At 35.1% G+C, this 72,089-nt stretch overlaps 1 pseudogene; it reads right to left on the bottom strand.

The window, feature by feature from the left end:
• Positions 1 to 29,953: 29,953 nt before the first annotated feature.
• LOC147792675 (uncharacterized) lies at positions 29,954 to 39,097 on the bottom strand (annotated as a pseudogene).
• Positions 39,098 to 72,089: the final 32,992 nt, after the last annotated feature.

Raw genomic sequence — 72,089 nt, 5'->3', positions numbered from 1 at the left:
TAGAGTATAAGGTTCCGGAGCTCTCGTGTCAACCACTTCTCGTAAGAAGGAAGGGAAGGAAGAAGCTGATAGAGTAAAGGAGAGGTGATATGAACCACGACCAAGGAATTTCCATACCTCAAGGTCCAATTACAAGGACGAGAGCCAAGAAGCTACAACAAACCTTATACAGTTATATTCAAGCTATGGTGAGCTCATCAAAGGAAATTCTAGAAGACGTTGGAAACCTCCCTTATATGTTATGCATAGTTGAGCTTCAAGAAAGAGATGACTTAAATGCACTTTAAGTTGCATTTAATGAACTCTGCTGAATTTATGAAACTAGTCCAAGGATGACTAATAAGCACATTTTATTAATTGCATTATTTAATTATAGTTTAACTATTTGTTTGTTATATTTAAGCTAGTTTTAAATATAGGAGTTAAGGTTATATTGTAACCCACATAGGTTACTATATTCCACCATTAACTAGCCATTTTAATATGGAGGTTATGGGTATTTCTCATTTACTAGCTCATTTAATTTGGGAGTTATGTATCACATAGGTTAGGTTGTAAAGGCTATATAAAGCATTCTTTTCTTTGATTAGACATCAGATTTTGGAATTAAGAATAAAATTTCTATTTTAGCTTTGTTGAGAGCTAATTTTCTTTGCAAATTCTTGTGTTTAGAACTTGCATGCTAGAGTCATTCAAGTGGTATTGATCAAACCTCTTGTGGAGTGATCGAATCACGAGTTTAGAGACAAGTTTTCTTTACTCTTGATCTTTATCATCAAGGTAATCCATTCCATACTTTCCCTTGGGTTGATTTCCATATCACTTGTTCTAAATTGAGTCACTCCACAATCAAACTTGATCAAGGCTTGATTGAATGACTCGGGTGCAATTCTATCACAAGAATTGCTTGAAACTTAGAAATGGCTAATACGATGCTCGAATTTTGAAGGGAAACATCTCAATTTGAGATCTGAATAACATTTATCCACAAATTTGATTTTTACATAACCTATTATGGGTATTTATAGTCCCCCGACAAAAAATGTTTGTGGCCGGGATTCAATCCCGATCCCCTTTAATCTCCACAAAGACGAAGTCAATTTTGACCATTTGACCATTGCAAAATGATTACGAAAAAAACAATAAAATCTTCCAACAAACGTTGATATGTTTGAGTGGCTAAAGAGACAAACTTGAAATCTATTGGGCTTCACTCATGTAAGTAGAACTGAATCCCTCTCTTCTATCCCTAAAAGTAGAAGTAGGTAGGAGTCAAAGAAGATTCAAGAATCAAATCAAGAAAATAATGGTAACTTATGTCCCATTGAACTGAATCCCTCTCTTCTATCCCTAAAAGTAGAAGTAGGTAGGAGTCAAAGAAGATTCAAGAATCAAATCAAGAAAATAATGGTAAACTGAATCCCTCTCTTCTATCCCTAAAAGTAGGTAGGAGGAAATGATATGAATCCAACAACTGATCACTTCCATGTACCCGAACGAGCAATTACAAGAAGCAATACAAAGAAGATTCAAGAATCAAATCAAGAAAATAATGGTAAACTAAATCCCTCTCTTCTATCCCTAAAAGTAGGTAGGAGGAAATGATATGAATCCAACAACTGATCACTTCCATGGACCCGAACGAGCAATTACAAGAAGCAATACAAAGAAGATTCAAGAATCAAATCAAGAAAATAATGGAGTGGCTGATATTGGAAAGTGATTAGAAGACTTGTCATTGGTAGTTGAACTACCGATTAAGACAATTTATGGATGCCTTATTTTCTTCAATTTATATTTAATAACATTTATTAATAGTTTGTATGAATGCCTTATTTTCTTCAATTTGTATTTAATAGCATTTATTAGTGATTTGTAGTTGGTGGCTGAACCATATTATGTTAGGGTTGTCTTTTGGGCCTATTTAAAGGCATGTAATATTCATGTTTGGATGAATTGTTGAATACAGACAAAACCTTTGTGTTTTCTTGATACCCTTTTGGTGTTATTCTTTTTCAAACCTTGTTTTAGGTTTGATGTTTAAACCGATTCATTGAATTAGTTTTGATCAAGCTAATTCTGGAGTGAATTGTCTTGGTATCTAAGAGTGACCATCATAGATTCTAAGTTCGATCTAATAGTCATTCATCTTCTAACCAGCTCTTTGTTGGAATCAATCCGTTAAGTTAGCTTTCTCTGTGAACGTTTTGCAAGGATTCTAGAAGGACCTCTAGCTTTGCAAATTCCAGCATTGTAGACGCTTATCAGGAAATTCCATCTTGCACCTCATGTTTAAAGTGCATTTCTACCATCCTTTCTCTCCCTTCCATCTTTTCTTCTTCCATTTTCTCTTCCATTCTCATCCTCTTTCTTCTTTCTTCCTCAAATTCCCTTTGCCATCATTGAAACTCTCTCTCTACAATCTCAAGCTCTCTTATCTAGTTGTTCTTCTTTCTACGCTGCCATGTCTCTTAATTCCAAAACTCGCATCGACACCATTCTCAATCGCCTGTTTAATCCAGAATCGTTCTTTGATTTTCTCGTCTCCGATACCGCAATTTCACCAAGTCCGCTGTGTATCCCCTCGTTTCCAATGGTTTCCACCGCCTCAAGACCACCGCCATCGTCTTTCGCGCCGTCGTGTTCTCTCGCTTTCAGATCATCGTTTTGAGCCATCAAGAGAAGTCCATTTGTTTCGTCATCCAAGGCTAGATTGGTTGTTTCTTCCACATTTTTATCAACTCGACAATCTTTTGCAAAATGCTCCACTCTACCACAATTGTCACATTTGTTGGAGTTACAATCGTTCCCATAGTGAATAGAACTAGACACTTTTTTATACCATTTTTGAAGCTTCATTCTTTTCAAGTATACCATTCCTTATCACCATAACTTTTTTATTAACACACTCTTTGCTCGTGTCCAAACCCTTTACACTTCCAACATTGAATAGAACTAGACTTCTCATTTACCGTTTTTGAAGCTTCATTCTTTTTACCATTGGAACTCTCAGCTTCCACTCTTTTAGCGGCCACAAACTTTTCTTTTGGTGACATTGATTCATTTCTATTCACAAAACTATCCTTGTTCCAAGTTTTAGAATTTGAAAAGGTGTTAGTTCGTGATGTGTACCTTTTTGAATGCTCTTGTTCTTCCTTCAATTGGTCTTCAATTTTGAGAGCATAATGATACATGTCTTCCAGATATGGTGGTGGATGTCTGTCAACAAGATGAGAAATTTCTCGATTCAAACCTCCAAGGAATCTAGACATGGTATCTTCTTCTTCTTCTCTAACATTTGCTCTTTCCATCATAGTTTTCATCTCTTGATAATATTCCGCCACACTTTTTGTTCCTTGCCTCAAACCTTGCAATTTAGTTTTCAAATTTCTTTCATAATGTTTTGGAACATACCTTTTTCTCATGGCTTCTTTAAGTTCTTCCCATGTCTCTATTGGATCCTCCTCTTTTCTTCTTCTCTCGGATTTGAGATGTTGGTACCAATCACCAGCATGATTGGTAAATTCGGCAATAGCAAGTCTCATCTTCTTATTTTCACTATAGGTGTTGCAATCAAACACATGCTCTATCTTTCTTTCCCATTGCAAGTATGCCTCAGAATCTGCCGTTCCACAAAAGGGCGGGATTTTGAGTTTAACTCCCCCATCTCTATCTTCATGTACTCTTTCCATCCTTCTAGGTTGCATAATAGTTGCATGGTTATTTCTTCCTCTCCATCTACCATCAACTTGTCTTTCTTGTACTACTATACCTTCATCTTCTTGTAATGTTCGTTCTTGTCTTTGTTGTTGCGCCCTTCTTTCTTGTCTATCTTCCATCATCATTTCCATCATACCTTGAATTGCTTGAAGAATGGTTGTATTAAGATCTGGTACTGGTGGTACTGCTTCTCCATTATGTGACTTTTGTTATCAAGGGACCTCTCCACACTTCTCACAAAAATTTCACTCAGGGACACTCGTGTGGGTAGGCTTTTGGTATTAGGTCAAGAGTAAAGGCTGACTTTTTTTTTTGTGCAATCTTGCTTTAAGCTTGATTATAACCAATTCAACGATCAATTCTAACAAGAGGTCCTTCTAGAATCCTTGCAAAACGTTCACAGAGAAAGTTAACTTAACGGATTGATTCCAACCAAGAGCTTGTTAGAAGATGAATGACTCTTAGATCGAACTTGGAATCTATGATGGTCACTCTTAGATACCAAGACAATTCACTCTAGAATTAGCTTGATCAAAACTAATTCAATGAATCGGTTTAAACATCAAACCTAAAGCAAGGTTTGAAAAAAGAATAACACCAAAAGGGTATTAAGAAAACACAAAGGTTTTGTCTGTATTCAACCAAAAAACATCCAAACATGAATATTACCTGCCTTTAAATAGGCCCAAAAGATAATCCTAACAAAATAAAGTTCAGCCACCAACCACTAATAAATGCTATTAAATACAAATTGAAGCAAATAAGGCATTAATAAATTTCCTTAATTGGTAATTCAACTACCAAAGGCAAGTCTTCTAATTACTTTCCATAAATTTCCTTAATTGGTAATTCAACTACAAAGGCAAGTCTTCTAATTACTTTCCAATATCAGTCACTCTATTATCTTCTTGATTTGATTCTTGAATTTTCTTTGTATTGCTTCTTGTAATTGCTCGTTCGGGTACATGGAAGTGATCAGTTGTTGGATTCATATCAACACTTTTCCTAAAGTGTCCCACGTTTCTTTCAAAGTAGTTGCACTGGCAATCTTCTCAAAGCCCAACTCGTCAACGGCTCGGAACAACATGTATAATGCCGTCTTATCCTTTGATCGAACCTCTTTGAATGCCTTGTTTTGTGCCGCTGTATAACCCATAGTATCTTTTGGTTCTTCGAAACCTTCTTCGACCACCTCCCATGCATCTTGAGAACCAAGAATAGCTTTCATTTGAATGCTCAAATTCTCGTAGTTTGTCTTCGTTAGTCGTGTAGCTGCATTTGACCTGTCACATACGCCATTGGCTCTGATACCAATTTGTTAAAGAAATCTCACAAATTTGTGAAAGAGATGTCACGCACACTAATTTTTCTTTTGAGAGTGGAGAGACAAAGAACACTAAGTTTATCGAAAAAACCCTCTTTGATTATTATTTTTTTTTTCCTCTACTCTCTTTACAGAAATGATGTATTTATAATGATGTATTTATAGGTATTCAATTGCTCTCCTAAAACTAATTATAGTCATAGGACTGCCACTATTTCCTGAGCCATAAAACATCAATATTCCTATAAAGATTCTTGGCCTTTAATCTTCAACACTCTTGGCCTTTTCCTTTCCGACTGACTTTTGAATTTAAAACCTACTAAAATTAACAAAAAAAAAAAAAAAAAAAAAAAAAAAAAAAAAAAAAAACAATTAAGGTTTATTCAACACAACCAACCCTTTCCCCTTAGCCCTCTCACTTCCTAAGGAATGAAAGGCCACATCTAAGTCCAAAAAACTGGAATAGGAATGAGATCCACAATGTCATCATTGTATGGCTTGACTTGGCTTCTGATATGAACCAAGAGACAATAATCATACAATATACTTCAATGAAAATGTGAAGAAAATGTTGTCAAAATTATCAAAAGATGTTTCAATTCATGCCACATTGAAGAAGAATGAAGTTTGATTGTTCTAAATTTTAGGTGGGTTACAATTTAGAGTAATTTAGAGTTATTGTATTTTAAGACATTTTATTTACTTTAGGTTACATTTACATAATGGCTAATTATGGCCATAAGGTATGAATGTTACAACTCTTGGAATATCTTTAATAGTTTCATTTTTAAGGCTATGTATGTTGTATTTGTAAGCAGTCTTGAAAATATAGTAAAAGGAGCATTTGTGCTTTGTTTAGCCAATGACTAAGTTTCTTTACAATTCTACGTAGTTTAGGTTGCATGTAGAATCATTCAAGTTCGACATGATCAATCTTAGTTGTAGAGTGATTCGAATCTCAGACAAGTGTTCTTGCGTTGAGATATTAGATCAACAAGAGTCATTCAAGCTAGACATGATCGATCTTGCTTGTGGAGTTATTCGAATCTCAAACAATATTCTTGCCTTGAGATATTCGATCAACAATGCAATCTGAATCTTACTCCCCTTGTGGAAATCGTTAATGAAATACAATAACTCTAAATTACTCTAAATTGTAATCCGCCCAAAATTTAAAACATGAAACTTCATTCTTCTTCAATGTGGCATGAATTGAAATATCTTTTGATAATTTCAATAATATTTTTTTCACATCTTCATTGAAGTATATTGTATGATTGATGTCTCTTGGTTCATATCATAAGGAGAAATAAAGAATCGGAATTTCTAAGGATTGGCAAGAGGAGTGAGGACAGTTCGAGTTAGAAGTAGGAGGGTCAAGGTAGCATTCCCTGTAGCAGCACTCTAGAATTTAGTAAATTCTTTGACTAGGGCCTAGAATCACTCTTGAGAAAAGGCTTGATTACATATGTGCGTATGCAATACCGCTCCGGTAGTTTAAGGCAGGTAAGGGCTGCTCATGAGGGGGGGCACCATCACTCTATCTCGAAGGCAGGTTAAGTAATTGCCAAGTCAGGGTAGTGCATTAAGGGAGCTGCAACTATCGCATCAGCTAGAGTTGCATTAGGCATTGGAAAGGTGCTTAATTCCGAGACCGCTTTTAGGCTAGAAGAGCGGGAGAGGATTGAATATGCTCGACTTTAAAGGAGAAGGCAGCATACGTAGGACAGTAGGCCCGAAAGCTGTTAGCAAGTAGGTGCTGCGCTGTATTGCTAAGAGGCTTTCCTTGTTTTTCACTTGTTCAATACCGGTCCGCTATGAAGAAAGCAAATAGAGGAAGGCCCGGACTATTCCTATTGTACCAACTACCATGTAATGTTGTAGCAACTATGTTGTAGTGAGGGGTAGTTGACTTCGTCATGTATTCTTTCGGAGGTAGGTAGTTCTGAGGGAGCCCCATGCAATGCGTATATATCAAGAGGACTACGGGTGCTCCTCCTCCACTTAAAGCTTTTCAGCTCCTTCTTCTTTTGGTATTGTAAGTCAATCCGCTATACATCCTCCTTGCATCTTGGTACCGTACAAATCGAATAGGAATGAGCGTAGCACAGTAGCTATTGTTCTTGTGGTCTGTATAGCAGCGTAGAGTAGTGATCTCTTCACACAACCGTCTATCCATCTTCTTAGTTTAGTTTTCCTGTTGTATGTCTAGCTATCTGTCGCATTATCTTACTATGTTCCGCGAGCCTCCTTGCTTCCTAAAGCCACCATTCAAGAGTCGAGGTTGAGTTGTCAGAGATCCGTTAAGGCGGACACTAGTGCCTGAAGCGGGAAAAGAGAGTTCAGTGTTTGCAGCCTTAAAGCCTTAAATCTGGGAAGGAAGGCTTTCTTCCCGAACGGTCTTAAATCAGTAGAGATGGCTCTTAGATTGGGAGGTTTAGCTGCATTCTTATTCTTCATATTTGAAATTCTTGCTGCAATCTCTTCCTAATAAAGAAGAAAAGACTGACGGTTAAAAGAAAGAGAGCAATCCTCACATGTAGAGTTCAAACGAGTAGAGTACCCTCATGTCACTTGCGGGGATAAGATTAGCCCTTTAACATGTTTACGAAGACCTCCGACTTATTAAAGAAAAGTGGTTCGATCGAAACAAAATTGTTGGTTCAGGGGCATCAAGGACCAAAAGGGGTTTCTTCCATCTGGTGGAGAAGTGGCTATTAAAAGGTTTGAGGGGGCCAATGGAATGGATTGCGTGCGCAATCCTTTCCCCACAGAGTTTGAAGTAATGCTGGGTTGTTTACGGTACAAGAACTTGGTTCAACTTCAAGGATGGTGCTGTGAAGATACTGAGTTAGTCCTGGTTTCTTATTACTTACCCAATGGAAGCCTCAGCAATATTCTCCATAGAAACTCCAATTCGACGAGAGTCCTGTCATGGAAGCAAAGATTGAATATCGTTTTGGGGGTTGCTTCCGGACTTATCTAAATGAAGAATGTGAGATGCTAAGTTCAATGCTAAGCTTGGGGATTTGGGTCTGGCAGAAGTTTATGAACATTGTTCGAATACAAGAGAAGCTACTATACCGGCAGGAACAATGGGATATCTTGTACCTGAGTATCTTTATTCGGGTATTTTCGCTGAGAAGACATATGTTTACAGCTTTAGTGTGGTAGTGTTAGAGGTGGCAACAGGGAGAAGGCCTCTTGATTATAATGGAATTGTGGTTATTGACTAGGTCTGGGACCTGTGGAAAAAGGGGAAACTAATTGAGGTGATTGGTTGATGGGGAAGTTTGAAGGGGTGGAAATGGAAAGGATGATGATCGACTCTCTTGTGTGCACCTAGACAAAAAAGGTGAGTGCCGGTGAAGGAAGCTGCAAGGATGATTAAAGGTGAGCACCACTCTGTGTTGCCGGTGAGTAAACCAAGAGTGGGCATTTGACCTGTTTTACTTGTGAATCTGAAGAAATATTGAATCTCGGTGGAGATCGTCCTAGTCTTGATGATGCACTGTATATGACCTAACCCAATTTAGCTAAGACTTGCTCAGGAAAGGCCACACGCATTACTTCAAATGGTTGTCAATATGGGATCAGTTGAAGAAAGAAGAAAAGAGAAATGAACGATTAAGCGAGACTTTGTCTTAGAGACCAATGAAATGAAAGTTTGATTATACAAAAGTTTCTTGAAGACCTCTTGCTTCAACTTTCCCGCTTATTATTGCTACCACCTCAACAGCTTTCGACCTGCTTACTTAGAATAAAGATAAATAATGGGCGTAAAGGACACAAGACCCTTACACAGGCGAGAGAGAGAGCCTTCGCTTACCTGCTTAATCGTGGCTTCCTATCGTATCTATATCCCCTTTCTTTCCTTCAGTTACATCAAGTCTCACTTATGCTTCCAACTACCGATGGGAGAAGGCTTGGACGTATAGCACGAAAGAATAAGAGGTATGGCATACGAGAATGGTATATGAAATGAAAGGCAGGAAACAGAGCTGGAGATGAGCGCTAGCCAATGGTTAATAATGAAGAAAGCACCTTAGCAATTATCAGTAATGCCCCTATCGACCTCAGTCTTGTTTTTTGCTAACTTGAGTAACGAACGTCGACTATCTCATTAAAGGCCGAATATCCATATATATCTTTATGGAAGAGAGTTGGCCCACTTTTATCCATTCCAGCGATTATGCCCATTTTAGCCCTACCGTCCACCCTTATCATCATAATGGAAAGGGGTACTTTTGAGCTGATGTGTAACGGACCAAAGCGATCGTTAGTCGGGCTGACTTGTGAATGGTCAAGGCGAACGAGAGGACATATACCTCCTCCATATTCCTTAAATGGGCAAGACTCGGATACTGCATGCAATAAGAATAATAATTTACTGAACAACGACTTAGATCGTCGATTGATTTGTATGCGCAATGGAATTGGAGTGGATAGAGCATTACTCCAAACAAACAGGCATCCCATGAATATACATTACCTCACTACCTGTATAAAGCGAGCATCACTTCTCAGGGAGTAGGTAAAAGCCTTTTATCAAAGTCAAAAGCAGGAATCTAAGAAAACAAGACCCCTAAGAGCATCTTGTAAACAAATTATTCGATATGGAGATCCCAGCAAGGCTGCCGGAGACATCACTAAACCACTCAGTGATGTCTCTTGCAAAGAAGATGATATGAACCAAGAGACATCAATCATACAATATGCTTCAATGAAGATGTGAAGAAAATATTGTTGAAATTATCAAAAGATATTTCAATTCATGCCACATTGAAGAAGAATGAAGTTTCATGTGATAAATTTTGGGTGGATTACAATTTAGAGTTATTGTATTTCATTAATGTATTTTAAGAGTTTTTATTTAGTTTAGGTTACAATTACATAATGGTTAATTATCGCGATTAAGTATGAATGTTACAAGTCTTGGAAGGCCTTTAATAGTTTCATTTTGAGGCTATATAAAGCCATGTATGTTGTATTTGTAAGGTGTAACGACCCAAAATTTTCTACTTAATTTAAGGTCGCTATTGTATACGTACCATAAACATTGAATGCGGAAGACTTCATTTAAATTCCATAAAACATAACCTTTAACTTAAAACATATCCATGGACTTGCATGTTTCGAAAACATCTTTAAAACGACACAACAAAAAACCTGAAATAAAATAAATAAGCGTTTAAGTTTAAAACATCCTATTCTAGCCTAAGTCTAAGAAAATAAATACCACTATCCTATGCATGTGCCATGATCTCGAGTTACGATGCCGTCGTTAGCCGTACAGGAATGCCTTGCCTTAACCTGAAAAATGTAGTAGCACATGGCTTGAGTATTTAAAGAAATACTCAGTAAGTGACCCCACTAATGGGGTTAAATGCAACAATCACATGCAATGAAATGATGGGACCTATCTTTCGTTTCATTTCGTTTTCCCTACAGTGCTGTCCTAACGGGTAATCGTGGACGTCTACCATATACTCTACACACAGCCCATACGTGCGAGTATGGGCTCACCAGCTAGTTTGCACACTGCTGGGCCACTTTCCTTATCCGGTGGGCATACTCTGGGAGCCCCTTATGCCGGGACCCGTTAGAACTAGTAACCGTCACGGCAGCACTATGCAAAGCATAACGATTGTTGTCCTGCCATTGGATGTACGCGTCCGTACCCTCGTGATGGGATAGAGGTATCCCCCCAAATGCATGAACACACATAATGCATGAGGTCCCCACTACTTCTACAATTTCATTATCCTTGAATACAACCCCGCTAGCATTAAGTACATATCATATCATTTTTCATATCGTTTTAGATATCGTTCATCATTCATATCATATCGTTTCTCATTCTTCCGTTCTCAAATCATACATAATTCTAACGGGGTTATATTTCATGTCATTTATCGTAATTTCATGTCATTCATATCATGCTGTATACACACAATTAAAGAGACCTAACATAATGTTCTATGCTTTTAACATAACATTTCATCATATACACATCATACCATGACATATTGCATCACAATGTATCATATCATAAACAAGTAATAACGTAAACACTTCATAGTCATGTCATACTCTAACTTATCATAGCCTTAACGTTTTTATACCTATCACAGACATATCATTACGTCAACGTACCTTAGTCATCTCATCACAACGACTTAACCTAACGCTATCGTTCTATCAATCCTAACGCTATCGTTCTATCAATCTATCACAAACCTATCCCTTTCTACCCGTAGCCTAACCGTATTCTTCCATCAATCTCTCTTATCCATATCACTCCAGTATGTAACCTAACCTTAACGTTTCATGAACGTATTTTACTCCTATTGTTACATTTCGTTTTGTGCATCCTTCTCGTATCCTATCTCAAACATATCATAGAACTCATGGTACCGTAATTATTATCAAACAATTCACATATTATAACATATACATAACAAATAAGAAGCATATTGATCCACAGACATTTCACACATATCAATATATATGACACGTGCAGAACCACGGGGCACGTGTCAACAGCAAATATAACCATGCCGATAGTAAGGTCACTTACCTGGCTAGCTTAAGTCGTTGTCACGAATATATCTTTAATGAAAGTTCGATTCCGTCCTTTGAAATCCGGGTCAACCTATATGAGCCCATGACATTAGTTTTGGGTTTGAACTCTACAACATTATTTCTCTAATTTACATTGGTCCATTGTTAGAAGTCTTGAAATGTTATATATCTATAATTATATTTTTATTAAAAATCTTATTTTTCATGGTTATTATTGTATAAGAAAGTAGATACAGCTATTTCAAGTTATTCTGGGCTTTACTACTCTGATAAGGCAACCCTAATCCTCATCCCAATGATCCAAGCTTATGTTGAAGCAAGAACCCTTGAATCAAAGTAATTAACATCTCCTTATACGAAATTTGGATCAACCAAGAGATAAGGCTAGAATTAGATTACGATCGAAGATCTAGAAGCAAGATTTGGAAACCTTGTTCTAAATTGAGTCACTCCACAATCTAACTTGATCAAGGCTTGATTGAATGACTCGGGTGCAATTCTACCACAAGAATTGCTTGAAACTTAGAAATGACAAATATGATGCTCGAATTTCTAAGGGAAACGTCTCAATTTGAGATCTGAATTATATTCATCCACGAATCCGAATTTTACATAACATATTGTGGGTATTTATAGTCTCCCGACAAAAGACGTTTGTGGACGGGATTTATTCCCGATCCCCTTTAATCTCCATAAAGAATAAGTCAATTTGACTATTTGACTTTTACATAATTTATGAAATTAAACATAGGATTTTTTAACAAATGTTGATGTGCTTGAGTGGCTAATGCGACAGGTTTGAAATCAATTGAGCTCTCTGCGTGTAGGTTCGAATTCTGTTATTGACATGTTTTTTTGAATCTTCTTGGCAATAGGTCCATTTAGAACACCGTGATTTTATCATCTTCCCCCTCTTCAGAAGGATTCGTCCTCAAATAAGAAAAAATCATCACCTTCCTTCCGTCACCTCCTTTTGAAATGTTTTAATTAAATTTGCATGCTTCACTCACAAAAATATTAAAAGGAAATTAGTAGAATAGGAAGCAAATGAAGTGTATTAAATCCATAAACTACTTTCTTAAAGAATAAGTAAGAAGCATGCTATGCATCATCCATAAATCTATCTGCCACATGCTTCATCTTCGGCCAACAAAAGTTTATACAACATCTTATAAACTTTATTAATCCTAAGATGTCCCATTAAGGCACCACCATATGCTTCTCTCAAAAACAAATCTTTTATAGAGCATTTAGGAATACAAAACATACTCTTAGTAATTAAAAATTTATGAAACACATAATAATCATCCACCACTTTTTTTGCAAGACAAGATGCATAAATAGTTCTAAAGTCTTGGTCATCTCTATATAATTCAATAATATGCTCAACTCCAAGAATTTTTGCAGTAAGAGAAGTAAAGAGATCATACCTTTTAGATAACACATGAGCTACTGTATTATCCTCACCTTACTTATACTTGATGACATACGAAAATGTTTCAATAAATTCCACCCCACTTTGCATGTCTACGGTTCAGTTTGCTTTGACCCTTCACATACTTCAAGTATTCATGATCAAAGTGGATCACAAATTCTCTAGACCATAAGTAGTGTTGCGGCACATGCAATATATGAACTACAAACAATTCTTTATCATAGGTAGGGTATTTCAATGTTGCCCCATTTAGTTTTTCACTAAAATACACTAACGACTTTTCATCTTGAATTAAAACAACACTTATGACCAAACCACATGCTTCACATCCAATTTCAAAAGTTTTATAAAAGCTAGGCAAAACAAATAATGATGCATTGCTTAATTTGTTCCTAAGCAAATTGAATGCATTCTCTTGCATTCCTCCCCATTTAAAAACAACATTCTTTTTCACTAAGTCATTCAATAGTTCAGTTATGGTTCTAAAATCATTTATAGATCTCTTATAGAGTACGCTTACTCATGAAAACTCCGAACTTTACGTGCACTCTTTGGTGTTGGCAAATTCATAATGAATTTAACTTTATCTCTATCTAATGCTATTCTACTTTTATCAACTATGAAGCCAATAGAGTGAACTTTTTCCATGCAAAAACTACCCTTATTAAAATTAAATTTCTCTTTTCTATGTGTAATCAAAACTAATTTAACATGCTCCACATGCTCAAGCAAAATCTTCAAATAAATTATAATATCATCAATATAAACAACAACATGTTGTCTCATATATTTTCTCAAAACATTATATATTAAGCGCATATATGTACTAGGAGCATTAGTTAACCTAAAAAGCATAACAAGTCATTCATACAATCCAAACTTAATATTGAAAGTTGTTTTCCATTCATCTCCTACGTGCATTCTAATTTGATGATATCTAGATTTCAAAATAATTTTTATGAATAGACACGAATCATGCAATAAATCAAGCATATCGTCTAACCTAGGAATAGGATGTCGACACTTTACCGTGATTTTGTTGATGACTCTATTATCCATGCATATGCGCCAAGTTTCATCTTTCTTTGGCACCAATAAGTCTCGTATAGAACATGGACTCAAACTTTCTCGTACATAGCCCTTCTCCATGAGCTCCTCCACTTGCCTTTGAATTTCTTTTGTCTCGATTGGATTGACTCGATAAGCTGGCTTATAAGGAATGACAGTCCTTGGAATGAAGTCTATTTTATGTTCAATACCTCTAATGGTAGGTATTTCTTTATCTTGAAACATGTTTTCAAATTCCTGTAAAAGAGATTGAAAAACACTAGGCAAAGCCAAGTTGTTATAGTTAGAGACCAAATATCTTCCATTGTACATAAGTACAAAGATCGAGTTTTGTGAAAGCCTTCTCACCTCTCCAAATGTAGCCAAATAACTCTCTCTCTTCCTTTTTTTCTTCAATTTCATCTCTTCTTTCATTCTTCTTTTTTTCTCTTTGATTTTTCTTTTTTTTTTTTCACTCAACTCTTGTTTTTCTTTTAACTCTTTTTCCTCAAACTCTTTCTTTCTTTCTTCCAACTTTAATTGATCAGCAAATACATTTGCAGAACTCAAAGGTACAAGAGTGGTTTTTCTACCATATTTTTCAAAAGAATACCTATTCAAATAGCCATCATACATAACCCTCCTGTCAAATTGCCATGATCGGCCAAGCAATATGTCTCCAGCATGCATTGGTAACACATCACAAAGAACTTCATCGATATATTTTTCCAAAGTAAAAGATATTAGAGCTTGGGAAATTACCTTCATTTTTCCACTATCATTGAGCCATTGGAGCTTGTAAGGTTTAGGATGATCTTGAGTTTGAATTTGCAACCATTTGATCAACATAGTACTTACTACATTGGTGCAACTTCCACTATCAATGATCAGACTACAAGCAGTCCCCTTAACTAAACACCACGTGTGGAACAGATTGTCTCTTTGATCATCAACAGCATTCTCCGTAACTCGAGTTTTAAGAAGTCTTCTGGTTACAAGTACCAAATGACTCCCATCTTCTAGTTCCTCCTCATTCTCCTGGATTTCCTCTTCAATTAGCTCATCATGGTCACTTTCCTCACTATCTGTGACAACTTGTCCATTCTTGATGATCATGACTCTCTTGTTAGGACAATCACGACTAAGATGACCAATTCCTTGACATTTCCAACATTTGATGTCTCTATTTCTTTCTCGAATCTCCTTATATTCCTCCGCTTTTTCTCTACCCTTGGAGGTCTCAGCTTTGTTCTTTTTGTCAAGATCATACTTGCCTCCAACTTTGAAATCTATCTTTTCAATATTTGCATTCTTTTTCCAAGTGTTGAAAGTAGTAGATTTTGAAATACCATACCTCTTGGAGTTCTCCTTCTCCCAAGCTAGTTGCCCTTCGATTTTGACAGCAAGGTGTAACAATTCTTGCATATCAAAGTACGCTTGCCTATCCACTTGATGAGCAAGTTGTCGGTTTAACCCACCAAGAAATCTAGCCATTGTATCTTCCTCATCTTCATCAATACATGCTCTATTCATAAGGGTCTTTATTTCTTTGTAATATTATTCAACAGTTTTGGATCCCTGTTGTAAAGTATAGAGTTTTTGCTTGAGTACTCGAGAATAATGCTTAGGAATGTACCTTTTTCTCATTAATGTCTTCAATTCCTCCCACGTTTCAATTGGTTCTTCATAATTTCTCATCCACTATGATTTCAAAGATGTCCACCATATAATGGTGTAATCACAAAATTCAGCCACAACAAGCTTCAACTTTCTTTCTTCACTGAAATTGTTGCAATCGAAGACATGCTCAATTTTGCTCTCATATTGCAAATACTTCTCTGGATCAGATCTCCCATAGAAAGTTGGAATTTTTAGCTTTACTCCCCCGACTCCTTTTTCATTTTCTCTCTCATACTGGTACTCCCTCTCAATTCTTTTTGGTGCTAAAATTTCTCTACCCCTTCTTCTGACTCTTCCTCTTCCTCGACCGACATCTCTCCCTCCCCTAGGACTATGTCCTGCTAAAAGGGTGACATTGTCATCTTCTTCATTTTCAAGTCCTTCATTCAAGAGTACTTCCCTCCCTTGAAGATTACCTAAAGCTATTTCAATTTGCTCCATCCGGTCTGTCAATGTACTAATAACTTGATTCAAACGAGTAATTGTTTCGACCTGTGCTTCTCTCCACCTAGCTTCATTGATCTTCCCTCCATTTCCTCCATCTTGGTTCATGATTGTACAAACAGTAGTGGAATATGTTTAGGACCTCACACACTCAACTCACTGATTTTACACTCAGGGACACTTGTGTTTATACACACAAAGGTAGGCTGTTTGGGAAAGTGCCTAAATTATGATCAAGGTAGGCTAATATATCCGTAACGCAATTCTAATAGTAGCAAGCTATTCAAGGCAATCAAGATAAGTTAATTATGAAATAACAACAAAATAAAACAAGACATGAACAAAAAAATAAGGGACACGAAGATATTTTTGGATATAATTGCACACTGAAAAAAAATTCCAAAAAGAAAGGACGTGAAGATTTTAAGAACGATCTAACTCTCCTTTTTACAAATTCGGGAAATTTAGAAGTTATCTTCAAGCGTAGATTATGAGAAAAAAAATATTAAACACAACGGTTCTAGATTTAGATGGATGAAGAAAAAGATGTGAATTGAAGTTTATTTGATCTTCAAATAAACATGCAAATGATCTAAAAAAAATGATAAATATCGTTTATAATCACAATCGTAAGAACAAATATGATAAGATTTTTTTTTTTTTCAATATCTCAACGTGATCTTTAGGAAGAAAATGAGAACAAAGTGAAAAGTTGATGAATAAGGGCGGAAATGACAGCAAGAAAATGAATGGACAAATTTAAAGAAAAGATAAACAAGAGCATAAATGGAAGATAAAATCAATTCTAGAGTCAGCCACAAAGATGTAAACCTACGTTCTGATACCAAATTGATAAGGCAACCCTAATCCTCATCCCAACGATCCAAGCTTATGTTGAAGCAAGAACCCTTGAATCAAAGTAATTAACACCTCCTTATAGGAAATTTGGATCAACCAAGAGATAAGGCTAGAATTAGATTACCTCTTACGATCGAAGATCTAGAAGCAAGATTTGGAAACCTTGTTCTAAATTGAGTCACTCCACAATCTAACTTGATCAAGGCTTGATTGAATGGCTCGGGTGCAATTCTACCATAAGAATTGCTTGAAACTTAGAAATGGCAAATATGATGCTCGGATTTCAAGGGAAACGTATCAATTTGAGATCTGAATTATATTCATCCACGAATCTGAATTTCATTTGACTTTTACATAATTTATGAAATTAAAATAGTTTTTTCTAACAAATGTTGATGTGTTTGAGTGGCTAATGCGACAGGTTTGAAATCAATTGAGCTCTCTGTGCATAGGTTAAAATTCTGTTGTTGACATGTTTTTTTGAATCTTCTTGGCCATTGGAACACCGTGATTCTTATCATACTCTCTGTATTTACCTTTTCCGTATTTACCTTTCCCTTTTCCCTTCTCCGTATTTACCTTTCCCTTTTCCCTCCATATTTAGTTTGTGGTTTTTTATTCCCTAATTTTTTTTTTATTTTCTTATCTCAGTGTTTCTATTCAGAAGTTTTCTTGGCCATTTTTTTTTATTTTCTTATCTCAGTGTTTCTATTCACAAGTTTTCTTGGCCATTTTTTTTTATTTTCTTATCTCAGTGTTTCCTATTCAGAAGTTTTCTTGGCCATCCGTGATTCTTATCATACTCTCCGTATTTACTGGTTTTTAATTCCCTAATTTTTTTTTATTTTCTTACCTCAGGGTTTCCTATTCAGAAGTTTTCTTGGCCATTCTATCTTTAATCTATTCCTTTGGCTACTGATAAAAATTTTAGTCTAATATTACTCATCTGACGTGATTTACTAGAATCGTATAAATGATTGACATTTAGTTTCTAACTCAAAGATCATTTAGTTTCTAACTCAAAGCTAGACCATTGTAATAATTCAATTCAATGAAGATTGATCAGATCTATCTTCACGTAAATCTCCGGTGAATCTTACCTGGGTAATGGCCATTCTCTTTTTTTATTTATTTTTATTTATTTTTTTTTTTTTTTTTTATTTATTTATTTTTTTTTTTTTGGGGAAATGTTGTTTTTTTTGTTTATTTATTTATTTATTTATTATTATTATTTTAACTACTTTTTTATAATTATTTTTATTTGTTTATTTATTTATTTATTTTTAGGCTATTACATAAGGAGACTTGGAAAATATAGTAAAAAGAGCATTTGTGCTTTTCTTTAGCCAATGGCTAAGTTTCTTTGCAATTCTATGTAGTTTAGGTTGCATGTAGAATCATTAAGCTCGACATGATCAATCTTGCTTGTGGAGTGATTCGTATCTCACACAAGTGTTCTTGGGTTGAGATATTTGATCAACAAGAATCATTCAAGCTTAGACATGATCGATCTTACTTGTGGAGTGATTCGAATTTCAATCAAATGTTCTTACATTGAGATATTCGATCAACAAGGTATCCGAATTTTACTCCCCTTGTAGTGATTCCATATCTTATCATTCTACATAGAATTGCAAAGAAACTTAGCCATTGGCTAAAGAAGAGAACAAATGCTTCTTTTACTATATTTTCCAAGTCTCCTTACAAATACAACCTACATGGCTTTATATAGTCTCAAAATGAAACTATTAAAGGCATTTCAAGAGTTGTAACATTCATACTTAATAGTCATAATTAACCATTATGTAATTGTAACCTAAAGTAACCAAAAAGTCTTAACAATTATGTAATTGTAACCTAAAGTAACCAAAAAGTCTTAAATTACATTAATGAAATACAATAACTCTAAATTACTCTAAATTGTAATCCACCCAAAATTTATAACATGAAACTTCATTCTTCTTCAATGTGCCATGAATTGAAATATCTTTTGATAATTTCAACAATATTTTCTTCACATCCTCACTGAAGCATATTGTATGATTGATGTCTTTTGGTTCATATCATTCTCCACTTCTTCAAGAAGATTCGTCCTCGAATCTATTTGTGAAACTTTGCTACAAAAAATAAGTTATGGAAATACAAAGGACCTCACAACACTCTCTCACGTGTATACACTCAAGGAATTTTAGGTCATTCTGTTTGCACTCATTTACACAAATGAATCTCTCATTCTCACCTCTCATATTTTTTAGTAGAGCCCAGATTAGATTTTTTTATTTATTTTGGGTCGATTAAAAGCTATAAAGAAAAAACAAAATGAAAAGAAACGCAAAGGAAACATATATCCGATCTTGAGCTTGAAGCTCTGATATCGAATGATAAGATAAGGAATCACTACAAGGGGAGTACGATTCGGATTACCTTATTGATCGAATATCTCAAGGCAAGAATATTGTCTGAGATTCGAATCACTCCACAAGCAAGATCGATCATGTCTAGCTTAAATGATTCTTGTTGATCAAATATCTCAACGCTAGAACACTTGTGTGAGATTCGAATCACTCTACAAGCAAGATTGATCATGTCGAGCTTGAATGATTCTACATGCAACCTAAACTACATAGAATTGCAAAGAAACTTAGCCATTGGCCAAAGAAAAGCACAAATGCTTCTTTTACTATATTTTCCAAGTCTCCTTACAAATACAACATATATGGCTTTATATAGCCTCAAAATGAAACTATTAAAGGCATTCCAAGAGTTGTAACATTCATACTTGATGGCCATAATTAACCATTATGTAATTGTAACCTAAACTAAATAAAAACTCTTAAAATACATTAATGAAATACACTAACTCTAAATTGTAATCCACCCAAAATTTATCACATGAAACTTCATTCTTCTTCAATGTGGCATGAATTGAAATTTCTTTTGATAATTTCAACAATATTTTTTTCACATCTTCATGGAAGCATATTGTATGATTGATGTCTCTTGGTTCATAGAAAGTATGGAATGGACTACCTTGATGATCAAGATCAAGAGTAAAGAAAACTTGTTTCTAAACTCCACAAGAGGTTTGATCACTACCACTTGAATGACTCAAGCATGCAAGTTCTAAACACAAGAATTTGCAAAGAAAAAAGTTAGCTCTCAACAAAGCTAAAGTAGAAATTTTATTCTTAATTCCAAAATGCGATGTCCCTAATCAAAGAAAACAAGGCTTTATATAGCATTTACAACCTTAACCTATGTGACACATAACTCCCATGTTAGATTGGCTAGTAAATGAAAATACCCATAACCTACACATTAAAATGGCTAGTTAAGGGTGGAATATGGTAACCTAGGTGGGTTACTATATAATCTTAACTCCTATATTAAAAACTAGCTTAAATATGACAAACAAATATTTAAATTATAATTAAATAGTGCAATGAATGAAATGTGTTTATTAGTCATCTTGGACTAGTTCTATAAATTCAGTGAGTTCATTAAATGCAACTTAAAGTGCATTTAATGCATCTCTTTCTTGAAGCTCAACTTTGCACAACATATAAGGGGGGTCTTCAATGTCTTCTAAAATTTCCTTTGATGAGCTCACCATAGCTTGAATATAAGTGTACAAGGTTTGTTATAGCTTCTTGGCTCTCGTTCTTTTAATTAGACCTTAAGGTATGGAAATTCCTTGGTCGTGGTTCATATCATTCTCCCCCTCTTGAGAAGGATTCGTCCTCGAATCCCAGCCAGCACCTACATCAAAAGGACTCAAATCAACAACATTAAAATTTGCATCAACACCATACTTACTTGGTAAATCAATTTTATAAGCATTGTCGTTGATACGCTCAAGAACTTGAAAAGGTCCATCTCCTCGTGGTAAAAACTTAGATTTTCTTTGAGTAGGAAATCTTTCTTTTCGGAAATGCATCCTGTTGGGTTTTATGTCCTAAAACTCATAGTTTGTGAACAAACACATATTTTGTTTTCAATAAATTTATTATTGAGGTTTATTCAGTAAAAATTGTTATTGAATAAAGTGAATGTTACGATCATTAATCTAAATCCAATAAACTAAGAATACTCTGGCTAGAGTATGATTACTTGAACTATACGTAGAGACATAAGAGTAGATCAAGTTCAAGTATATAGTCAAAATGATCTATAGTACAGGGATAAGGCTGAGTACCTTATTTTGGGGACACTATGGATGCAGCCAACTTTTGTATATGATATAAACAATGTGATCACTAAATTGTACATGTGGAGACATGTGAGTGGGGGCGTCCTATGCAATGAGTATGGCATAAGATCGGACCATGAAGAAAACCACTCTCACTTTATGCTGCCGTTTACTGTTGAGGCTAATTTTTTCATTCGATAACCTAGGTAAATCGATCTTAATCCTGAGCTAACTATGAACTCCTGTTATTCGAAATTATCCTTATATTTGCATGGGTGATAGTGGCCCGAGTTCACCGACTCAACAAGCCTCCCATTTCAGGGGTAAGACTAGGTGAATAGCTGGGGACATAGGGTGTAAGATGGAATTCGCTCCTACTCGCTTTTAGAGATAGTAGAGAGGTTGTTCCCTTAAGTACTGACTCCAAGTCTTGAACAAGGGACCCCACCCTCTCATTGGCCCGAGAGGGTTTGGTTTTGTGGTTGGACTACAAACCAATTGTTCACTAGAGGATCAGTGGGACTTAAGGAACAAAAAATAACTTTAGGGGTAAAACGGTAAATTGACCCAACTCTAGTTACGAACAACCTGTGAAGGATTGACTTACTAATCATGGTTATATCAAATGGATAGAAATATATCTATAGTGAGGGTAGTGCAACTACTAGGCTATAGTGGAGTGTCTTAGTAGTTAACGAATGTTGGTTAACAAGGTTAATGAGTTTAGCCAGCTAATCTCGGATAGTTGGAGCCCATGATCTGTAGGTCCATTAGGTCCCTTTGCTAGCTCATATTGGACTAAACCTTAGAACAGTGTGACGAGTGAGTTCGAAGTGTTTGAATTCAAATTAGAGAATACACGCTAAATATATACGATATATTTAACCGCATTTTGTTTTAATTATTTATTGAACAAAAAGAGAGAATTGGAGATATTTAAATAAGATTTAAATATTTTAATTATGAATAGTGATTCATGATCAATATGTGCTGGAATTGATTGGGATTGACATTTTATTTAATGTTAAATATTACTTAAATTGTTTAATTAATCATTTAATATTATTTTGATTTAAAATTAATTATTTATTTTAATTGTTGAATTAAAATAAAGAAAGGCAAAATGTTTGAGTTAGTGGAATATTGAGTGTCAATATATGGTTTAACCAAACTTGCATGTTTTCCACATAATCCAACAAATGTGAGTGGAATTTTGAGTGTCAAAATTTGGTTAACTCAAACTTGCATGCTTGCCACATAATCCCACAAATTTGAGTGAAATTTTGAGTGTCAAAATTTGGTAATCTCAAATTTGCATGAACATGCAAATATGACTCTATAAATTAAGTGATCAAGGTATATGGAAATTCTTCTTGAAAAACTTTGAGAAAATCTCTCAAAACTCTCTCTTTACATATACTAAATTCCTATCAACTTTCATCACTCATCGGATTCCATAATCCCATTCTAAGGCTGGAGAATAGTTGGGAAGACACTACTGGTGGTTCGAAACCGTTCGTGAGGAAAAAGGAATTTGAACTACGAAAGGTTAGTATTCAAACTCATTCAAATAGTCATCATACATAACCCTCCTGTCAAATTTCCATGGTCGGCCAAGAAAGGGCGGGCACTCTCGTGTTTCAACCCCATTATACTATTAATAGTTGTGGGGCAATATATACTGAAAGCTTCTACGATAAGCAAGTGAATGGGGGTGGTGCGTGGCGAACGGAATGGTTCATCAAACCATTTCTCGCCTCAACCCCCTAAATAGGTAGAGGGGTACTTTACAAATAGGGGTAATTTATTCGCACCTGATTGTGATAGCCCTATCGATACCTTATGTGAGCTTTGTTACTAGTGGGCAATTTCCCATGGCGTTAGCCTTTTCCCAGTGCGCGAAGCCCCAACGAGGAAGATGTTAGTGGTTTCTCATTCGGTCAATAATAAAAATCCCTCTTTTTGTGCTACTCCTACTCCGTCAGCGGTAAAAAGATAAGGAAAGGCGAAGCATTCTCTTGGTTTCCCAATCTCTTGCTTCTAAAGGATGCCCTCTCTTGGCTGGATTTGTGTCCAGCCAACGAGGATCCCGTATCTAGCAACCCAACCAAAAAATAGGGCGTAAAAAAGCCTTATCTAGGTTGGAACTATGAAGGTGACCTTATTATTCAAAGAGTAAAGGGCTTTTTCATCTGCTGTGTAGGAGTGCACTACTGTTTAACCTTTAATAGACTAGTGGTGGGGTCCCGTGGTTCCTATACCGTCACGTTTCCTAGTCCTTTTCTTTTAGTGCTTCGACCCGAAGCAATAGCTTCTAGCTAGTTCAGTGGATAAGATGACTGCGCTCCAGCTCACTCAAGAATGGGACGACAATGGTCTGCCGGCAAGTTCATTCTGATCTTGGATGCAGTACATTGGAATCCTAAAGCACCACCACGAACGCTATGTAGTTTAGGTTGCACCACCACGAACGTATGTTGTATTTGTAAGTAGACTTGGAAAATATAGTAAAAGAAGCATTTGTGCTTTTCTTTAGCCAATGGCTAAGTTTCTTTGCAATTCTATGTAGTTTAGGTTGCATGTAGAATCATTCAAGTTCGACATGATCAATCTTGCTTGTGGAGTGATTCGAATCTCAAACAAGTGTTCTTGTGTTGAGATATTTGATCAACAAGAATCATTCAAGCTAGACATGATCGATCTTGCTTATGGAGTGATTCAAATCTCAAACAATGTTCTTGCCTTGAGATATTGGACCAACAAGGTAATCCGAATCTTACTCCCCTTGTAGTGATTCCTTATCTTATCATTTGGTATCAGAGCTTCAAGCTCAAGATCGGATATATGTTTCCTTTGCGTTTCTTTTCAATTTGATTTTTATTTATTTTTATGTTTTTAGTTTTTAATCGATCCAAAATAAAAAAAAATCCAATCTGGGCTCTACAAAAATTGAGAGGTGAGAATGAGAGCTTCATTTGTGTAAATGAGTGCAAACAGAGTGACCTAAAAAAGTCCTTGAGTGTATACACGTGAGAGATTGTTGTGAGGTCCTTTGCATTTCCATATCTTTTTTTTTTTCTTTGCAGCAAAGTTTCACAAATAGATTCGAGGACGAATCCTCTTGAAGAAGTGGAGAATGATATGAACCAAGAGACATCGATCATACAATATGCTTCAATGAAGATGTAAAGAAATATATTGTTGAAATTATCAAAAGATATTTCAATTCATGTCACATTGAAGAAGAATGAAGTTTCATTGTGATATGAACAAAGAGACATCAATCATGCAATATGCTTCAATGAAGATGTGAAAAAAAAATATTGTTGAAATTATCAAAAGATATTTCAATTCATGCCACGTTGAAGAAGAATGAAGATTCATGTGATAAATTTTGGGTGGATTACAATTTAGAGTTATTGTATTTCATTAATGTAGTTTAAGAGTTTTTATTTACTTTAGGTTACAATTACATAATGGTTAATTATGGCCATTAAGTATGAATGTTACAACTCTTGGAATGCCTTTAATAGTTTCATTTTGAGGTTATATAAAGCCATGTATGTTGTATTTGTAAGTAGACTTGAAAAATATAGTCAAAGAAGCATTTGTGCCGTTCTTTAGCCAATGGCTAAGTTTCTTTGCAATTCTATGTAGTTTAGGTTGCATGTAGAATCATTCAAGCTTGACGTGATCAATCTTGCTTGCGGAGTGATTCGAATCTCAAACAATGTTCTTGCCTTGAGATATTCGATCAACAAGGTTGATATGAACCAAGAGACATCAATCATACAATATACTTCAATGAAGATGTGAAGAAAATATTGTTGAAAATATCAAAAGATATTTCAATTCATGCCATATTGAAGAAGAATGAAGATTCATGTGATAAATTCTGGGTGGATTACAATTTAGAGTTATTGTATTTTATTAATGTATTTTAAGAGTTTTTATTTACTTTAGGTTACAATTACAAAATGGTTAATTATGGCCATTAAGTATGAATGTTACAACTCTTGGAATGCCTTTAATAGTTTTATTTTGAGGCTATATAAAGCCATGTATGTTGTATTTGTAAGGAGACTTTGAAAATATAGTAAAAGAAGCATTTGTGCTCTTCTTTCGCAAGTGGCTAAGTTTCTTTGCAATTCTATGTAGTTTAGATTGCATGTAGAATCATTCAAGCTCGACATGATCAATCTTGCTTGTGGAGTGATTCGAATCTCAAACAAGTGTTCTTGCATTTTGATATTTGATCAACAAGAATCATTCAAGCTGGACATGATCGATCTTGCTTGTGGAGTGATTCGAATCTCAAACAATGTTCTTGTCTCGAGATATTCGATCAACAAGGTAATCCGAATCTTACCCCCCTTGTAGTTGCTTCCTTATCATATCATTTGGTATCAGAGATTCAGGCTTAAGATCGGATATATGTTTCCTTTGCGTTTCTTTTCAATTTGTTTTTAATCTTTTTAGTTTTTAATCCATCCAAGATAAAAAATCGAATCTGGGCTCTACTAAAAAATTTGAGAGGTGAGAATGAGAGCTTCATTTGTGTAAATGAGTGCAAAGAGAGTAGCCTAAAATTCCTTGAGCATATACTCGTGAGAGAGTGTTGTGAGGTCCGTCGTATTTCCATAACTTATTTTTTGCAGCAAAGTTACACAAATAGATTCGAGGAAGAATCCTCTTGAAGAAGTGGAGAATGATATGAACCAAGAGACATCAATGATACAAAATACTTCAATGAAGATCTGAACAAAATATTGTTGAAATTATCAAAAGATGTTTCAATTCATGCCATATTGAAGAAGAATGAAGTTTGATTGTTACAAATTTTGGGTGGGTTACAGTTTAGAGTAATTTAGAGTTATTGTATTTTAAGACATTTTATTTATTTTAGGTTACATTTACATAATAGCTAATTATGGTCATTAAGTATGAATGTTACAACTTTTGGAATGCCTTTAATAGTTTCATTTTGAGGCTATATAAAGCCATCTATGTAGTATTTGTAAAGTAGAGTTGGAAAATGTAGTAAAAGAAGTATTTGTGCTTTTCTTTAGCCAAAGGCTAAGTTTCTTTGCAATTCTATGTAGTTTAGGTTGCATGTAGAGTCATTCAAGCTCGACATGATCAATCTTGCTTGTGGAGTGATTCGAATTCAAGCAAGTGTTCTTGCATTGAGATATTTGATCAACAAGAATCATTCAAGCTAGACATGATCGATCTTGCTTGTGGAGTGATTCGAATCTCAAACAATGTTCTTGTCTTGAGATATTCGATCAACAAGGTAATCCGAATCTTACTCCCCTTGTAGTGATTCCTTATCTTATCATTTGGTATCTGAGCATTAGGCTCAAGATCGGATATATGTTTCCTTTGCGTTTCTTTCCAATTTAATTTTTATTTGTTTTTATCTTTTTAGTTTTTAATCGATCCAAAATAAAAAAAAAAATCAATCTGGGCTCTACAAAAATTGAGAGGTGAGAACGAGAGCTTCATTTGTGGAAATGAGTGCAAACAGAGTGGCCTAAAAAAATCCTCGAGTGTATACACGTGAGAGTGTTGTGAGGTCCTTTGTATTTCCATCACTTATTTTTTGCAGCAAAGTTTCACAAATAGATTCGAGGACGAATCCTCTTTAAGAAGTGGAGAATGATATGAACCAAGAGACATCAATCATACAATATACTTCAATGAAGATGTGAAGAAAATATTGTTGAAAATATCAAAAGATATTTCAATTCATGCCACATTGAAGAAGAATGAAGATTCATGTGATAAATTCTGGGTGGATTACAATTTAGAGTTATTGTATTTCATTAATGTATTTTAAGAGTTTTTATTTACTTTAGGTTACAATTACAAAATGGTTAATTATGGCCATTAAGTATGAATGTTACAACTCTTGGAATGCCTTTAATAGTTTTATTTTGAGGCTATATAAAGCCATGTATGTTGTATTTGTAAGGAGACTTGGAAAATATAGTAAAAGAAGCATTTGTGCTTTTCTTTGGCCAATGGCTAAGTTTCTTTGCAATTCTATGTAGTTTAGGTTGCATGTAGAATCATTCAAGCTCGACATGATCAATCTTGCTTGTGGAGTGATTCGAATCTCAAACAAGTGTTCTTGCATTTTGATATTGGATCAACAAGAATCATTCAAGCTAGACATGATCGATCTTGCTTGTGGAGTGATTCGAATCTCAAACAATGTTCTTGTCTTGAGATATTCGATCAACAAGATAATCCGAATCTTACCCCCCTTGTAGTTGATTCCTTATCTTATCATTTGGTATCAGAGATTCAGGCTCAAGATCGGATATATGTTTCCTTTGCGTTTCTTTTCAATTTGTTTTTAATCTTTTTAGTTTTTAATCCATCCAAAATAAAAAATCGAATCTGGGCTCTACTAAAAAATTTGAGAGGTGAGAATGAGAGCTTCATTTGTGTAAATGAGTGCAAAGAGAGTAGCCTAAAATTCCTTGAGCATATACTCGTGAGAGAGTGTTGTGAGGTCCGTCGTATTTCCATAACTTATTTTTTGCAGCAAAGTTACACAAATAGATTCGAGGACGAATCCTCTTGAAGAAGTGGAGAATGATATGAACCAAGAGACATCAATGATACAAAATACTTCAATGAAGATCTGAACGAAATATTGTTGAAATTATCAAAAGATGTTTCAATTCATGCCATATTGAAGAAGAATGAAGTTTGATTGTTACAAATTTTGGGTGGGTTACAGTTTAGAGTAATTTAGAGTTATTGTATTTTAAGACATTTTATTTACTTTAGGTTACATTTACATAATAGTTAATTATGGTCATTAAGTATGAATGTTACAACTTTTGGAATGCCTTTAATAGTTTCATTTTGAGGCTATATAAAGCCATCTATGTAGTATTTGTAAAGTAGAGTTGGAAAATGTAGTAAAAGAAGTATTTGTGCTTTTCTTTAGCCAAAGGCTAAGTTTCTTTGCAATTCTATGTAGTTTAGGTTGCATGTAGAATCATTCAAGCTCGACATGATCAATCTTGCTTGTGGAGTGATTCGAATTCAAGCAAGTGTTCTTGCATTGAGATATTTGATCAACAAGAATCATTCAAGCTAGACATGATCGATCTTGCTTGTGGAGTGATTCGAATCTCAAACAATGTTCTTGTCTTGAGATATTCGATCAACAAGGTAATCCGAATCTTACTCCCCTTGTAGTGATTCCTTATCTTATCATTTGGTATCTGAGCATTAGGCTCAAGATCGGATATATGTTTCCTTTGCGTTTCTTTTCAATTTAATTTTTATTTGTTTTTATCTTTTTAGTTTTTAATCGATCCAAAATAAAAAAAAAATCAATCTGGGCTCTACAAAAATTGAGAGGTGAGAACGAGAGCTTCATTTGTGGAAATGATTGCAAACAGAGTGGCCTAAAAAAATCCTCGAGTGTATACACGTGAGAGTGTTGTGAGGTCCTTTGTATTTCCATCACTTATTTTTTGCAGCAAAGTTTCACAAATAGATTTGAGGACGAATCCTCTTTAAGAAGTGGAGAATGATATGAACCAAGAGACATCAATCATACAATATACTTCAATGAAAATGTGAAGAAAATATTGTTGAAAATATCAAAAGATATTTCAATTCATGCCACATTGAAGAAGAATGAAGATTCATGTGATAAATTCTGGGTGGATTACAATTTAGAGTTATTGTATTTCATTAATGTATTTTAAGAGTTTTTATTTACTTTAGGTTACAATTACAAAATGGTTAATTATGGCCATTAAGTATGAATGTTACAACTCTTGGAATGCCTTTAATAGTTTTATTTTGAGGCTATATAAAGCCATCTATGTTGTATTTGTAAGGAGACTTGGAAAATATAGTAAAAGAAGCATTTGTGCTCTTCTTTTGCCAGTGGCTAAGTTTCTTTGCAATTCTATGTAGTTTAGATTGCATGTAGAATCATTCAAGCTCGACATGATCAATCTTGCTTCTGGAGTTATTCGAATCTCAAACAAGTGTTCTTGCATTTTGATATTGGATCAACAAGAATCATTCAAGCTAGACATGATCGATCTTGCTTGTGGAGTGATTCGAATCTCAAACAATGTTCTTGTCTTGAGATATTCTGATATGGAAATCAACCAAAGGGAAATTATGGAACAGATTACCTTGATGATCAAGATCAAGAGTAAAGAAAACTCGTTTCTAAACTCGTGATTCGAATCACTCCACAAGAGGTTTGATCAATACCACTTGAATGACTCTACATGCAAGTTCTAAACACAAGAATTTGCAAAGAAAGTTTAGCTCTCAACAAAGCTAAAATAGAAATTCTATTCTTAATTCTAAAATCTGATGTCTAATCAAAGAAAAGAAGGCTTTATATAGCCTTTACAAACCTTAACCTATGTGATACATAACTCCAAAATTAAATGGGGTAAATGAGAAATACCCATGACCTCCATATTAAAATGGCTAGTTAATGGTGGAATATAGTAACCTATGTGGATTACAATATAAACTTAACTTCTATATTTAAAACTAGCTTAAATATGACAACAAAGAGTTAAACTATAATTAAATAATGCAAATAATAAAATGTGCTTATTAGTCATCCTTGGACTATTTGATAAATTCAGCAGAGTTCATTAAATGCAACTTAAAGTGCATTTAATTCATCTCTGTCTTGAAGCTCAACTTTGCATAACATATAAGGGAGGTCTCCAACGTCTTCTAGAATTTCCTTTGATGAGCTCACCATAGCTTGAATATAACTGTATAAGGTTTGTTGTAGCTTCTTGGCTCTCGTCCTTGTAATTGGACCTTGAGGTATGGAAATTCCTTGGTCGTGGTTCATATCATTCTCCCCCTCTTGAGAAGGATTCGTCCTCGAATCCAAGCCATCACCTACATCAAAAGGACTCAAATCAACAACATTAAAAGTTGCACTAACACCATACTTACCTGGTAAATCAATTTTATAAGCATTGTCGTTGATGCGCTCAAGAACTTGAAAAGGTCCATCTCCTCGTGGTAAAAGCTTAGATTTTCTTTGAGTAGGAAATCTTTCTTTTCGGAAATGCACCCAAACCAAATCTCCTGGCTTGAAGATGACAATCTTACGTCCTTTATTTATTCGGGTGGCAACCTTGAAATTTTGTTTCTCAATATGTTCTTTTACTTGCTTGTGCAGTTTATGAACAAACTCAACCTTGGCATTTGCATCAAAATTCACAAATTCTTTTGACGGTATAGGTAACAAGTCAATGGGGGTTAAAGGATTAAAGCCATAAACAATTTCAAAAGGTGTGCATTTAGTAGTGCTATGAACAACCCTATTATATGCAAATTCTATAAATGGCAAACAATCCTCCCAAGTCTTAAGATTCTTATCAATAATAGGCCTAAGCATAGTAGTCATGGTTCTGTTAACAACTTCAGTTTGTCCATCCGTTTGAGGATGACAAGTAGTTGAATATATGAGCTTAGTTCCTCACTTACCCCATAAAACACGCCAAAAGTGGCTTAAAAATTTGACATCACGATCACTAACGATGCTTTTAGGAATGCCATGCAATCGTACAACTTCCCTAAAGAACAGGTCTGCAATATGTTTTGCATCATCAGTTTTGTGACAAGGAATAAAATGAGTCATTTTACTAAATCGATCAACCACAACAAAGATGCTATCATAACCTTTCCTAGTCCTAGGTAAACCTAAAACAAAATCCATTGATATATCAATCCAAGGACCATTAGGAACTGGTAAAGGGGAGTATAAACCATGTGGTTGAAGCCTAGACTTAGCTTGTTTACATGTTATGCAACGAGCACAAACTTTATGAACATCATGTCTCATTTTAGGCCAAAAAAAATGTTCAGAGAGCATATCATAAGTTTTAGAAACTCCATGGTGTGCCATTAAACCACCTCCATGAGCTTCCCTCACAAGTAGCTCACGTATGGAACAAGATGGTATGCAAAGTTTGCCTTTTCGGAACAAAAATTCATCTAACAACAAGTAATTATCCACAATGAGTCCTTTTTCACAAGATTCAACAAAAGGAGCAGAGAACATGTCATGTTGATACAAATCCTTTATGTGTTCAAAACCCAACAACCTAGCATTCAAAGTATTGAGGAGGACATACCTTTGTGATAAAGCATCTGCAACAATGTTCTCCTTACCTTGTTTATATCTTATGACATAAGGGAATGTTTCAATAAATTCTAACCACTTAACATGTCATTTGTTGAGTTTATTTTGTACTCTCAAATGCTTTAAACTTTCATGATCCGTATGAATAATGAACTCCTTAGGCCAAAGATAATGTTGCCAGGTTTGCAATGCACGAACCAAAGCATAAAGCTCTTTGTCATAAGTTGGATACCTCAAAGATGCACCAGTCAACTTCTCACTAAAGAACATTAAAGGTCTTTGATTTTGCATTAATACAGCACCTATCCCTACTCCACTAGCATCACATTCAATTTCAAAAGTAGACTCAAAATTAGGTAATGCAAGCAAAGGAGCATAACTCAATTTTTCTTTCAAAGTATTAAAAGCAAGTTCTTGATCTTTTTCCCATATAAAGGATACATTTTTCTTAACAAGTTCATTCAAGGGTGAAGCAATTGTACTAAAATTCTTAATGAACCTACGGTAAAAACTTGCAAGACCATGAAAATTTCTTACCTCACTTACATTTTTAGGTGTAGGCCACTCTTTTATAGCCTTCACTTTCTCCTCATCAACCTCAACACCATTAGATGAAACTACAAACCCAAGAAAGTTAACTTTTTCCATGCAAAAGCTACATTTCTTTAAATTTACATACAAACATTCATTACTTAAAGTAGTCAAAACATTGCGTACATGGGTAATATGATCATCTAAAGATTTAGAGTAAACAAGGATGTCATCAAAATAAACAACCACAAACTTACCTAAGTATTCTCGTAAGACATGGTTCATTAGTCTCATGAATGTACTAGGTGCATTAGTTAATCCAAAAGGCATAACCAACCATTCATAAAGACCATACTTAGTTTTAAAAGCTGTTTTCCACTCATCCCCAATATGCATGCGAATTTGATGATAACCCGATTTTAAATCAATCTTAGTAAAAAGACTACATCCATGCAATTCATCAAGCATATCATCTAATCTTGGAATTGGATGCCTATACTTTATAGTTATCTTGTTTATAGCCCTACAATCAACACACATACGCCAAGAACCATCTTTCTTAGGTACAAGATGTTGGCTTTTTGGCCCTTAATCTCACTTTAATTAATTTCAATCAATTAATTGATTGATGTTTTGATGATAACAAACCTACTTTTAATTATTAACTATTTTCAGTATTTTGAACTGTACACAGTATAAGGTCGGGAATAACGATTACAACGACTTTTCAATTACTCAAATCAGAGCTAAAACAAAAAAAATTACAGTCGAGACAACATACCCGACGTGATGATGTGGCAACAAAATCAAAATGATGGACAAATAAAAATATATCAAAGTATGACATTTATGATTTTGGGAGAGTAACAAATGGTGGAGTTTTTCTTATTACTATATTTTTAAATAAAGTTATTTTTACAAAATATAAATTTGAATCTAACCGTTACTCACATCGATTTTTATTATTACTATATTATATTATTATATTATTATATTTTAAAATTTTGGTGGTTACTCACATAGTTTTTATTATTATTATATTATTATATTTATAATAAATTTTGAATTTCATTTGACCGTTACTCACATAATTTTTTTTTATTATTATATTATATTAGTATTATATTAAAATTTTGAAATAAAAGAATTTAGAAAATTTTCTTATTTATTTACTTTTAATCTCCACCTTCCATTATTCCTAACACAATCCAATGGTCAATATTCAATCTTACATTATGCCACTTTTCTCCTCTATATAAACTCATCTTCCCCACATTTTAAAATACACAACTTACATACATTCTCCAATCCTCATTTGTTCAAAGTCTCCATTGTTTGTTGCTCTCTCCAAGCTTACAAGTTTATTTCTTTTCATCTTATTCTTGAGAGGGATTATTATTGTATTGTGAGGAAATAGTTGTGAGTATCCCAAATTGTAAATCTACTCTTTGAGAGAGTTGTGGTGTGTTATTATCAAACTCAAATACTTGTATCGGTTTGATCCTGCACCGTGGAAAGGATTGAGTTTGCTCTTGAACTCGTAAAAAGAGCGGTGTAGCGGTTTGGCTCAGATTCGTGGAAAGAGTCGAGAAAGTTCTTTACTCAAATTCTCAAGAGGCGCTTGGGGAGTGGAGTAGGTCGAGTTTGACCGAACCACTATAAAACTACGGTGTCATTTTCTCTAACTCTTTTCTATTTAATTTCAAAATTATTATTGTGATTTATTGCATGTTCTACTTGATTATTGTTTTGACTTGAATTACTTTGTTATAGTAATTATCATCTTCTACTTATTTGTAAAAAGTTTCATCATTAGAAAAATTAATCACGTTTAAACACTTTTATCGTTAAAACCCTATTCACCCCCCCTCTAGGGTTGCCATACCGATCCAACACAAGAATAACTGAAACAGAACAAGGACTCCAACTTTCACGTACATACCCTTTAGCAAGGAGTTCACTTACTTGCCTTTGTATCTCTTCAGCCTCCTTTGGATAAGTCCTATATGCTGGTCGGTTTGGAATGGGCGCGCCAGGAATGAAGTCAATCTTGTGTTCAAACCCTCTAAGTGGTGGCAAACTACTAGGCATCTCCTCAGAAAATAAATCTTCAAACTCTTGCAAAAGCACAACAAAATCACTAGGCAAAGAAGGGTTGAGCATGTTAGTAAAGTAACAAGACCCCTTGCACATAAGTACAAGAATAGTCTGGTTAGAGAGCAAAACATTCCTAACCTCACTTGATCTAACATACAAGCGTACTGATTTGGCTTTTCTCTCTTTTTTTTCTCTAGGCTGAGTGTTACTCTCTTGCTTTTCACTCAAGCTCATTTTTTTCACTTGATTCTTTTTCAATCTCTGCTTTTGCATCAGCCTCTTGCCTTTTCTTTTCAAGTTTGCAATGATCAATAAATACATCTTTTGGAGACAATGGAACAAGAGTAGTTTTTCTACCATTGTGAGTAAAAGAGTATCGATTTGCATACCCATCATACATTACCCGACGATCAAATTGCCATGACCTCCCCAGTAGTAAATCTCCAACATGCATGGATACAACATCACATAAAACATCATCAACATATTTTCCAATAGTAAATGAAACAAGAGTTTGTTGAGTTACCCGTACTTCCCCACAATCATTCAACCATTGAAGCTTGTAGGGTCTTGGATGTGGTTGTGTCTTTAAATTAAGTCTTTTGACCAGAATGGAACTCACAACATTGGTGCAACTACCGCTATCAATGACAACACTAAAAGGTACAGATTGAACAAGACAACGAGTTTGAAACAAGTTCTCTCTTTGGTCTAGGCCGTCCTCCTTAATGTGGGTGTTTAGAGCTTGTCGAGTAACCAAAGATATATGTGTAGGGTCCTCTTCGCTAAACTCCTCACTCTCATCAGTTTCCTCATTTATGTCGTCATGTGCCTCGTCATCCGTAACAATTTCTCCCTCCTTGATGGTCATAATTCTTGCATTTGGGCAATCTCTACTATAGTGTCCTACCCCTTGACATCTCCAACACTTTAAATCCCTATTTCGAACATTAGACTTTTCTACTTTTTCTTTCCCTGTTCTAGAACTCTCCCCTTTCTCAAATTTAGCTTGAGGCTTCTCACTAATCTCTGGATTTCTATGCTTATAATCAATGTTCTTACTATTCTTTTTCCATGTAGAAGTAGAATTAGGAAAAGTTTTAGAAGAATACCGTTGAGACCTTCTTTGGATTTGCCTCTTGATCTTAATTGCAATGTGCAACAACTCCTCAATATTAGAATAAGGCTGTAAATCAGTCTTGTCTGCAATCTCTGTGTTTAACCCATTAAGAAACCGCGCCATGAGAGCCTCCATGTCCTCATCGAGATCAAGTCGATCCATCAATGTATCCATCTCCTTGTAATAATCTTCCACAGAGTTGCGTCCTTGTTTCCATGCTTGAAGCTTTTGCGCCATGTCCCGTTGTAAATATTGTGGAACAAAACGCTTCCCCATGGACTCTATGAACTTGTACCATGAATCAATTGGTGCTTCAAGGTTTCTTCTCCTACTTGACATCAATTTATCCCACCAAATTTGAGCATATTGTTTGAATTGAGCAATGCATAACAGTACCTTCTTTTTATCACTAAAATTATGACAATTGAACACCGACTCCACCATTTTCTCCCATTGAAGGTACTCCTCTGGATCGGTTTTGCCATAAAACTTGGAAAGTTTTAATTTGATGCTCCCCACGTTACGATCAATTCTATCATCATAAGGAACTCGTTATTGTAAATTATGATACCTTCTTCCATGGTCTCGCCCTCGCATCAAGCCATGACCAACAGCATGTGGATTATCCTTGTGGTGATCAGAATTGTCGCCCTCATATGTATCGGTTGAGGGCGTAGGTTGTGGAATCCTCTGTCGTGCTTGATTTTGAATCTCCAATCTTCCTATTCGATCAGTCAACTCTTCTATTCCTCGAATTAGTCTTTCCATGGTTCGTTGTTGTGCTTCTCTCAATCGTGCATCAGTAATGTTAGTATTCTCGTCTGGATTTTCCATGCTACAAAAGAAAGGTAAAAGAAAAAAAAAAGGACCTCACAAGCACTCCCTCACATGTATTCACTCGTAAATGTAGTTCACTCGTGTTTAGCACTCAACACTCGAATCAATGTGTCACTCCCTTACAAACTCACCCTCACAAATGAGCACACACAAATCACACTAAAAAAAAAACAAATTGGAATGTGAGACAAGCTATGTTATAGAGCTAAGTGCAATTCAAAGTGAATAGACAGCACACTCAACAAATAAATAAGGGTATTGAAGGAGCAATCCAAATAACGACAAAGAAACGAATTAAAGAAAGAAAATGATTAAGGACTAATTTAGATGTAGTAACATATGAGAGTTACATATAATAATCAAGAGGAAAAAAGAAAGACATTTAACATCAATATGCTTTCTTTCTTTCAATGGTTTTTTTTTTTTTTTTTCCCTTCTTATTGGCAAAATCTAATCAATTTACCAACAAGAAAATTGATTTAGAAGTTCTTAAAGAAGAATAAAGTGTTGATAAGATCAAGATCTAACACTTTAAAGAACATAAAAAAATGTATATATTTTTTTTTTTTGTTATATATTTTTGTGATAGAATATGAACATTCTACACAAACTGAGAAAAAAAAAATAATAAGAGAATTAAAAGAGATAAGCGCAATGAAACATATATCGGATCTTGAGCCTAAAGCTCTGATACCAAAATGATATGGAAATCAACCCAAGAGAAAGTATGGAACGGATTACCTTGATGATCAAGATCAAGAGTAAAGAAAACTCATTTCTAAACTCGTGATTCGAATCACTCCACAAGAGGTTTGATCAATACCACTTGAATGACTCTACATGCAAGTTCTAAACACAAGAATTTGCAAAGAAAGTTTATCTCTCAACAAAGCTAAAATAGAAATTTTATTCTTAATTCCAAAATCTGATGTCTAATCAAAGAAAAGAAGGCTTTATATAGCCTTTACAAACCTTAACCTATGTGATACATAACTCCAAAATTAAATGGCCTAGTAAATGAGAAATACCCATAACCTCCATATTAAAATGGCTAGTTAATGGTGGAATATAGTAACCTATGTGGGTTACAATATAACCTTAACTCCTATATTTAAAACTAGCTTAAATATGACAACAAATAGTTAAACTATAATTAAATAATGCAAATAATAAAATGTGCTTATTAGTCATCCTCGGACTATTTGATAAATTCAGCGGAGTTCATTAAATGCAACTTAAAGTGCATTTAATTCATCTCTGTCTTGAAGCTCAACTTTGCATAACATATAAGGGAGGTCTCCAATGTCTTCTAGAATTTCCTTTGATGAGCTCACCATAGCTTGAATATAACTGTATAAGGTTTGTTGTAGCTTCTTGGCTCTCGTCCTTGTAATTGGACCTTGAGGTATGGAAATTACTTGGTCGTGGTTCATATCATATTCGATCAACAAGGTAATCCGAATCTTACCCCCCTTGTAGTTGATTTCCTTATCATATTAAAGGTAATCCGAATCTTACTCCCCTTGTAGTGATTCCTTATCTTATCATTTGGTATCAGAGCTTCAGGCTCAAGATCGGATATATGTTTCCTTTGCGTTTCTTCGCAATTTTATTTTTATTTATTTTTAACTTTTTAGTTTTTAATCGACCCAGAGTTCAAAAATTTAATCTTTGCTCTACTTAAAATTTTGAGAGGTGAGAATGAGAGCTTCATTTGTGTAAACGAGTGTAAAAAGAGTGGCCTAAAATTCCTTGAGTGTATACTCGTGAGAGAGTGTTGTGAGGTCCTTCGTATTTCCATAACTTATTTTTTGCAGCAAAGTTTCACAAATAGATTCGAGGACGAATCCTATTGAAGAAGTGGAGAATGATATGAACCAAGAGCATCAATCATGCAATATGCTTCAATGAAGATGTGAAAAAAATATTGTTGAAATTATCAAAAGATATTTCAATTTATGTCACATTGAAGAAGAATGAAGTTTCATATGATAAATTTTGGGTGGATTACAATTTAGAGTTATTGTATTTCATTAATGTAGTTTAAGAGTTTTTATTTACTTTATGTTACAATTACATAATGGTTAATTATGGTCATTAAGTATGAATGTTACAACTCTTGGAATACCTTTAATAGTTTCATTTTGAGGTTATATAAAGCCATGTATGTTGTATTTGTAAGTAGACTTAAAAAATATAGTAAAAGAAGCATTAGTGCTCTTCTTTAGCCAATGCCTAAGTTTCTTTGCAATTCTATGTAGTTTAGGTTGCATGTAGAATCATTCAAGCTTGACGTGATCAATCTTGCTTGTGGAGTGATTCGAATCTTAAACAATGTTCTTGTCTTGAGATATTCGATCAACAAGGTAATCCAAATCTTATTCCCCTTGTATTGATTTCCTTATCAGATTGTTATAAATTTTGGGTGGATTACAATTTAGAGTAATTTAGAGTTATTGTATTTTAAGACTTTTTATTTATTTTAGGTTACAATTACCTAAGGGCTAATTATGGTCATTAAGTATGAATGTTACAACTCTTGGAATTCCTTTAATAGTTTCATTTTTGAGGCTATATAAAGCCATGTATGTTGGATTTCTAAGTAGACTTGGAAAATATAGTAAAAGAAGCATTTGTGCTCTTCTTTAGCCAATTGCTCAGTTTCTTTGCAATTCTATGTAGTTTAGGTTGCATATAGAATCATTCAAGCTCGACATGATCAATCTTGCTTGTGAAGTGATTCGAATCTCAAACAAGTGTTCTTGCGTTGAGATATTTGATCAACGAGAATCATTCAAGCTAGACATGATCGATCTTGCTTGTGGAGTGATTCGAGTCTCAGACAAGTGTTCTTGCCTTGAGATATTCGATTAACAAGGTAATCCGAATCTTATTCCCCTTGTAGTGATTCCTTATCATATCAACTTCTAAATCAGTTAAGAACTTCCTAAGCCATACAGATTCTTTCGCTGCTTCACAAGCAGCAACATACTCAGCATCCATGGTGGAATCAGCAATGCAACCGTGCTTTATACTTCTTCATATTATTGCACCTCCATTCAGAGTGAAGACAGATCCTGATGTCGATTTCCTCGAATCTATATCGGTCTGAAAATCTTAGTCAGTGTACCCTGTAAGAATTAGATCCTTAGCACCCGTACATTAGCATATAGTCCCTCATTCTCCTAAGATACTTAAGGATATTCTTGACGGCAGTCCAATGAGCAGGTCCCGGATTGGACTGATATCTGCTGACAATTTCCACAGCATAACATATGTCGAGTCGGGTATATAGCATGGCACACTTCAGACTACCGACTGCTGATGCATAGGGAATGTGATAAGATAAGGAAATCAACTACAATGAGAGTAAGATTCGGATTACCTTATCTCAAGACAAGAAGAACACTTGATTGAGATTCGAATCACTCCACAAGCAAGATTGATCATGTCGAGCTTGAATGATTCTACATGCAACCTAAACTACATAGAATTGCAAAGAAACTTAGTCATTGGCTAAAGAAAAGCACAAATGCTTCTTTTACTACATTTTCCAAGTCTGCTTACAAATACAACATACATGGCTTTATATAGCCTCAAAATGAAACTATTAAAGGCATTACAAGAGTTGTAACATTCATACTTAATGACATAATTAGCCATTATGTAATTGTAACCTAAAGTAAATAAAAACTCTTAAACTACATTAATGAAATACAATAACTCTAAATTGTAATCCACCCAAAATTTATCACATGAAACTGTTGGATCGGTATGGCAACCCTAGAGGGGGGGTGAATAGGGTTTTAACGATAAGAGTGTTTAAACGTGATTAATTTTTCTAATGATGAAACTTTTTACAAATAAGTAGAAGATGATAATTACTATAACAAAGTAATTCAAGTCAAAACAATAATCAAGTAGAACATGCAATAAATCACAATAATAATTTTGAAATTAAATAGAAAAGAGTTAGAGAAAATGACACCGTAGTTTTATAGTGGTTCGGTCAAACTCGACCTACTCCACTCCCCAAACGTCTCTTGGGAATTTGAATAAAGAACTTTCTCGACTCTTTCCACGGATCTGAGCCAAACCGCTACACCGCTCTTTTTACGAGTTCAAGAGCAAACTCAATCCTTTCCACGGCGCAGGATCAAACCGATACAAGTATTTGAGTTTGATAATAACACACCACAACTCTCTCAAAGAGTAGATTTACAATTTGGGATACTCACAACTATTTCCTCACAATACAATAATAATCCCTCTCAAGAATAAGATGAAAAGAAATAAACTTGTAAGCTTGGAGAGAGCAACAAACAATGGAGACTTTGAACAAATGAGGATTGGAGAATGTATGTAAGTTGTGTATTTTAAAATGTGGGAAAGATGAGTTTATATAGAGGAGAAAAGTTGCAAAATGTAGGATTGAATATTGACCATTGGATTGTGTTAGGAATAATGGAAGGTGGAGATTAAAAGTAAATAAATAAGAAAATTTTCTAAATTCATTTATTTCAAAATTTTAATATAATAGTAATATAATATAATAATAATAAAAAGTTATGTGAGTAACGGTCAAATGAAATTCAAAATTTATTATAAATATAATAATATAATAATAATAAAAACTATGTGAGTAACTCCCAAAATTTTAAAATATAATAATATAATAATATAATATAGTAATAATAAAAATCGATGTGAGTAACGGTTAGATTCAAATTTGTTATTTAAAATATAATAATAAGAAAAACTCCACCATTTGTTGCTCTCCCAAAATCATAAATGTCATACTTTGATATATTTTGATTTGTCCATCATTTTGATTTTGCTGCCACATCATCACGTCGGGTATGTTGTCTCGACTGTAATTTCTTCGTTTTAGCTCTGATTTGAGTAATTGAAAAGTCGTTGAAATTGTTATTCCCGACCTTATACTGTGGACAGTACAAAATACTGAAAATAGTTAATAATTAAAAAGTAGGTTTGTTATCATCAAAACATCAATCAATTAATTGATTGAAATTAATTAAAGTGATATTAAGGGCCAAAAAGCCAACAATCTCCACCTTTTTGATGATGACAAACCATTTCAAGAAAAATTCATAAAAACCAAGGTAATACACCATTTATGTAATAATTCCAATACATGCTAATATATTATCATAAATTTTACTCAAGTATATTCTCCCCTATATTAATGCCTCAAGAAATTATGAAACATCAAACAAAGGAAATAATAAAACAACAAACTTAGAGCATATTTTTCTTAATTTTCTCCCTCTTGTAATCATCAAAAAGAACAATTGAAAGAGAATACATTTAAGAATGACATAATGGCTCCCCCTAAAAACATGCATTAAAAAATTATAAAATTCAAAATATATCACAACGAATAATATCAAGCTCAAGCCTATTTTTGCAAAAATTTTCTTCATTCAATGGCTTGGTGAAAATATGGGTTAGTTGATTATTAGAGTTTACAAAATCAAGAATAATATGTCCATTTTGCTCTCTAATAAAATGATGTCTAATGTCAATATGTTTAGTTCTAGAATGATGAATAGGATTTTTAGTTAAATTAATAGCACTTGTATTATCACAAAATATAGGCACACTATGAAACTTTAATCCAAAATCACAAAGAGTTTGTTTCATCCAAAGAATTTGAGCACAACAACTAGCAACCACAATATATTCCGCTTCGGTAGTAGATAAGGCAACCGAATTTTGCTTTTTACTAAACCAAGAAACTAAGGAACTACCAAGAAATTGACAAGTTCCACTAGTACTTTTACGATCAAGTAAGCTTCCGGCAAAATCCGCATCAGAATATCCTACCAATTTAAATTCAACATTTCTAGGATACCACAGTCCTAAATCAATAGTTCCAAGCAAATATTTAAATATTCTCTTAACCGCATGTAAATGAGATTCCTTAGGACAAGATTGAAATCTAGCACAAAAACACACACTAAACATAATATCGGGTCTACTAGCGGTCAAAAGTAAAGATCCAATCATACCTCGATAAGTTTTAATATCCACACTTTTACCTTTTTCATCCTTGTCAAGCTTAGTGGATGTGCTCATGGGAGTTCTTGCAATCTTACCTCCATTGAACTTGAATCTTTTGAGCAAATCTTTAGTGTATTTCTCTTGATTGATGAAGATACCATCCTTGAGTTGTTTGATTTGAAGTCCAAGAAAGAAACTAAGTTCTCCCATCATACTCATCTCAAACCCACTATGCATACATTTAGCAAATTCTTCACATAAAGAAGGATTAGTAGAACCAAATATGATATCATCCACATATATTTGCACTAATAGCATATCGTTTTCTTTAATCTTAATAAAGAGTGTAGTGTCGAGTTTGCCCATTTTAAAATCATTTCCGATAAGAAAATTACTAAGTCTATCATACCAAGCTCTTGGAGCTTGTTTTAAGCCATAAAGAGGCCTTTTTCAACTTATAGACATGATGAGAAAATTTTACATTTTCAAATCCGGGAGGTTGTTCTACATAAACTTCCTCAATAATATAACCATTCAAAAAGGCACTTTTCACATCGATTTGATATAATACAAAATTTTTGTAAGAAGCAAAAGCAAGTAACATTCTAATAGCTTCTAATCTAGCAACGGGTGCAAAAGTTTCTTCATAATCTATGCTTTCCTCTTGACAATAACCTTGAGCTAGAAGCCTAGCTTTATTTCTAATGATATTTCCATTTTCATCCATTTTATTTCTAAAAACCCATTTGGTTCCAATAATAGAAGTATTAGATGGCCTAGGGACTAATTCCCAAACTTTGTTCCTTTCAAATTGATTTAGCTCTTATTGCATGGCTCAAATCCAAAACTCATCATTTTCGGCATCCTTAAGACTTTTTGGTTCAATTTGAGAAACAAAAACAAGATTATTAAATAAATTGATAGAAGAGCGAGTTTTCACACCTTGTTCGAGATCACCAAGAAACAAGTCCTTGGGATGAGACAAGCATACCTCCATTCTTTTGGCATTGATGCAGAACCTTCTTCCTTTAAGCTCACCTCTTCTTTACTCGTAACAATTTCTTTGCCATTGTCACTAACGAGCAAATCTCCAAAATTTCTTTCTAAATCATCACTACAAATAGACTCATTAGAAATATTATTGCAAGATTCATCAAATACCACATGCATAGATTCTTCAATAACTAGAGTTCTCTTATTGAAAATTCTATAAGCTTTACTAGGAGATGAATAGCCAAGAAAAATACCAATATCCCTTTTTGAATCAAACTTTCCACGCTTTTCTTTGTTGTTCAAAATAAAATATTTACAACCAAAAACTTGAAAATACCCAACATTCGAAATTTTGTTATGCCAAAGTTCATAAGGAGTTTTATTTAATGAAGGTCTAATTAAAACTCTATTTAAAATATAACAAGCGTTATTAACGGCTTCTGCCCAAAAATATTTAGGTAAATCATACTCATTTAACATTGATCTAGCAAATTCTTGTAAAGTACGATTTTTCCTTTCAACCACACCGTTTTGTTGAGGAGTCCTTGGAGAGGAGAAGTCATGAGAAAAACCATTATCTTCACAAAATTTTTCTTAAGGCAACACTATCAAATTCTCCTCCATGGTCACTCCTAATTTTAGTAATTAAAAACCCTTTTTTATTATGCTTTTGTGATAGTGGATGATTTTTCAAGATTTACTTGGGTTTTGATGATAAAACATAAGAATGATGGTGTAGTTGAAGAGGTCTAGTAGTAAAAATCATATTTTTAGATTTGAAAGAAGACTTAGTTTGCTTACCCATTTCACAAGCGTCACAAATTTTATCTTTTTCAAATTTAAGTTGAGGAAGACCTCTAACTAATGAATTTTTTGAAATATTTGAAATCAAGTACATACTAGCATGTCCTAGTCTTCTATGCCATAGTCAAGAGTTATCAAGCAAAACCGAAAGACATTTATTATTTGTAGGATAATCATTCAAATCAATAGTATACACATTATCGTCTCTATTTCCTATAAACAAAACTTTTCTATCACTAGCATTTTCAATTATGCAATTATTCTTATCAAATACAACTCTAAAACCTTTATCACATAATTGACTGATGCTAAGTAAGTCATGCTTTAAACCATCAACTAACAATACATTTTCAATGAGAGTACAAGAGTCATTACCTATAGTACCCTTACCAATTATTTTACCCTTCTTGTTATCACCAAAGGTTACTAAGTCACCATCCTTCTTGGAAAGATTCACAAACTTGGATGGATTACCCGTCATGTGTCTTGAGCAACCACTATCCAAGTACCACATATTTTTCTTGGAGGCTTTCAAACATGTGTCTTGAGCAACCACTATCCAAGTACCACATATTTTTCTTGGAGGCTTTCAAACAAACCTAAAAACAAAGATATTCAAAATTGACCTTTTGGTACCCATACATGTTTGGGTCCTAGAAAGTTAGTCTTCACAAATTTAGGAATCCATTTCATATTTGCATTCATATTAAAGACATTGTATTTGGATAAGTAACAAGAATAATCTTTATGTCCAAACTTAGCACACGAGAAACAAACAACATTATGCAAGAATTTATTTCTTGGACTAAATTTGTGTATTCTATTTTTATTCGAAAAATTATTTTCTAAAGCATTGTTAAACTTTGTATTTTGAGAAACTTTTTTTCCTACATGAATATTTTGAGAATTTTACAATTTAAAGCACTTAGGTCTAATATGACCTTCAACACCACAATAATGACATATAGGCACAAATCTAGATTTATCATACTTATACAAATTTACATGTGTTAGATTTAGACAAGATAGGGAATGCTTTAACAAATATTGTTTTAGAACTTGAAGGTGTAGAACATTCATCAATATAGCCTAATTCTCTTTTATCACCATATGACTTACCTCTTTCAAGTATTTTATCTAATTTTTGAGCACCTATTGTTAACATTTTAATAGACTCCTTAGCCTACCAAGTTCTTGCAAATTATTTGATTCATTTTCTTTGAGCAATTTAATTAATTTATCTTTTTCACAGCAATCATGCTCAAGAGACTTGACTTTATCAATAAATGCATTTTTCTCATCCCAATCAAATACATGCTTTTCACAAGGTACATCAATTTTAACAATATTAGGATCCTTCTCTTTTAAGCAAGAAATTTCATTTAATAAAGACTTATTTTCAATGATTGAAGTCTTATATTTCTTTTTAAGCACAATATACTTTGAACTAAGTTTCTCTAAATCAATTTGCATCTCATCAACAAGTTTAAATAATTCATGATAAGAAAGAGATTCAAGAGTTACCTTATCTTCTTCTTCATCTTCTTGTTCATCCTCTTTGTCACTATGAGCCATGAAGCAAATATTTGCTACTTCTTCATCACTTCCACTTGCACTTTCATTACTATCATCCATTTTAAATAGTTCATAATTATGAACTAACATGCTACTTTTTCTTTCTTTAACTTGGTTTGTTCCCTCATGAGTTACTTCAAGAGTTTTTCATATTTCATATGCCGAACAACACATAGATATTCTATTAAACTCATCATTACTTAGGGCACAATAGAGAACATTTATAGCACTAGCAACATTTTTTTTTATCATGCTCATCAAATTCCTCTTCTATTTTAGGCACCTCAATATTATTAACAATTTTTATTGGAATGTAAGGACCATTACTAACATTTAACCACAATTGATAATCAACGGATTGCAAATAAATTTTCATTCTAGCTTTCCAACGTGTATAATTTGTTCCATCAAAATAAGGTGGCCTAGAAGTTGATTGTCCTTCACTAAAACCATTTTTAACACGTAGGTTTGCCATAAGCTCGAACAATAAAGTTTAGATAAAAAATCTATAGGAGCAACCTGCTCTGATACCAATTGTTGGATCGGTATGGCAACCCTAGAGGGGGGGTGAATAGGGTTTTAACGATAAAAGTGTTTAAACGTGATTAATTTTTCTAATGATGAAACTTTTTACAAATAAGTAGAAGATGATAATTACTATAACAAAGTAATTCAAGTCAAAACAATAATCAAGTAGAACATGCAATAAATCACAATAATAATTTTGAAATTAAATAGAAAAGAGTTAGAGAAAATGACACTGTAGTTTTATAGTGGTTCTGTCAAACTCGACCTACTCCACTCCCCAAGCGCCTCTTGAGAATTTGAATAAAGAACTTTCTCGACTCTTTCCACGAATCTGAGCCAAACCGCTACACCGCTCTTTTTACGAGTTCAAGAGCAAACTCAATCCTTTCCACGGTGTAGGATCAAACCGATACAAGTATTTGAGTTTGATAATAACACACCACAACTCTCTCAAAGAGTAGATTTACAATTTGGGATACTCACAACTATTTCCTCACAATGCAATAATAATCCCTCTCAAGAATAAGATGAAAAGAAATAAACTTGTAAGCTTGGAGAGAGCAACAAACAATGGAGACTTTGAACAAATGAGGATTGGAGAATGTATGTAAGTTGTGTATTTTAAAATGTGGGAAAGATGAGTTTATATAGAGGAGAAAAGTGGCAAAATGTAGGATTGAATATTGACCATTGGATTGTGTTAGGAATAATGGAAGGTGGAGATTAAAAGTAAATAAATAAGAAAATTTTCTAAATTCATTTATTTCAAAATCTTAATATAATAGTAATATAATATAATAATAATAAAAAGTTATGTGAGTAACGGTCAAATGAAATTCAAAATTTATTATAAATATAATAATATAATAATAATAAAAACTATGTGAGTAACTACCAAAATTTTAAAATATAATAATATAATAATATAATATAGTAATAATAAAAATCGATGTGAGTAACGGTTAGATTCAAATTTGTTATTTAAAATATAATAATAAGAAAAACTCCACCATTTGTTACTCTCCCAAAATCATAAATGTCATACTTTGATATATTTTGATTTGTCCATCATTTTGATTTTGCTGCCACATCATCACGTCGGGTATGTTGTCTCGACTGTAATTTCTTCGTTTTAGCTCTGATTTAAGTAATTGAAAAGTCGTTGAAATTGTTATTCCCGACCTTATACTGTGGACAGTACAAAATACTGAAAATAGTTAATAATTAAAAAGTAGGTTTGTTATCATCAAAACATCAATCAATTAATTGATTGAAATTAATTAAAGTGAGATTAAGGGCCAAAAAGCCAACAGAAAATTCATTCTTCTTCAATGTGGCATGAATTGAAATATCTTTTGATGATTTCAACAATATTTTCTTCACATCTTCATTGAATCATATTGTATGATTGATGTCTCTTGGTTCATATCATTCTCCACTTCTTCAAGAGGATTCGTCCTCGAATCTATTTGTGAAACTTTGCTACAAAAAAATAAATTATGGAAATACAAAGGACCTCACAACACTCTCTCATGTGTATACACTCAAGGAATTTTAGGCCACTTTGTTTGCATTCATTTACACAAATGAAGCTCTCATTCTCACCTCTCAAATTTTTTAATAGAGCCCAGATTGGATTTTTTTATTTTGGGTCGATTAAAAACGAAATAGATAAAAACAAATTGAAAAGAAACGCAAAGGAAACATATATCCGATCTTGAGCCTGAAGCTCTGATACCAAATGATAAGATAAGGAATCAACTACAAGGGGAATAAGATTCGGATTACCTTGTTGATCGAATATCTCAAGACAAGAATATTGTTTGAGATTCGAATCACTCCACAAGCAAGATCGATCATGTCTAGCTTGAATGATTCTTGTTGATCAAATATCTCAAGGCAAGAATACTTGCTTGAGATTCGAATCACTCCACAAGCAAGATTGATCATGTCGAGCTTGAATGATTCTACATGCAACCTAAACTACATAGAATTGCAAAAAAACTTAGCCATTGGCTAAAAGAAAAGCACAAATGCTTCTTTTACTACATTTTCCAAGTCTGCTTACAAATACAACATACACGGCTTTATATAGCCTCAAAATAAAACTATTAAAGACATTCCAAGAGTTGTAACATTCCTACTTAATGGCCATAATTATCCATTACGTAATTGTAACCTAAAGTAAATAAAAACTCTTAAACTACATTAATGAAATACAATAACTATAAATTGTAATCCACCCAAAATTTATCACATGAAACTTCATTCTTCTTCAATGTGGCATGAATTGAAATATCTTTTGATGATTTCAACAATATTTTCTTCACATCTTCATTGAAGCATAAAGTATGATTGATGTCTGTTGGTTCATATCAGAATGTGTCTCATATCCTCAACTTCTTGAGGTATCTTAGGACTTTGTTCCTTCGACAAATGAACTCCGTGCCTGAAAGGTAATAATCCTTTCTTAGAGTCCTGCATCTTATATCGAATCAACATTTTGTCGATGTACGATGCTTGAGACAATGCTAGTGTTTTGTTCTTGCGATTCCGAACAATTTGGATTTCAAGAACAAACTAAGCCTCTCCCAAATCATTCATTTGGAGTGTTGTTGCTAGCCAATGCTTAATGTCAGTCAGAAGTCCCACATCATTCCCAATGAGTAGGATATCGTCAACGTACAACACTAGGAAAGCTACTGTAGAGTTGACTATCCTTTTATAAACACAAGGTTCGTCAACATTCTGTTTAAAGCCATAAGATTTGATCGCAGTATCAAACTTTATATTCTAGGATCGAGATGTTTGCTTCAACCCAGGATCTTTTAAGCTTGCAAACCCTTTGCTCGTGATCCTGTTCAATGAATCCCTTTGGTTGAGCCATATAGATACTCTCTTCAAGATTGCCGTTCAGAAAGGCTATCTTAACATCCATTGCTACAAGTCGTGCTTTAAAGGTCTGTACCTTACCGGTTTGGTCTTGTTTCCTCTTATAGATCCATTTGTAACCAATAGGTTTTACCCCATCTAGTTGATCTACAAGTTCCCAAACTAAATTGAAATACATCGACTCCATTTCAAGATTCATGGCTTTGATCCACTGATCTTTATCTTCATCATTCATTGCCTGTTTATAGGTCAATGGATCCTCAACACCATCATCAGGTATGATGACTTGTGTTTCTGCCAAACCCAAGTAACGATCGGGTTGAGTTATAACCCTCCCACTACGTCGAGGCATTCTCAACTCTTGAGAAGGATGTGATTGACAAGAAGTGTCAGCTCCATCAACAACTCTTGTTGAAGAACCAGCCTGATCAACAACTCTTATTGTTTTATTAGTGGCTTTTTTAGAAATCTCACATAATACTAGTTTGCTGCGAGGTTGATGATTTCTTACGTGGTCGTCCTCTAAGAATGTAGCGTTTGTTGATACAAACACTCTATTCTCTTGAGGGTCATAAAACAAACCACCTTTCGTCTCTTTAGGGTATCCTACGAATAGACATAATTTTGAACGATATTCTAATTTCTTGGAGTTTTGCAACAACACATGTGTTGGGCATCCCCAAATCCTGAAGTGACGTAAACTACCTTTACGCCCTTTCCATAACTCATAAGGTGTTTTTGAAACACTCTTAGAAGGAACCATGTTCAAAATGTATGTAGCAGTCTCCACTGCATATCCCCAAAACGGATCAGGTAATTGAGTGAAACTCATCATAGACCGAACCATATCTAACAGAGTTCTATTTCTCCTTTCTCATACACCATTCTGTTGAGTTATACCAGGGGCTGAGAGTTGAGACGTTATTCCATGTTCTATCATATAGTCCTGAAATCTAAAGTCCATATACTATCCACCTCGATCTGATCGAAGTGTTTTAATAGTTTTACCTAATAGATTCTCAACCTCAATCTTATACTCTCTAAATTGATATGAATCCAACAACTGATCACTTCCATGTACCCGAACGAGCAATTACAAGAAGCAATACAAAGAAGATTCAAGAATCAAATCAAGGAAATAATGGAGTGGCTGATATTGGAAAGTGATTAGAAGACTTGCGATTGGTAGTTGAACTACCGATTAAGACAATTTATGAATGCCTTATTTTCTTCAATTTATATTTAATAGCATTTATTAATAGTTTGTATGAATTGCCTTATATTCTTCAATTTATATTTAATAGCATTTATTAATAGTTTGTATGAATGCCTTATTTTCTTCAATTTGTATTTAATAGCATTTATTAGTTATTTGTAGTTGGTGGCTAAATATTCATGTTTGGATGAATTGTTGAATACAGACAAAACCTTTGTGTTTTCTTGATACCCTTTTTGGTGTTATTCTTTTTCAAACTTTGCTTTAGGTTTGATGTTTAAACCGATTCATTGAATTAGTTTTGATCAAGCTAATTCTGGAGTGAATTGTCTTGGTATGTAAGAGTGACCATCATAGATTCCAAGTTCGATTTAAGAGTCATTCATCTTCTAACCAGCTCTTGGTTGGAAACAATCTGTTAAGTTAGCTTTCTTTGTGAACGTTTTGCAAGGATTCTAGAAGGACCTCTAGCTTTGCAAATTCCAGCATTGTAGGCACTTATCATAAATTTTTCAAGAGCTTCGGACTTGTGATGCATTAGGTAAAGTAGTCATAACTTGAATAATCATCAATAAAACTGATGAAATATTCATACCCTCCTCCTGCTTTGACATTCATTGGACCACAGAGATCTGTATGCATGAGTTCTAAGGTTTCTTTGGCTCTATAACCTTTTTCGGAAAATGGTCATTTAGTCATTTTATCCTCAAGACAAGACTCACATGAAGGTAAAGAGTTGTCTTCTAACTCATGTAGAAGTCCTCTTTTAACCAATCTCTCAATCCTATTGAGATTAATGTGGCCCAGACTTAAGTGCCAAAGATAGGTATTAGGAGAAATCTTTTGTCATTTATTTTGAGTTTCAGCTGTTTTAAACATCTCGGTATTTAAAATAGCTTTTGTTTCGCTCGGTTTTAACTTATATAAGTTGTTTTCTAGTTTTGCAGAACAAATATGAATATCTCTTTTGCAAATGAACACTTCATTGATTTCAAAAGATACTTTATACAATTATTCTAATAAACAAGAGATAGATATTAGATTTCTTTTCATTCCAACAACCAAAAATACATTATCTAATATAATGAATCTGTTTCCAACAAACAACTTTAAATTTCCTACTGATCAAGCTGAGACTGTTAGGATCGCACAACAACGCACACACTCGATCTAGATGAACACAAAGAACAGGAGAGAGAAAATGCAAGGAGGACTCTGGCTAAAGGAATTTGTATTGATGACTTCAAGTATGTACAACAAGAGAGAATACAGAGAATAGAAAGTTACCTTTCAAAGCTATACCGGATGAGATATATATATAGTTCAGTTTACTATATATAGCTTTACCAGATTTAACCGTCTACTATATATAGCTATTTATCAAATATAGCTTTATCAGATATAACCGTTGACCAAGCTATAAATAAGCAGTAGGCTCTATAACCTAACAGAGACAACTTCCCTTGTTCAAACCCTGAGTGTTATCTCGCCGTCCGCAAACAATACCAAATAAAAGATTTCTGATTGACATTAAACATTGGCTAGCGACACAATACCAAATAAAAGATTTGGGAGAGACTCAGTTTGTTCTTGGAATCCAAATTGTTCGGAATCGCAAGAACAAAACACTAGCATTGTCTTAGGCATCGTACATCAACAAAATGTTGGTTCGATATAAGATGCGGGGCTCCAAGAAAGGGTTATTACCTTTCAGGCATGGAGTTCATTTGTCAAAGGAACAAAGTTCTATGACACCTTAAGAGATTGAAAATATGAGACATATTCCCTATGCATTAGCAGTCGGTAGTCTGTTGTATGCCATGTTTTGTACTCGACCAGACATATGCTATGCTGTGGGAATTGTCAGCAGATATTAGTCCAATCCGGGACGTGCTCATTGGACTGCCGTTAAAAATATCCTTAAGTATCTTAGAAGAACTAGGGACTATATGCTAATGTACAGCGCTAAGGATCTGATCCTTACCGGATACACTGACTCAGATTTTTATACCGATATCGATTCGAGGAAATCGACATCGAGATTTGTTTTCACTCTAAACGAAGGAGCAATAATATGGAGAAGCATAAAGCAAGGTTGCATTGCTAATTCCACCATGGAAGCTGAGTATGTTGCTGCTTGTGAAGCAGCGAAAGAATCAGTATGGCTTAGGAAGTTCTTAACTGATTTGGAAGTCATTCTAAATCTGCATAACTGATTTGGAAGTCGTTTCAAATATGCCTCTGCCTATCACTCTTTATTGTAATAACAGTGGAGCAGTTGCAAATTCTAAAGAACCAAGTTGCCATAAGCGAGGAAAACATATTGAGCGCAAATATCATCTCATAAGGGAGATTGTGCAACGAATTTGTGAATTTTCTTTAACAAATTGATATCAAAGCCAATGGCGTATGTGACGGGTCAATTGCCGATACCACGAATATTAAAGACAAATTACGAGAATTGGAGCATTCAAATGAAAGCTCTTCTCGGTTCTCAAGATGCGTGGGAGGTGGTCGAAGAAGTGGTCGAAGAAGGTTTCAAAGAACTAAAAGATACCACAGGTTATACAGCGGCACAAAACAAGGCGTTAAAAGAGGTGCGATCAAAGGATAAGGCGACACTATACATGTTGTTCTGAGCCGTTGACGAGTCGGGCTTTGAAAAGATTGCCTGTGCAACTACTTCAAAAGAAGTGCGGGACACTTTAGGAAAAGTGTTCAAAGGAATCGACTTAGTCAAGCCAGTGCGTCTCCAAACTCTTCATGGCGAGTTGGAGAGCATGAAGATGAAGAAGTCAGAAAGTGTATCTGACTACATCACGCGTGTACAAGCCGTGGTAAACCAACTCAACCGAAATGTAGAAATGTTAGCCGAGACGCGAGTTGTGGAGAAGATTTTGAGGTCATTAACCAACAACTTCAAGAATGTTGTATATGCGATAGAAGAGTCAAAGGACATAGCAACATTCACGGTCGATGAGCTCGCCGGATCTCTCGAGGCACACGAGCAACGTAAGAAGAAGGAGAAAACACTCGATCATGCACTTCAAACCAAGGCGTCAATCAAAGATGAAAAGGTACTCTACTCTAAAAAATTTTAAGGTAGAGGTCGTGGTCGTGAAAGTCGTGGAAATGGTCACGGTGGTCAAGGTAGCAGTCATGTAGGATACTATAAGGAGAAGGGACAGTCAAGCCAAGCAAATTAGCGAGGAAGAGGACGCAGTCGAGGAAGAGGCAACCGATCAATTACTCCAACATTTAGTACTACAAATGTCACAAATATGGTCACTATGCAAATGATTGTAACTCCGACAAATGTTATAATTGTGGTAGAGTGGGGCATTTTGCAAAAGATTGTTGAGCTGATAAAAAGGTGGAAGAAACAATCAACCTAGCCTTGGATGACGCAACAAACAAAAGTCTTCTCTTAAAGGCTCAAAATGAAGATCTGAAAGTGAAAGAACACGATGGCCTAAAAGACGATGGTGATAGTCGTGAGGCGGTGGAAGCTGTAGGAAATGAGGGGATACACAGCAGATTTGGCGAAATCGCGATATCAAAGATGAGAAAATCGAAGAAGGACTCTGGATTGAACACGCGATAGACAAACGAGCCAAAGAAACTGCCGGATCATCAGGAGGAGAACAGAGATTCAGAGCAAGAACCAAAATTTGTCGTGGATAAATTTATGGAGAAGTCTCAGTTGCAGACATTGAAATCGCTGAATGAGCGCCTTTCGAAGGAGAATGTAGAGAATGAAAAAGAAAAGAAAGCTTTAGAAATGAAGATTGAATGTTTAGAGAAGGAAGTGGCTGAGCTGAGTGAGAGTTCTTTCTATCTCAAACAGGAGAAGGAAGAGAATGGGAAGGAAATTTCTGAGCTTGTGAAGAAAGAGAATGACCTATTAATGGAGGTTGATGGTTTAGTGGAAGAGTTAGTGAGGGAGGAGAAAGATGTAGAGAAGAAGTTAACTCAACAGAGAGAATCACTTGATGTGAATCTGAATCGAGTCCAACAAGTGGCAGTGAGTTTACGACGCACGATTGAGATAATCACTCGTGATAAAGCCGAAATGGAGGAGGCAAAAGTGGAAGTGAAAAATGTCGTTGTGGACTTGCGAAGGGAATTGAGTAAACTGAAAGAAGCTATGAAGTCTTTGACTGAGTCAAGCGAGGTTGAGAACGGGAGAAATGAGGAGTTGCTGCCTCAAATGGGCTGTCTTCAAGAAGCTCCAAATGGAGTTTCGTCAGAGAAGGATAAGCTTAGTTTGTTACTCGAGGACAAGGATAGGAAATTGAAGAAGCCACGGCTGAGCTCGAGAAAGCGAAAACGCTGCAGGTGGAGTTGTTGAATGTAGCATTGAAGTTTATAAGGGAGTTTTTTGGATAAACATTAAATGTCATTTTTAGTTAATTTGTTAGTAGATTTTAAATTGACAAGTTAGTGGTGAAAGAAAAGGTCAAGAGTCTTTATAGGAATAATGGCCTTTTATGGGTGGCACTCTCATAGCTATAATTAGATTTAGAAAATCTTATAAATACATAGTTTTTCTATTGTAAAGTCAGAGCAGAGAAAAAGGAAAATACAGAGAAGTAATAGAAGAACGTTTTTTTTTTTTTTTTTTCAGATAAACAGTGTTCTTTGTCTCCTTCTATCGTTACTGTTTGTGAGATTTATTTCACAAATTTGTGAGATTTATTTAAGAAAAGAGCCCGTGATTGCCCAAATCAAGATAAATTGAGTGCATTGATCGCAGATGACAGACAGGGGGAGAAGTTCCCTTCTGACCCCCCGCTTCACACATTCAGTCTTTCTTCTCCCTTACGCGATAGGACTCTAAAGCCAAGTGCTTGCTTCAGTTACAGACCTCCATTGAATGGGGTGGGAAAGAAAGGTTCGAAAATCTAATTTTTGCCCGAGTCTAGTGGCAATGAGGAAAAGAAGGACAGCTACGGAAGCAGGTCAGCCTAAGCTTAAAGTAAAGGAAAGACCCTGTTCCAGTATTGGAGGAAGCATGGCATAGAAATCAGGGTATGTCATGGGTTGTAGGGAAGAGGTAAGACGTGTACATGAAAGCAAGCGAGAGTAGAGCCTAGGGGTGTCCATGGATAAACCACTCCAAAATGATAATGTCTCAAAAAGAGGAGTCCATATGGAAACAAGCTTTTAAACTTCCAAGAGAAAGAAGATTGACCCAATTAAAGAGGCAATAAAATCTCTGGACTCTTGATCTTCTATAATTTTCTCAGTCGAAGGAGACCTCTTTGTCTAATTCGTAGTCTCTACCTAGTAATCTTTCCTATTTGTGACTCTATAATGCATTCTCCTACTGTTTGACTCTTCTAGAGCCTTTTCTTTCTTTTTTTCATCTTTAGTATTCCCACGCTTTGTACACCTTTCTTGCCTGCAAAGAATGTCACCCTCTTTGGTGATGCTTACTTCATAATAAAGAAAGCCATTAGTCTCACTCAATCAGTTCCTCTCTTCTTTTTCTTCCTCTGCTTCAGGTGTGGGCAGAGCTTTTTATGTCTACCCTATTCGGTTTCTTGATTCCGAGACGAACTCCACCGCATCTTTCTCATGCCATTTTTCCTTCTCAAAACTATCTTCCGCACTATGTCCTTCTGTAGATGGGATTGTCTTTCTGATCACCTCTAGTGCGGATTCTTTTCCGGATATATGGGTCTCCTAAAACTGTCCTTAGATGGGGAAGATTCATTCATCGCTGTGAAATTTGATACCAGTTTGACCCTTCGCTTGTTGACATCAATGGGAATCATCTAGGTATATAAGCGAGTATCTTTGGCTTTCGTTAATGTTGTTGAAAGGGGGATTGATTTGACCAGTGGTAGACAGATATTGGTTTGAATTGAGTACAAAGATGCAATGGAAATGATCTGGGTATGAATTGGGTACTCGTCGATTAGGCCTCCAAGTCCTTTTCTTCCTCAATTCACTTCTCCAAGCAATTAAAAGATTGAATGCAGGTTGGTTTCTCTGCCTCTAACAAACAGGGCTCAATAGTTCACGTTGTTGATTGGTGGCAATTCAAGACCTTTGGGTTTCTTCTCTTGGTGATTCCTATGGATACCAAGAAGGGGACTCTTTTTTGTGCTATTATGAGAATGAAAGCATCAATGATTATCCTTTCCCATTGATCCTCATGAAAGAAGAAAAAAGGGAGTAGAGATGGCTCTTGGATTGGGAGGTTTAGATGAATTCTTCTTCTTCATAAAATTCTTGCTGCAACTTGATAAAGAAGAAAAGACTGATGGTCAGAAGAAAGAGAGAAGGTCTCACACGTAGAGTTCAAACGAGTAGAGTACCCTCATGTCACTTGCGGGGATAAGATTAGCCCTTTAACATGTTTACTAAGACCTCCGACTTATTATTAGAGAAAGGGGGTTCGATCGAAATAGAATTGTTGGTTCAGGGGCATCAGCGACCAGAAGGGGTTTCTTCCATCTGGTGGAGAAGTGGTTATTAAAAGGTTTGAGAGTGATGGTATTAATATAACACATGTGGAAGAAATTTGGATCTTAGGCACTCTTAGAACATCAATTATAGTAAATAACTAGCATGTTCATAAGTATTAAAACTCAAAAAATTTGAGTACGAACCTTTTATAGTTCAAATTCCTTTTTCCTCACGAACCGGTTTCGAACCACCACTAGTGTCTTCTCTACTATTCTCCGGCCTTAGAATGGGATTGTGGAATCCGATGAGTGACTAAACTTGGAAGTGATTTAGTATATACGAAGAGAGAGTTTGTGAGAATTTTTCTCAAGGTTTTTCCAAGGAAGTAGTTCCATGTACCTTGATCACTCTATTTATAGAGTCAGTCATGTTTGCATGTTCATGCAAATTTGAAATCACCAAATTTTGAAACTCAAAATGATAAGCGCCTACAATGCTGGAATTTGCAAAGCTAGAGGTCCTTCTAGAATCCTTGCAAACATTCATAGAGAAAGCTAACTTAACGGATTGATTCCAACCAAGAGCTGGTTAGAAGATGAATGACTCTTATATCGAACTTGGAATCTATGATGGTCACTCTTAGATACCAAGACAATTCACTCCAGAATTAGCTTGATCAAAACTAATTCAATGAATCGGTTTAAACATCAAACCTAAAGCAAGGTTTGAAAAAGAATAACACCAAAAAGGTATCAAGAAAACACAAAGGTTTTGTTTGTATTCAACAAGTCATCTCCAAACATGAATATTCCATGCCTTTAAATAGGCCCAAAAGATAACCCTAACATAATAAAGTTCAAGCACCAACTACAAATGCTATTAAATACAAATTGAAGAAAATAAGACATTCATACAAACTACTAATAAATAATATTAAATACAAATGGAAGAAAATAATGCATTCATAAATTGTCTTAATTGGTAATTCAACTACCAATGGCAAGTCTTCTAAACACTTTCCAATATCAGTCACTCCATTATTTTCTTGATTTGATACTTGAATCTTCATTGTATTGCTTCTTGTAATTGCTCGTTCGGATACATGGAAGTGATCAGTTATTGGATTTATATCATCCCCCCTTCTTTAAAAGGATTTGTCCTCAAATCAAATTCTTCGTTCTTTCCAGACAAGAACTAAATATTGTTTTTTTTTCTCTACTAATATATTTTTTTTCTCACTTTTTTTTTTCTTTCTTGGTTTTCACTCATCCTTTGCCGTTCACTTTTCTCTTTTTTTTTTTTCACTCTTATCTCTCTCTTTTACCTTAGTTTCTTCTCTCCACTATTGTTCAACATATTCTTTTCTTTTCTTCTCTAATTTCAATTCGTCACAATGTACTTCATATGGAGACAGCGGAAGTAAAGTAAATTTCTTCCCACACAAAGTAAAAGTATACTTGTTCGTCAAACCATCAAATGTTACCTTTCTATCAGATTGCCAAGGTCGGCCGAACAAGATGTCCCCCGCATGCATTGGTACAACATCACAAAGAACTTTATCTTTATATCTTTCAAGAGTAAAAGAAATAAGAGTTTGGGAGTTCACCTTAATTTCTTCTTCGTTTGTCAACCATTGAAATTTGTATGGTTTTGGATGGGGATGAACAGAAAGTTGAAGTCTCTTTACAAGGAAGCTGCTTACCACATTTGTGCAATTTCCACTATCAATCACCAAGCTGCATGGGTTTTCTTTGATCAAACATCTTGTGTGGAACAAGTTTTCCCTTTGATCTTCAAATTTCTCTTCCTTGATTTGAACATTGAGTACCCTTCTTGTGATCAAAGATATGGACTTACTTTCTTCAACATACTCATCATCATATGCTGCGATTTCTTCCACAAGTTGTGAACCATGATCCTCACATTCATCATCTGAATCAAATATATCATTCCTTATCACCATAAATTTTTTTTATTAACACACTCTTTTCTCATGTGTCCAAACTCTTTGCACTTCCAACATTAAATAGAACTAGACTTCTCCTTTACCGTCTTTGAAGCTTCATTCTTTTACTATTGGAACTCTTAACCTCCACTCTCTTAGCAGCCACAAACTTTTCTTTTGGTGACATCGATTCATTTCTATTCACAAAACTATCCTTGTTCCAAGTTTTAGAATTTGAAAAGGTGTTAGTTCGTGATGTGTACCTTTTTTAATGCTCTTTTTCTTCCTTCAATTGATCTCCAATTTTGAGAGCATAATGATACATGTCTTCCAGATATGGTGGTGGATTTCTGTCAACAAGATGAGCAATTTCTCGATTCAAACCTCCAAGGAATCTAGACATGGTATCTTTTCTTCTACTCTAATGTTTGCTCTTTCCATCACAGTCTCCATCTCTTGATAATATTCCGCCACACTTTTTGTTCCTTGCCTTAAACCTTGCAATTTAGTTTTTAAATCTCTTTCATAATGTTTTGGAACATACCTTTTTTTCATGGCTTCTTTAAGTTCTTCCAAGTCTCTATTGGATCCTCATCTTTTCTTCTTCTCTCGGATTTGAGATGTTGGTACCAATCACCGGCATGATTGGTAAATTCGGCAATAGCAAGTCTCATCTTCTTATTTTTACTATAGGTGTTGCAATCAAACACATGCTCTATCTTTCTTTCCCATTGCAAGTATGCCTCAGAATCTGCCGTTCCACAAAAGGGTGGAATTTTGAGTTTAGCTCCCCCATCTCTATCTTCATGTACTCTTTCCATCCTTCTAGGTTGCATAATAGTTGCATGGTTTTTTCTTCTTCATCTTCTTGTAATGCTCGTTCTTGTCTTTCTTGTCGCGCCCTTCTTTCTTGTCTATCTTCCATCACCATTTCCATCATACCTTGAATTGCTTGAAGAATGGTTGTATTAAGATCTGGTACTGGTGGTACTTCTTCTCCATTATGTGACATTTTGTTATCAGTAATAGGGACATCTCCACACTTTCACAAAAATTTCACCAAGGGACACTCGTGTTTAACACTCAAAGGTACGCTTTTGGTACTAGGTTAAGAATGTAAAGGTTGGCTTTTTTTTTTTTTTTTTTTTTTTTGGTGCAATCTTGCTTTAAGCTTGATTATAACTAATTCAATGATCAACTCTAACAAGCTAAGACTAGTATCTCAAGGATCAAGAGCTTGAAAATTTTGAACAAACTCAAATAAATGATAAGAACTGAATATATATATGTTTTTTTCTCAGAACTGATTTTTTTTTTTTACTACCGATTTTTTTTTCTACTGATTCTTCTTTTCTTTCCTTTTGTTTTTTCTCGATAATCTGAGAGAGACAAAAAAAAAATTGATAGAAAAAAAATTAAAATAAAGATATTTCACCTGAGCGACCAAAGAACGTCGACCAAATGCTCTGATACCAAATGATAAGCGCCTACAATGCTGGAATTTGCAAATTTAGAGGTCCTTCTAGAATCCTTGCAAACATTCACAGAGAAAGCCAACTTAACGGATTGATTCCAACCAAGAGTTGGTTAGAAGTGAATGACTCTTAGATCGAACTTGGAATCTATGATGGTCACTCTTAGATACCAAGACAATTCACTCTAGGATTAGCTTGATCAAAACTAATTCAATGAATCGGTTTAAACATCAAACCTAAAGCAAGGTTAACACCAAAAAGTTCAAGAAAACACAAAGGTTTTGTTTGTATTCAACAATTTGTTTCCAAACATGAATATTACATGCCTTTAAATAGGCCCAAAAGATATTCCTAACATAATAAAGTTCAACTACCAACTACAAATGTTATTAAATACAAATTGAAGAAAATAAGTTATTCATACAAACTACTAATAAATGCTATTAAATACAAATTGAAGAAAATAAGGCATGCATAAATTGTCTTAATTGGTAATTCAACTACCAATGTCCAGTCTTTTAATCACTTTCCAATGTTAGCCACTCCATTATTTTCTTGATTTGATACTTGAATTTTCATTGTATTGCTTCTTGTAATTGCTCATTCGGGTACATGGAAGTTGTAACAACCCAAAATTTTCTACTTAATTTAAGGTCGCTACTGTATACGTACCATAAACATTGAATGTGGAATACTTCGTTTAAATTCCATAAAACATAACCTTTAACTTAAAACACAACCACGGACTTACGTGTTTCGAAAACATCTTTAAAATGACACAACAAAAGACCCGAAATAAAATAAATAAGCGTTTAAGTTTAAAACATCATATTTTATCTTAAGTCTAAGAAAATAAATACCACTATCCTATGCATGTGTCATGATCTTGAGTTGCGATGCCGTCGTCAGCCGTACAGGAATGCCTTTCCTTAACCTAAAAAATGTAGTAGCACATGGCTTGAGTATTTAAAGAAATACTCAGTAAGTGACCCCACTATTGGGGTTAAATGCAATAATCACATGCAATGAAATGATGGGACCTATCTTTCGTTTCGTTTCGTTTCGTTTTCCCTACGGTGTTATCCTAACGGGTAATCGTGGACGTGTACCATATACTCTACACACAGCCCATACGTGCGAGTATGGGCTCACCAGCTAGTTTGCACACTGCTGGGCCACTATTCTTAGCCGGTGGGCATACTCTGGGAGCCCCTTATGCCGGGACCCGTTAAAACTAGAACCGTCACGGCAGTGCTATACAAAGCATAACGATCGTTGTCCTGCCATCGGACGTACCCTCGTGATGGGATAGGGGTATCCCCCAAATGCATGAGCACACAATATGCATGAGGTCCACTAGTCCTACAGTTATCATTAATGAACATAACCCCCTGTCACGTTTTCATGCTTACATGTCATAACCATTCTCATTTCTTTACATATCATACATATTCCTAACGGGGTTATGTTTCATGCAATTTACCGTATTTCATGTCATACAATTCATGCAGTTACATTCAAATATTCATACAAACAAGCCATAATCGTTCCAGGACCACATATCGTTACATGCATTACACATCACATCAGACTAAAAGCATACATTCACGTTCACATAACTACGTACTTAAGCACAATAATCTAGCACACAATGCATCATATCATAAACAAGTCATAACGTAAACACTTCATAGTCATATCTTTCTCTAACTTACCATAGCCTTAACGTTCTTATACCTATCATAGACATATCACTACGTAACGTACCTTAGTCATATCATCACCAGAACGTATCCTAACGCCATCGTTCTATCAATCTATCACAAACCTATCCTTTTCTACCCATAACCTAACCGTATTCTTTCATCAATCTCTCCTATCCATAGCACTCCAGTATGTAACCTAACCTTAACGTTTCATGAACGTATCTTACTCCTATCGTTACATTTCGTTTTGTGCACCCTTCTCGTATCCTATCTCAAACATCTCCTAGAGCACATCGTACCATAATTATTATCATACAATCCACATATTATAACATAACATAACATATAGGAAGCATATCGATCCACAGACAATTCACACATATCAATATATATGACACGTGCAGAACCACAGGGCACGTGTCAACATCAAATATAACCATGCCGATAGTAAGGTCACTTACCTGGCTAGCTTAAGTCGTTGCCACAAATATATCTTTAATGAAAGTTCGATTCCGTCCTTTGAAATCCGAGTCGACCTATATGAGCTCATGACATCAGTTTCGGGTTTGAACTCTACAACATTATTTCTCTAATTTACATTGGTCCATTGTTAAAAGTCTTGAAATGTTATATATCTATAATTATATTTTTATTAACAATCTTATTTTTCATGGTTACTGTTGTATAAGAAAGTAGATACAGACTATTTCAAGTTATTCTGGGCTTTACTACTCTCTGTATTTACCTCTCTATTTACCTTTCCCTCTATATTTAGTTTGTGGTTTTTAATTTCCAGATTTTTTTTTATCTGTTCCTTTTAATTCTGTTCTCATGTATTCCAAATTTACAGTGGATCTCTGTTTCCAAATCTTTCCTTATCTCAGTGTTTCCTATTTCCTTATCTGAGTGTTTCCTATTCAGAAGTTTTCTTGGCCATTCTATCTTTAATCTATTCATTTGGCTACTAATCTATTCATTTGGCTACCGATAAAATTTAATCTAATAGTACTAATCTGACCTGATTGACTAGAATCGTTTAAATAATTGACATTTTGTTTCTAACTCAAAGCTAGATCATTGTAATAATTCAATGAAGATCTAATAAAATTTAATCTAATATTACTAGTCTGACCTGATTGACTAGAATCGTTTAAATAATTGACATTTAGTTTCTAACTCAAAGCTAGATCATTGTAATAATTGAATGAAGATCTAACTATAATTGGTTGTGATTTCTAAAAAAAATAGGATAAAAGAAAATGAAGATTTAATATATACTTATTGATCACATCTATCTTCAAATCTCCGGTGAATCTCAATTGGGTAAAGGTCATTCTCTTTTTTTTTTCTCAAGTAAATGTGACGATTATTGATTTTCTGTTTCTTTGTGCAGTAATTATTACTTTCTGGCTTAAAGATGGGTTGAGGAAAGATAATTGTGGGAAGGGACAAGAGGTTAGTGGGGGAGAAGTGGGGAAAGATTTTTATTTATTTATTTATTATTATTATTTTAACTATTTTTATAATTATTTTTATTTGTTTATTTATTTTTTGGGCTATTACAGAAGTGATCCGTTGTTGGATTCATATCACAAAATTCCACTCAAATTTGTGGGATTATGTGTCAAGTATGCAAATTTGAGTTAACCAAATTTTGACACTCAAATTTGTGGGGTTTATTTGGCAAGCATGCAAGTTTGGTTAAACCAAATTTTGACCCCTCAAAATTCTACTAACTCAAACATGTATTTTTTCCATGGAGTGGAGTCAACATTTGGACTTTCTTCATTTTAATTCAACGATTAATTTGAATAATTAATTTCAAATTAAAGTAATATTAAATGATTAATTAAACTATTTAATTAATATTTACCTTGTTGTGTCTTTTCGGCTTTCTTCTCTGCAAGGTATTTTGGGCCGTTTCTCTTCCAGTGCCCGTTTTCATTGCAATGGAAACATTTTCCTTTATCTGCTTTTTGAACCTTGTGTTTGCGGTCGATAGGAATCTTAATTTTCTCCATACCCTTCTTCTTTATCAAAACATTTTTAGAAGTTGAAGGTCCAGACTTATTTTTGGAGGACGATCCTCGTAGTAATTTCTTAGAGATATCAGCATTTACTTCTCTTGTTTGTCCCTTGTTCGTTAAAAGGGACTGATAAGTTTGTACCTCATTGAGAAGAGCAGTCAAGTTATATTCTATCTTGTTCATCATCGCATTTGTGCGGAACTGGAAGAGGCTCTTCGGAAGAGACTCCATGATAAAACTGACTTGACTCTTCTCATCAATGACAGCTCCATTTACTTCTGCCACATTGAAATGGATCATCATGTCCAGGACATGTTCTCTAACTGAGATCCCTTCTTTCATACGACAATTGTAAACGTATTTTATGGCATCATGACTAAGGGAGAAGGATGGTTGTCCAAACATCCCTTTCAGAGATTCCATAATCTCTTTAGCAGTACCCATAACATGAGGTTTCTTGGCCAAAACATCAGATATGCTGGCTAAAATGTACACTCGGGCTTTGTCATTTGCCTTTGTCCATCTGTCATATGGGTCCCGAACTATTCGGTTTGGAGGACATTCCTCAGTTAAAACAAACCTTAAATCATCAATATACTAACTCTTAGTAATTCTTCGTAAGTGGGACCCGCCATTTTCAGACCTCAGAGATCGGCCCCAATAATGCTATCGAATGTAAAAGCCAAAGTTGGGAATGGACCTAAGAAATCCTATCCATTTCTGGAGTTTGCTTTGTTAAGACTCCCAACCCTCCGAATGGGTAGTTGCTTTAGGGCAACATGCAGGTGGAACATGGGAATCTCACGGTGCAACCTAGTGGTGGAGACCATAGGACGTATTGATATACTTTCTTCTCCCACTTACTATAAATACTTTCTCTATTCACTTTGTTATTGACTTATGCAAATACCTTCCAAATAGAGGCCGCTCCCAAGGCGACACGAGGCCGAGCATGAATCTCACGGTGTGAATTTTTCAGAGAGCGTAAAAAGAAAATGATGTATCTCATATACCTTTTTCCTCCCACTAAGTATTTTAGACGGTTGGGTATACTCATTACTTAGGTATATTCTGACTAATTAAATATAACTTAAGTCTAGGTGATTTTTCTAATATTTACATCACTCACGCATGCTCATAAAACTGAGCTAACTAAGCTCAAGTACTAGTCCGATCTCCAGGTAGTAGCTGTTCCATAAACCGTCAACTTAAGTACCTCCAGCCTTAGACAAGATTGTGCTAGATGAGCTTTTTTGTAACCGCAATTTTACAAGATATCGACCTATTTTAACTATTAAAATTGATCGTGCTTGGTTCTTAACCCTAAGTGAGCATGCACTTATCTTTATTATACATTTTAACGTCTATCTCATTTTATGACGTTGAAAATAACCTATAATATGCATCTAACATGCTTTATATAACAATTATATAATCATCCATTTCATGCAATAATATAACAATTTATATCTACCACTCATGGAACCCTAAACATACATACTATACATTATAACACTTATAACATACTTGTAATGCATGAAACATGCTTAGCCTATGGTGGGATTTTAAAACTATATGACATACTTTATGCATATACATTTTCTATTTAATTAAAACATACATTCACAATGCATAATTAATTAAACACACTAAAGTGGACTGGTTTTGGCATATTAAAGCAAGCAATTAACTAAATTATTACATTAATAATTTGAAATTAACGTGAACCGCTCCCGAGGATCACGAACCGGTCAAACCAACCATTAAAAACGTTGAACCGGACCCCAACCAGTAGAAAAACACCCAAACCGCATATTCCATCTTCTTCTTTGGTTCAGCTTGCTTTTGTTTCCATTATCGATCATGTACAACCTAAAATGGACTCTAATGACTCCATAAAAATTACAGACATTTCTTCACTCATTAAAGCACATACACATTAGGCCAATTACAATAATTGTATCAAAAGGAAGCATAAAAAAAATGTCAAAAACCATAAACATCCACTTTAGCAACCACAAATTAATGTAAATAAAATTAATGTAAATAAAGTGCCTAAAACTTGCTATGATACCAATTGATGGTGTTAATATAAGACATGTTGAAGCAATTTGGATCTTAGGCACTCTTAGAACATCAATTATAGTAAATAACTAGCATGTTCATAAGTATTAAAACTTAAGAAGTTTGAGTACTAACCTTTTGTAGTTCAAATTCCCTTTTCCTCACGAATCGGTTTCGAACCACCACTATTGTCTTCTCTACTATTCTTCGGCCTTAGAATGGGATTGTGGAATCCGGTGAGTGACTAAACTTGAAAGGGATTTAGTATATATGAAGAGAGAGTTTGTAAGAGTTTTTCTCAAGGTTTTTCTAAGTAGTAGTTCCATGTACCTTGATCACTCTATTTATAGAGTCATATTTGCATGTTCATTCAAATTTGAGATCACCAAATTTTGACACTCATAATTTCACTCAAATGTGTGGGATTATGTGGTAAGCATGCAAATTTGAGTTAATCAAATTTTGACACTCAAAATTCCACTCAAATTTGTGGGGTTTATTTGGCAAGCATGCAGTTTGGTTAAACCAAATTTTGACACCTCAAAATTCCATTGACTCAAACATGGATTTTTCCATTAGGTGGGGTCAACATTTGAACTTTCTTCACTTTAATCCAACAATTAATTTAAATAATTAATTTCAAATTAAAATAATATAAATGATTAATTAAACTATTTAATTAATATTTAACATTAATTTAAATGTCAATCCCAACCAATTCCGACACATATTGATTAAAATATTTAAATTTTATTTAAATATCTCCGATTCTCTCTTTTTGTTTAATTCGTAAATAAAACAAAAATGCGGTTAAATATATCGTATATATGTAGCGCATATTCCCTAATTTGAATTCGAACCCTTCGAAAACACTCGTCACACTATTCTATGGTTTAGTCCGATATGAGCTAGCAGGGAGACCTAATGGACCTATAGATCATGGGCTCCAACGATCCAAGATTAACCGGCTAAACTCATTAACCTTGTTAACCAACATTCGTTAACTACTAGGACACTCCACTATAGCCTAGTAGTTGCACTCCCCTCACTATAGATATATTTCTGTCCATTTGATATAACCATGATTAGTAAGTCGATCCTTCACAGGTTGTTCGTAACTAGAGCTGGGTCAATTTACTGTTTTACCCCTGAAGTTACTTCTTGTTCCTTATTGATAAGGCAACCCTAATCCTCAGCCTAACGATCCAAGTTTTTGTTGAAGCAAGAATCCTTGAATTGATGTAATTAACACCTCCTTATACAAAATTCGGATCAACTAACAAATAAGGCTAGAATTAGACTACCTCTTACGATCGAAGATTTAGAAGCAAGATTTGGAAATCTTGTTCTAAATTGAGTCACTCCACAATCGAACTTGATCAAGGCTTGATTGAATGACTCGGGTGCAATTCTACCAAAGAATTCGTTGAAACTTAGAAATGACAAATATGATGCTCGGATTTCTAAAGGAAACGTCTCAATTTGGGATCTGAATTACATCCATCCACGAATCTAATTTTTACATAACATATTGTGGGTATTTATAGTCTCCCGATAAAAGACGTTTGTGGCCGGGATTCAATCCTGATCCCCTTTAATCTCCACAAAGACGAAGTCAATTTTGACCATTTGACCATTGCAAAATGAAAATGAAAAAAACAATACAATCTTCCAACAAATGTTGATATGTTTGAGTGGCTAAGGAGACAAACTTGAAATCTATCGGGCTTCACTCGTGCAGGTTTAAACCCTGTTGTTGACATTTTAAAGTTTTCCAACTTCAATCGTGCAAATATTCAATTGTCCTTCGTCAATCGTATCAGCTTATAATTTTAGAAATGATGGTTGAACTGAGCCGATCTAATTTTGTAGATGAAGAATGAATATTTGTTGAATCTTCTTCGCCTTGGATCGTGTAATAGGTCCAGTTCGAACATTTGGAACACCGTGATTCTTATCATCTTCCCCCTCTTCAAAATTCAATTGTCCTTCATCAATCGTATCAGCTTCTAATTTTAGAAATGATGGTTGAACCGAGCCGATCCAATTTTGTAGATGAAGAATGAATGTTTGTTGAATCTTCTTCGCCTTGGATCGTGTAATAGGTCCAGTTCGAACATTTGGAACACCGTGATTCTTATCATCTTCCCCCTCTTCAAAATTCAATTGTCCTTCATCAATCGTATCAGTTTCTAATTTTAGAAATGATGGTTGAACCGAGCCGATCCAATTTTGTAGATGAAGAATGAATGTTTGTTGAATCTTCTTCGCCTTGGATCGTGTAATATGTCCATGATAAGGCAACCCTAATCCTCAGCCCAACGATCCAAGCTTTTGTTGAAGCAAGAACCCTTGAATCAAAGGCTAGAATTAGATTACCTCTTTGATCGAAGATCTAGAAGCAAGATTTAGAAACCTTGTTCTAAATTGAGTCACTTCACAATCGAACTTGATGAAGGCTTGATTGAATGACTCGGGTGCAATTCTACCACAAGAATTGCTTGAAACTTAGAAATGGCAAATATGATGCTCGGATTTCTAAGGGAAACGTCTCAATTTGAAATCTGAATTACATTCATCCACCAATCTAAATTTTACATAACATATTGTGGATATTTATAGTCTCCCGACAAAAGACGTTTGTGGACGGGATGTAAGGGATCAGATAAAAAAGGGGGGGGGGGGGGGGGGAGGGCTCGTCGGTAGAACCGAAAACTATGGCGAACGCTTGAGTTTTCGCTCGCACACGACTCAAAAAGGGCGGCCGAAGGCTGGGATGCCACAGAACTCGACCCCGACCTTCAGCCACCTCAAAACGACCTGCAAAGAACAAAAAACAGAGAAAAACGAAAAGGAACAGAAAAACCTAACGAAACTCCGGCGAGGCCAAACCATACAAAATCGACGTCAAAACCTCCATTTTACGCAACAAAAGTAACCCCATAACCTTTTACACACATCAGGGGTAGATTTAGACGAATCCTATATGTTGAACACTGTCGGCAAAGGAGACGGAACGTCGGATTTTCAAACTTCTCCAGATCTAGGAGTGTGAGGCCTTTACAAACCATATCTATACCAAAAACGGGGTTAGGAGGAAGACGACACTCAAGAATGGAGGAAAAAGGAGGGAAAAAGAACGTCAAAACGACGTTAACGAGGAGAGAGAAAAGTCGCTGGAAAAAACGTGCAGGCAACAGGGTGAGGAAGACGAAGCCCGACCTGAGGGTCGGATCCCGCGACCCGAATCGAACTCAATCACCTTAGGTCTGCCCAGTACCCGACGGTTCCCACGGCCCAGTCGCTTCAGCCCAAAACGCGCAAGCCCAGTCCAATGCTGACACGCCTAACCCAGCCCACCTGCATTTTTCCTTCAGCCGAGCTGGCCTGTGACCCGTGAACGACTTGTCACTCGCGAACGGCCCGAGACCGCGAGCGATCCAATAACCTGCGCCTCCACCCGAGACCCCTGCACACGCGTCGCCCTCTAATTGTGACATGTGGCACGTCTGCAGCGCGGCTCCCGGCTCTTGTGGCTCAATCGGCTCAGTGGCGGCTTCTCGGCTTCGGCGGCTTATTCGGCTTGGGAAACCTATTTCCAGCCCGTTTGTCACCGTTTCGACCCTCCCGAACTTAGTTTCGGTCTTGTTTAAGGTAAAATAGATCATTTTAAGGTCGTATTTCACAAATTCAAGTTGGGAATTAATTATGTTTGTGAAATACTAACGAAAATGACAAATGAACCAATAGGAACCAACCACCAATGGAAGCGTAGAACGTTCACGAGGAGCTAGGAGCTTATGTTATATTCTAGAGAGTACTTCGGCTAAGGCCTACCAAGTAAGTGGCTCACCCGTCGTAGGTTACGCGTTATTTGTTGTATGTTGGCACATGCCCGTGGATTTGCACGTGTCATTAAATTGTATGCTAGTTTAATGTGCTTAAGTACGAACTCATGTGAACGTGAATGTATGCTAAGTATGCTGCTTAGTTTGATGTGATATGTTATGCATGTGACGATATGTGGTTCTTGAATGATTATGGCATGATTGTATGGAATATGTGAATGTAAACAGCATGAATTGTATGACATGAAACACGGTAAACTGTCTAGAAGCATAACCCCGATAGGAATATGTATGAAATGTGAATTGAAAATGAGAATGACATGAAGCATGGAACGTGACAGGGGGTTATGATCATTAATGATAAATGTAGAAGTAGGGGGGACCTCATGCATTATGTGTGTTCATGCATTTGGGGGGATACCCCTATCCCATCACGAGGGTACGGACGCGTACATCCAATGGCAGGATAACGATTCTTATGCTTTGCATAGCGCTGCCGTGACGATTACTAGTTTTAATGGGTTCCGGCATAAGGGGCTCCCAGAGTATGCCCACTAGATTAGAAAAGTGGCCCAGCGGTGGGTAAACTAACTGGTGAGCCCATACTCGCACGTATGGGCTGTGTGTAGAGTATATGGTACACGTCCACGATTACCCGTTAGGACTGCACCGTAGGGAAAACAAAACGAAATGAAACGAAACGATAGATCCCATCATTTCGTTGCATGTGATTGTTGCATAACCCCGATAGGGGGTCACTTACTGAGTATTCTAGAAATACTCAAGCCGCGTGCTACTTTACTTTTTCAGATAAGGGCAAGGCACACATGTGACATCGACAGCGGCATCGTACACCTCCGGACCGTGGCACATGCATAGGGTAGTTGTTTTTCCATTTCATAGTCTAGGTTGAATTCGGTTTGCATCATTAGTATAGTTTAGTATAGGTTGAATTGAATTTGCATAATAAACCATAGGGTAGTATAAGACATTCATTTCGGTTTTGTTCCTTTTCCTTTATTTCAATAATGTTCTTTTCTTTTTCCCTTGTAATAATAAACCATAGGGCAGTATACGACATTCATTTCCCTTCTAATTCGAGAAATGATGGTTGAACCGAGCCGATCCAATTTTGCAGATGAAGCATGAATCTTTGTTGAATATTCTTCGCCTTGGATCGTGTAACAGGTCCAGTTGAAACATTTGGAACACCGTGATTTATCAGTCCAGTTGGAATATTTGGAACACCGTGATTCCTATTGTAACGACCCTAAATTTCCACATATCTAGAGTCGCCGCTAACGTCTCATGCTCATCTCTAATGCAGAATAAAAATCTAAGAATGCTCATCTTTATTAGCGGAAAAATTTAAAACTTCAGAATACATTTAAACATTGGAAAACACTACCGGACTTACGTGTTTCAAACATCGTGCTGGAGTTCAAAAAGATAAAATAAAACGATTACAAATTAATTAATATAATATGAATGAAATGCAAACGCCCTATCCTAACCAAGACTAGGAATTAAATATGCAACTATCCTATGCACGCGCCACAGTCTCTGATCACGATGCCACCGTCAACCGTACATGGGAGCCTTGCCTTTACCTGAAAAACAATATGGCACACGGCTTGAGTATTTCGAAGAAATACTCAGTAAGTGACCCCACTATAGGGGCCATGCTAATGCAAACACATGTAATCATGAATAGGGATCTATCTCTAATCATCTTAAGGGTGGCCTCCAGTCTCTGACAAATTGGATGTGTAGTACTTCCCTACACACGACTCACACGTGCGAGTATGAGTCCCCAGGGCGCTCGCACACCCCCTGGACCCTCTGGTCAAGCTAATCTGTAGGGACGTCCGGAGGTCAGCGGAACCCCATAGTGTCATGCGCCTCATGAACACCCTCATCTGTGTGCTTTCGCACCTGTGCGCATTCGCGCTCATCATAAGGTGCGCGTCTGCACTCATCATCTCTAGGGGAAGTAGCCCTATGCTTATGAACATACAAAATGCATGAGGTCCCTCTAAATCCATCGTAATGTCTCTTCTGACACAACCCTCTAGTCTCATCTCTTTGTTACTCTAGGTAACGCATACTCGTGGATATTATATTAATATCAGTTTCATGCTATTAAGGTTGTGTCCTACGTCGATCTAACTGTTGGTGTTAATATAACACATGCGGAAGCAATTTGGATCTTAGGCACTTTTAGAACATCAATTATTGTAAATAACTAGCATGTTCATAAGTATTAAAACTTAATGAGTTTAAATACTAACCTTTTGTAGTTCAAACTCCTTTTGCCTCACGAACAGGTTTTCAAACCACCACTAGTGTCTTCTCCACTATCCTCCGGCCTTAGAACGGGATTGTGGAATCCGGTGAGTGACTAAACTTGGGAGGGATTTTGTATATGTGAAAGAGAGTGTTTGTGAGAGGTTTTTCTCAAGGTTTTTTTTCATCAAGATGAAGAATCCCTTCCAAGTATCATGATCACTCTATTTAAAGAGTCAAGTTTGCATGTT

Source organism: Cucurbita pepo, chromosome 5 (genome assembly GCF_057944985.1).
Source record: "Cucurbita pepo subsp. pepo isolate OVF chromosome 5, ASM5794498v1, whole genome shotgun sequence".
NCBI lineage: Eukaryota > Viridiplantae > Streptophyta > Magnoliopsida > Cucurbitales > Cucurbitaceae > Cucurbita > Cucurbita pepo.
This window is presented reverse-complemented; position numbering and strand designations above follow the sequence as displayed.